General features: G+C 36.2%; 3 protein-coding genes across 3 annotated transcripts; 2 read left to right on the forward strand and 1 right to left on the reverse strand.

Annotated features, from left to right (window-relative positions):
• Nucleotides 1-10,744: 10,744 nt before the first annotated feature.
• On the reverse strand, nucleotides 10,745-19,126 carry Tmem225 (transmembrane protein 225). The gene is made up of 5 exons (XM_013067829.2): nucleotides 19,092-19,126; nucleotides 12,848-13,035; nucleotides 12,115-12,261; nucleotides 11,633-11,767; nucleotides 10,745-10,983 (listed from the first exon to the last, which is right to left on the reverse strand). Exons 1-5 carry the CDS (start codon nucleotides 19,124-19,126, stop codon nucleotides 10,745-10,747), a joined length of 744 nt encoding a protein of 247 aa, XP_012923283.2.
• Nucleotides 19,127-24,558: 5,432 nt separating this feature from the next.
• On the forward strand, nucleotides 24,559-25,506 carry Or8d4 (olfactory receptor family 8 subfamily D member 4). Its single transcript, XM_004870939.3, has one exon. It carries the CDS (start codon nucleotides 24,568-24,570, stop codon nucleotides 25,504-25,506), a length of 939 nt encoding a protein of 312 aa, XP_004870996.1. The 5' UTR covers nucleotides 24,559-24,567.
• A 31,434-nt stretch (nucleotides 25,507-56,940) lies between these two features.
• Nucleotides 56,941-57,885, forward strand: Or4d5 (olfactory receptor family 4 subfamily D member 5). The gene has a single exon (XM_004870876.2). The coding sequence runs from the start codon at nucleotides 56,941-56,943 to the stop codon at nucleotides 57,883-57,885; it is 945 nt and encodes a 314-aa protein (XP_004870933.2).
• Nucleotides 57,886-72,089: the final 14,204 nt, after the last annotated feature.

The raw sequence follows: 72,089 nt of genomic DNA on the forward strand, positions 1-72,089 counted from the left end.
TTTGTAATTTCTAGATAAGTTATTCAATTGATTCTTTCTTCCCTCATCATGTATTACATTTTCCTGCTTCTTTATTACAGTAATTTTTAACATTGATTTTCTATTTTTTGATTGACACATAATATTATACATATTTATTATATGTATAATACATATATAATATTATACATATGTATGAGACACAATGTGATGTTTCAGTTCATGTTTATACTGGGTGATGATTAATTCAGGGTTATGATTAATTCAGGGTTATTAAACCTTTATCACTTTTTTATGGTAAATATATTCAAATTCCTCTCTTCTATTTTAAGGTATAAATGCATTATTGTTAATTATATTCAATGTGTTATGTACATCAGAACTTTTCTTTCCTATCGAACTTTGTGCTTGTTGCTCCTCCCCCCATTCCTCATGCAACTATTTCCCCAGTCTCTGGTAACCATTATTCTAATTTCAATGTCTCAGATTGGGTTTTAGATACCACATAGAAGTGAAATCATGTATTGTCTTCTTGTGCCTGATTTATTCACTTAACACATAATGCCCTCTTGGTTCATCCATATTTTTGCAAATGACAACATTTATGCATTTTTATGGCTGATTAGGATTCAATTTTGTCTATCTATCTATTATCTATATCTATATATATATATATATATCACATTTTCTGTATTCATTCACCTATGATGAACATTTAGGTTGATTCTGTATCCTAATTATTGTGAATAATGATGCCATAAATAGGAGTGTACATGTCTTTTTGACATGCTGATTTCATTTTCTTTCTTTTTCTTTTGGTACCAGGGATTGAACTCAGGGCCTTGCTCTTGCAAGGCAGGCATGGAGCCACTGAGCTAAATCCCTAGCCTCATTTTCTAGAGGGATTGCTGGACTGTATGGTAGTTTTACATTTTTTGAGGAAGTTTAATACTATTTTCTATAATGGCTATACTAATTTACATTCCCAGTGTTAATGGCTTGAGTCTAGATGTCCCTCAAAAGCCTCATGCAGTTATAGGTAGGGCTTTTTCAGAGGTGGCTGAATCTAGAGTGTGTGACTGATTCATGATGCAGTGGTAGGATTAAGGGTGTTAGGGTTAAGGGGTGTGATTACTAAATCAGTGCACTGATTAGTTTGGCACCAACCTAATCCTAGTAGCCTAGATAGAATATAAAAGAGGCAGAAAGAAGCTGCTAAAGTCTTTGCTTGCTTTTGTTGTCTTTTGCCTGCCATGAATGGTTTCTCCTCTGCAATGGCCCTCTGCCATGTCACCCTGCCTTGGAGCCAGCTGATTATGGACTGAAACCTCTGCAAACTTTAAGCCAAATAAACCTTTCTCCCTTAACATGTGGGTGTTGGGTATTTTGTCTCAGCAATGAGAAAACTAACAAAGTCACCCAAGAAAGTGTACAAGCACCCTGTTCTCCATATTCTTGCCAGAATTTGTAATTTTTTGTCTTGTTGATAATAACCATTTTTTCACTGCAGTGAGGTGATGTTCCACTGTGTCTTTAATTACATTTCACTAATGATTAAAAGCACTGACCATTTTTTTGTACACTTGGTAGCCATTTGTATGTCTTTTTTGGGAAGAGATGTCTATCAGATACTTAGAACATTTTTAAAGTTGATATTTCTCTTTTCTTTGCCATTGAGTTTTTTGAGTTCCTTATGTATTCTCCACTTGGTCTTAGCCAAAAGGCTAAGAAGCATTTGAGTTCCTCCTATATTCCACATATTACCATTTTGTCAGATGTATATTTTGCAAATATTTTCTTCCATATTCTCAGTTGGTTTTTTTTTGCTAGTTGACCATTTTCTTTGATGTACAAAAATGTTTTAGTTTGATGTAGTCTCATTTGTTAATTTTTGTGTTTCATAGCTTATGAATTTGAATGTCTGGTAATTTTTTCATTGGATAGCAGACATGGTGAAATTTGCAGGATATTTGGGTGCAGGATATTTTTGGAGTCTTAAAAACTTTCTGTAGCTTTGTTCTGGGGTGCAGTTAGGTTGGTTGGAAATAATTTGATTGTTTTGGGCCTTGCCTTCAGTCTTCAAATAAGTGAAAATCATTTTAGGAGACAATCACATCCCAAAATGCTTACATCTAACAGGACAAACGACTGAGTTTTAGTATAGACAGAAGGTGGTAAACCCACTTTTTCAGAATAGTGAGTTTTCAAATACAACCATCTGACATTGAAATATAAATTTTAACCTTGAGAAATATTACCTTTAAGAATTTGTCAAAAGCTTAAAGAAAAATCATTTAAATAAAATAAGCCAGACACAGAAAGATAAGAACTTTACTAGAAGTGGGGAAGGCAGAGGGGAGGGTGGATAAGGGGAGGTAAATTTAACAATTCATACTACATGTGTGTGTGGAAATAACACATTGAACCCCCTTAGCATGTAAAATTGATACATCTTAATGTAACATTAAAATATGAGGACTATGTTTAGTGTCCTGAACTCTGAGTTTTGACTAACTCATGAACAGTGAAAAGTGACAGTTGATATATCCATACTCTCTTGAAAGAGGAACATAAAAATTAAACAAGAAGAATTAAAAGAAACAGTAAAGCACAAATTGAAAGAAAAAGGTTGATAAAATTATATTTAATTTGAATAACAATAAAACAAAAAGATATCATTAAGTTAAAAGCAAAGAACTGGGAAAACATATTTTTAATGCTTACAATCGGTTAGCTTTAGTGTCCAATATATAAGAATTGCAGATCCTGTAAAAAAACCAGATAAACACTCTATCAGGAAAATGGCCAAACAGTGGTAAACAGAAGAGGAAGTCTAGGTGCTCAGTAATTGAGTGAAAAGTTGTGCGATAATCCATATCATCAGTGATTGAAAGGCCGATCACAAAACTCTTTGTAAGAGTGAAGAAAACCACAGCTCATTTTGTGCTGGCAAAAATGTAAATTGGTGCAGCAATTTTCAGACAGTTTTATCAATATTGAGGCAATGTCAAAATGAATATGTTCTCTGAGTGAACAATTCTAGCTGTAGATAAATACAAGAACAAGCATAGTTTGTGGTCAAAAAGAACTATGCATAAGTATGCAGTATTGTTTGTAACAAAATGAAAGAAAATGAGTAGATGTTCATCAACTTGAGACTATTAGACATTAGATTTTATACTGGAATGCCTAACAGTAGTTTAAATGAATGATATAGAACTAAACTTACCAGTGAATTTCCCAAAACATAGATGTCAATGAATAAAGATTGTACAGCATTATCTGTATATTATGGCACTTAATATCTTTGGAGCATTTGGAAAAAAATTTCATATAATTTTTATAGATGCATTATAGCAAATATGATAACATGAATGTAAAATTTTCAGCAATGCATTTTTGAAAGTGTTTTATGATAGGTAACAAGGGAGAGGTGAGATTAGGAAAATGTTTAGAGGAAAATGTCTATAAATTTAGTTGCAAACTTCCAATACAAATAATAACAAAGTGTTAAAATTTTATGAGTTGTATTCTGGTATTTATCATATTGCTTTGTATTCTTCTCTCTGTGTTCAAAATATTATATGATAGGAACTTCCATGATGGCTGATTAGAGGCAGCTGTGCTCGCAGGATATTTGGAAGATGCACCCTGGGAAGGGCAGGTACTTGGAAAGCGGGTGGGCAGTGAACAAATATGGGAAGGCAACATGAAGGAGAAGCCCCCCATATGTAGTCCAGTACCAAGAGTATTTAGAAAAAGGGCCGGGGATTTAGCATAGTGGTACTGTGCCTGCCTTGCAAGTGCAAGGTCTGAGTTTGATTCCTGGTACTGCTTACACTTCAGATCTAGTGAACATACTATCTTGGGAAAAGATCTAACCCTCTGAGGGAAGAAGGCAAGTATAACAGCAGTGGCTGGGCTGCTGAGATTGGACCTAACTTAGGAATCACCATCTAGTGGCCACCTGTTCTAACTTCCTTCTCACTGTTAGAGGAAGCCTGGTTAGTGAGACAGTCACAGATTAGGGCACTAGAGAAATTGAAAGGCAGAGAATTATTCAGAGAGCAGTGACTGAGTTAGAATCAGCAGGCCCTTGGGGAGAAAAGGAGCAAGGGCAATGTCCAGGGGACCTGGAACCACATGTTGAGAAACCCATAGCTCGTCACAGAAGCAGGCAGTTGTAGTGACCAGTGTGATCTGGAGGAGGAGGAGACAAGACACTGGAACAGTGTCAATGTAGGCGTTCTCCATCACTGCCCTAAATACTGGTGAACTCTGTTTCCTCTGGTTTATCCTGGCTGCTGCCTGCCCTCCAGATGCCACAGAGCTCAGTGCCTGAACCCTCGGGCTTCCAGACCAAAGCCATTGAACTTTGCAGTCTCTGGACACCACTGAGTTTGAGTGTTGAACAAAAACTTTCTGGGGTACAGTCAGAGAGTCAGGTGCAGGAGAAGAGCTGCACCCCAAAAGGAGTGGTGTGGTGCTCTCACTTGGAGCAGTATAGAAAGAGCAGACATAAGCAGTTACAGGGATCATTGAGAAAAGAAGGGGGTAGAGATTGAAAAGTCTCCTTCAGAAATCAGTGGATGGGTACTTGACCAGCCACAGTGTAGCCTCCCCAACTCTAACACAATTTAAAGTATCAAATTATAAAACAGAAGCACAAAGAAAGAATACTAAATGCAAGAAAAACATAAAACTTCAGCATAAAAAGAGAATACTGAAAGCAAGAGAGACAAGTAACTTATAAAGGAAAGCCTATCAGAGTAACGGAAGATTTCTCAATATAAATCTTAAAGGCTTGGGAATTTTGATGTGAAAGATTTCAGCCCTAAAAGAAAATAACGTCCAAAGCAGATTAATATATCCTACAAAATTATGTTTCAAAATTGCTGAGTAAAAGGTTTCCATGACAAAGAGCACCTAAAGAAATTCTGGACCACCAAACCAGTATTGCAGAAATTACAGCAGGAATGAGAGTGAGAGAGCAAGAATGAGAGTGAGATAGATAGATAGATAGATAGATAGAGAGAGAGAGAGAGAGAGAGAGAGAGAGAGAGAGAGAGAGAGAGAGAGATCAGCATCACTAAAGAATCCAAAGGAAAGGGTACATGTAATTGGGAGAGTAGTTAAACAAAAGGGAAAAATAAAGGAATAAGCAATGAAAATATAATTAAATGACAGGATTCAGTCAGTGCATTTCAGTAACATCTTTCAATGTGAATGGTTTTCATTACCCAACCAAAAGACACAGATTGGCAGATTGAGTCAATAAATAAAACTCAACCATATGTTGACTACAAGAGATTCACCTCATCCTTAAAGAAGCATATAAACTGAAACATGCAACAGGATTCCAAAAGAAAGCAGGATTTTAAAAGTGGACTTCAAGCCAAAATTGATCAGAAGAGACAAAGACTATTCTATACTGGTAAAGAAAACAATTCAACAGAAAGACATAATAATTGTAAATATGTATGCACTTAATGTGGGTGTACCTAATTTCATAAAGTAAATACTACTGGACGTGAAAGTTCAGACAAACATCAATATAATCATAGTGGGGGACTTCAGAATCCCACTGTCATTAATAGGTCAACCAGACAAAAAAAATCAACAAAGAAATGTCAGAGTTGAAACACACCATCTAACAAGTGTATTTAACAGATATCTACAGAATATTTCATGCAACCCATAATAAACATTTTTTCTTGGCAGCACATAGAGTTTTTCTCCAAAGCAGACCATATTTTAAGCCATAAAACATACTTAAATAAATACAAAAGTCTAAAAAATCTCCGCCTACATACTATCAACAACAGCAGAATGAAACTAGAAATCAACAGCAAATAAACTACAGAAAATATGCAAACACACAGATATTAAGTAATAAACTCTTGAATAATCAGTGGGTCACAGAAGAAATCAGGGAGATATTGTTCCTATTTAAATGACAATAGCAGCACACGCCATACCGAGGTCCCCAGTCATGTGGAACACATCAAATCAGCCCACTGCAGACAGGCAGGTCTGCACACGCCCTACCGAGGTCCTGAGTCATGCAGAACATGCCAAATCAGCCCTCGCCCCAGCAACAATCCACTGGACCCCCCCCCCCACCCTGTACAGCCACCTGGTTCCACACTATAAAGATGCAGAGGACACTGAATCACCAGACCACGGTACTGAGTAATGCTGCTCCTGGCCCAGACGTAGGGGCTTCTGAGCTGCCATCCCACTGCTCCTGGACCAGAGGAAGGGGCTTCCTGGACACCATCCCTCCTGCTGCTCCCAGGCCACAGGAAAGGGCTTTTGGGCTACCATCCCTACTGCTACTCCTGGCCCATGTCCCACCTCTCCCAGTTCAGAGGAGGCAATCCGTGCAGGTGATAACGGCTCCCACCCCAGTCAAAATGAGAAAACAAGTAAATAAGTCTCAAAACCAGACCTCCAGATCACCTACAGCAACCCCAAAGGGAAATGAGATGGAACCCTCTGATACTCAACCACCTGAACCCACTGAACTGGCAACAAAAAAGGGATCTGGAAAAAATGAAATCAGAAATAATTTCTCAGATCACAGGAGAAATTGTGCCCCTAGTGCAAGACATGATTAATAAATCTAGAGAGGAGCTCAGGAACATGATGGAATCCCAACAGAAGGAAAAAGTGGAATCCATAAAACAAATGCAAATAGATTTCCAAGAGATGAAAAACTCCATTGAAAGTCTACACAGCAGAATGAGCCAATGTGAGGACAGAATTTCAGATATAGAAGATAAGATTGCAATTAGTGAGAAGGAAAAGAAAAATTGCTTCAAAATTATAAGGGAACACGAGAAATCAATCCAGCAGCTGCTAGATGATGCAAAGAAGAATAACATAAGACTGATTGGAGTCAATGAAGAAACAGGAGAGAGTGGAGATGACATAAAAAACTCTTCACAGAAATAATGGCAGAAAACTTCCCAAGCAGGGGAAAAGAGTTTGACATACAGATAAGTGAGGCATATAGGACTCCAAATAGCCTTGATCAAAAAAAATCTACACATAGGCATATCATTGTTAAGATTCCAGAAACCCAACAGAAGAACAAAGTTCTACAAGCAGTTAGAGAAAAGAAACAAATCACATACAAAGGAAAGCCCATCAGAATCACAGCGGACTTCTCAACACAAACCCTCAAGGCAAAAGAGCTTGGAGTGATGTATTCCAAACCCTGAAAGAAAACAGCCTCCAACCCAGATTGATGTACCCTGGGAAACTATCTTTCAAAATGGATGGAGAAATAAGATACTTTCATGACAAAGAGCACCTTAAGAACTTCGTGAATACCAAACCAGCACTCCAAAGAATTTTACACAATAGCCTAGGAACAGACATTGAAGATCACAACCCCAGGAAGCAAAGCAGAATGAACCCATCTGGCATGACAAGAAATTAAATGGAAAGGGGAAGAACCCAACAAAAAGAAAAAGTCATGGCAATGACATCTCAATAGGTTTCAGTTATAACCTAACCAAGAATGTATATATATATATATATATATATATATATATATATATATATATATATCCATCCCTGAACAGACCAATGACATGCAATGAAATAGAGACAGTAATAAAAACTCTACCAACTAAGTAAATCCTAAAACCTAATGCATGCCATGGTGAAAATACCCACCAAACTCTTCCATAAAATTGAAAAGGAAAGAATACTGCCCTACTCATTCCTTGAAGCTAGCATCACCTTGGTACCAAAACCAGATGAAACATCAATATAAAAAAGAACAATTGCCAGTTTTCTTCATGGACATAGATGGAAAAATCCTCAACAAGATACTTGTAAACAGAATGCAACAAATCATTAAAAAGATCATACATCATGACCAAGTTATCTTCATCTTAGTGAAGCAAGGATGGTTCAACATATGTAAATCAATAAATGTAATACACTACATAGATAAAAATGAGGATGAAAACCCTATGATCATCACAATAGGTGCAGAAAAAACCTTTGACAAATTCAAAATCTAATTATAATAAAAATCCTGATAAAGGATTTTTTAAAGGTATAGAAGAACCTTACTTTGAATTGAAAAAAGCCACTGCCAATATCACACTAAGTGGAAAAAACTGAAAGCATGCACTCTAAAATTCGAAAAAAGACAAGAGTGCCCACTATCACTACTTCTGCTTGATATAGTACTTGGAACCTTAGTCAGGATAATCAGGGAAAAGAGAGAAATAAAAAGGGTATGTAAAAGAAAGGAAGAAGTCAAAGTATCCTCATTTGCAGATGATGCAATGCTTTACATAGAATACTCCCCCGCCCAGTACTCCACCAAAAGTCTTCTTGAACTAATAAATTCAGCAAAGTAGCAGGATATAAAACCAACACAGAAAAATCAATATCATTTTCATATATTAACATTGAATCCACAGTGAGAGAAGTAAATAAAAATTCAGAAAATTAAATACCAAGGAATTAGTTCAACCAAGGAAGTGAAAGACCTCTATAACAAAAACTATAGTGGTGCTGGGGATTTAGCTCAGTGACACCACGCCTACCTTGCAAGCGCAAGGTCCTGAATTCAATCCCCGGTACCAGGCAGGATGGGGGAACTATAGTACTCTAAAAAAAATAAAAAGATGGAAGAGGCTATCAGGAAATAGAAAGACATCCTTTGTTTTCGGATAAGCAGGGTCAATATTGTTAAAATGCCATATTACCAAAAATGGTATATAAATTTAATGCAATTCCAATAAAAATAATAACAGTATTTTTCACAGAACTAGAAAAAACAATTCTAAAATTTATATGAAACAAGAAAAAACCAAGAATAGCCAAAGTGATCCCAAGCAAAAAGAGGAAAATAGGAGGGATTACAACCGTAGACTTTAAGTTATTTTACAAAATGAAAGTGATAAAAATAGCACACTTCTCACACAAAAAACAGACATGTTGACCAATGGAATAGAAACAAGCCCCAGCACCTTTCACTACCTGTTTTTTGACAAAGTGACCAATAACAAATGTTGGAAAAAGCCTCTTTTTAACAAATAGTTAAAATGGGAAAATGGGTTATTGATCTGCAGAAGAATAAATCTAGATCCACACCTCACCCTGTAATAAAATCAGATAAAAAAGGATCAAAGACATAGATATAAAAGCAGAAATATTGAATACTGAAAGAAAATTTGAGTAAACTCTTGAAGACATAGGCACAGGCAAGGATTCACAAGATATAACACCAAGAATCAACAAATGAGATCATATCAAATTTAAAAGGTTCTGAAGATCAAAGGAAAGAAACAATAGAGTAAAGAGAAAACCTGCAGAATGACAGAAAAATTTCCAGTTACTCCTTTAACAGAGGAATTGCATCTAGAATGTAGAAAGAACTAAAAAAAATTAGAGTTCTAATAGTATACTCCATCACAAATGGGCATTTACAATGAATAGCACTTCTCAAAAAAAGATATACAAACGGTCAATAATTTCATGGAAAAATGTTCAGCATCTTTGGTTATTAGAGAAAGGCAAATCAAAACAACACTGAGATTCCTTCTTACTCCAGTTAGAATGGCTATTATCAAGGACTCAAAAACAACAAATACAGCCAGTCATGTAATCATAGCACTAGGGAGGGTGAGGTAGGAGGATTGCCTTGAGTTCAAGGCCAGCCTGACTACATAATGAGTCCAAAGCCAGCTTGAACTGTATAGGGAGCTACACTCTGTCTCAAAAAATCAAACAAACAAACCAACCAACAAAAAGCCACACAAATACAAATAAACCAAATATTTGTGGGGTTTTGGGGAAATAGGAACTCTTCTACATTTTTGTGGGGAGTATAAACTATTAAAACCACTATGGAAATTAGTATGGAAGTTCCTCAAAAAGCAAAAACTAGAAATTCTATTTTACTCAGTTATACCTCCTCTGAGTATCTCCTGGATACAGTTAAAATCGTCATATTACAGTGATACCTCCATACCCATGTTTATAGCAGCATACTTCACAAGAGCTAAATTATGGAACATTCCTATATGCCCATCAACAAATGAATGGATAAGGAAAATGTGGTATTTGTACACAACAGAGTAATACTCAGCCATAAAGAAGGGTAAATTTGAGTCATTTGTAGGGAAATAAGTGCAATTTGAGATCATAATGCTAAGAGAAGTAAATCAGACATCGAAGTTTAAATAATGTATGGTTTCTCTAATATAAGGAACTCAAAATATAAATAATTTAACTAGCAAAATAAAAGAGAAATGGTAGGAAATAGGGAGATAGACTGTGTAGATGGCAGGGATCTGGAAAAGGTGGGTAAGGGAAGGAGAGTTGGTAGAAAAAGGGGAGTAACAAAATGATCAAGAGGTGAAATTTATATATATTTATTCTCCAAGATAAATGTAATTATTAGTCTCACAGATGTGCTAATTAAAATATGCATTACACAATAAAATAAAAAGTACTATACCATTATAAATATTTTTCTATGTAGAGTTAACAACACAGCAAATATTATTTATGTATTTATCATATTAATAACAAATACTGCAGAAGAAGGTATTTGTTTAGCATGTCAGGATTTTAAAAAGCCATTTTCTGGGTCTCTTTATGAACCCCAACCCACTTGCAGTCACTTCTGTAATGCCAAACCCAGACCAAGTGGCTGGAGATACACAGCAAGGCGCATGCTGACAATGCTGAGTTCATAAAGATGGCCAGGTATGGACGATAGATTGTCCAGTCATAGAGCCCAGGTCATATGACCTTTTTGGAGATGTTCTTTGCTCACAGCATCTTCCTTTGAATCCTGAGAGGGTGCACAGACAGTGCTCCGTGGCATTGCAGTGCGCTCTGGAAGTGAAATAACTTGGACAGAATGCCCAGAGAGCTGTTTATCACTGCACTGTTCATCAGATGGGTGGATTTTCTGGCAGGTACAACTATGGGTGGGCTGCTTGCACTGTAGGAGACACAGAAAACCTAGGGAAGGGGAAAGCAAAGGAGCAGGATGAAAGAACAATGGAGAATCACAGAAATATTTCTCTCCATAATGGCAGAAGACCCCAACCCAAAGCCTAGTGGATTCCTGTAACCTAGTCAAAGCCATCCTGGAAGGAAATGCTTTCATGGAAAATACTGGAAGTATATGTTCAAGAAAATTGAGGATTCTTTTTGACAGAGGACAGTCTTCTATCTGGGTTAGGAAGTGCAATTCCCAATGGGTAGGTGGCCTTTTAGAATCAAATACTGCTTCTCTCTGCCCTCAAGCCACCTTGGCACTACCATGTATTCCCAGGGTCACTGCCCCTCTCTTCAAATGGACATCTTGGCTCAGCCACCCCCCTTGGTGGCAATTTTGATGATTATCTCTGCCATAAAGCTGGAAGGAAGGAATGAAACGCAGAAGAAAAAGCAGAGATTAGGAGCTGCTCTCCCTTGCTGAGGCAGGCATAGCAAAGCCATCACTGAGGCCTGGTTTCCTGGTTGGTCTTGTAGGAGCTGTCTGCAGGGAATGAGTCCAGGCAACGCTTAACCTTTTCAAGTGCAAGGTTTGGCATCTTCCCCTCTCCCATCTTTTCACTCTCCCCTCTGATTCTCACCCCTCTTCAAGGGCCCTGCAGACACTCACCACAGGTAATAAAGAAGACAGTGGCTAAGTAGGGAGTGAAAGGAACCCTCATGGTCTGGAAACTAGAGAAGTACAAGGCCTGATCATGCTTTAGCTTATGATGATACAGTGCTAACGTACCAAACAGAAGGCAACCTGGTATCCAAAAAAAGGAGAAAAAAGTCCTTTCTCAGGAACTTTGACTCCTTTAATTAAGCTTTCACTCAAAATACAACAGACTTCCAGCCTCCACCCTGTTTAAGTGCACCTTGTCCAACGACTGAGCCCACTTTAGTGCTAGCTCTGACATATATATATATATATATATATATATATATATATATACACACACACACACATATACTTGCTGGACTTTCCACTTCTCTGACTCTATATACTCAGAGAAGTGGAAAGTCCAGCTAGTCACAGACTGCAGTCTAGGACTCCAAACCCTCTACATCTCACACCTGAATACACCTGTATTAGGGTAGCCAGGAAGTTACCCGTGAGGAAACAGATGAAGGCAATGATGAAGTGCATATATCTATTCTGAGGAATCATATAGGTGTATTGCATACCCAGGATCAAGTTAAGGAAGAAGGAAAGGCAGAGGACCAACATCATCATGATCCTGACCACTTTCAGGCTATCTGTTGGAAAGTAGAAGCTGTGTTGAGAATGTAGATATTTCTTCTAGTCTCATAGCTGGGGCCCACAAATCCCTAGGTAAAAATGGGATCAGGTCAAATTGATGAAATTATAAGAGAGGATGGGGAAAAGAACAAAGAAGCAGAGCTCCTTAAGCTGCATGAAAGAATGAGAATAAACTGTTCTCTATCTTGGTGTTTCTATAAGCTTCCTTCTGCTCTTTTCTCAGACCTCACTTCTTGTTAAATTCTTCAATTTACTCTGTCCTCTTCTAATTTCAGCATAACTTATTTTCCTTCTGGCAGTTACTTATTTTCATACCCCTCATATTCTAGCTGTGCTGTTCACACTGATGATGCTGACAGGATTTCTCAAATTTTCAGCAACTAAGTCTGTGAACTTCTATCTCTTCTCCCAGGCATCTACATTGTGAAGCTTTGGAGTCTGCTTTGACTATATTGATAATGAAGTTGGCATCCTACAGCCTGTGAAAGTTGCTCCAGAGAATAATGGATAAATTGGCGAGCTGATCAAAGGCAAAGAAAAATAAAACTGTCCTCTCCACCCATCCCTTTTCATCATTCTGACCTTCTGGCCAAATGGTACTGCAGCATGTCATCCATGGACTGTGGCTTATCTTATCCTTTTTTATTTTTGGAACTAATTCAACCCATTCTTCTATGAAGACGCCTACCATCAATGAGACTACAGCCCATGAGGAGAGGAGTAGGTTGGTGGCCTGAATATTTTTCTTTGACGTATGAGAGTGGAGCTTTCTGATGAGACCATCACCCACATTTCATATATCTCTCTTTCGTTTTGATTACTCACAGGAAGAAGAGCTAAATTTGCACTTTTAGTTATGGCTAAGGCATTGGCTGCTGGCAGAAGCTGAAGTAGCCTATGAAACAGAGACCACTTCCTGTTTTCCCCACTTCTATGTTAAGGCTACAAACTGCCATAGAATCATCTGCTGGTTTGACCCTTGACACCAGGGCCCAGTGCAGTGGAAGAATCAAAGTGCCTTGAGCTCTTTGAAGAGCTCTCAGATATATGGGGAAACCTGATATCACAAAAGTGGCAGGGGGTGGGGAGATAAATAGAAGTCTTGAAAAATTAAACATGCATGACTTACCAAGGCCTCTTTTAGAATTAAAATTATATATTCCACGATTAGCTAACATTCCAGAATTAGCTAACATTTGGTCAGGATCACTGAGGAGGAGGACTCAAGATCATTGAGATGAGCAGTCAGCTACCTGGCATCATAAAGGTGAATTATCATTCAAAATTTAGGATGCTTCAAAAGAACTCAGGTCCTCACTGGGATTTTCCAAAGGAGCTTAGGTAGACATCTGGGAAACAGACTCGTGCCTTAAAATTGAAAAAGCTGGCCTGGTACACTGAGCCATTGCAGTCCAAAATCATTTGCAAGGCACAGACAACATTTATTGCCAGAATTGCTTTTGCAACTTGACAGAGAAAACATTTTTGAGTTGCTTGAATAGGCACACATGGTACACACTAGGTTCAGAGTGGGAAAGCTTGTACTGATAGTCCCACAATGCTAATTTTACTCAACTAAGAGGAAAGTTATCTACAAAGGACTCTCTCTGCCTAATTTTTTTGATCATGTTGTAGGCCACTTTCTTTAGTTCACAATGGCCTTGTAAATTCCTTCACATATGCTATACTGTCTCTCTTCCAGACCACTTCATATGTCCTTTGATACTATATTTTCCTTATATTTTTCATTTTTTAAAAAGCAATGACTGGGTGGGGATGTAGCTCAGCAACCTGCCTGGTAAGCACAAGGCCCTGAGTTCGATTCCTGGTACCAGGGGGAAATAAAAGCAATGACTAACAATATATTTGATCTCACAAGGGAGGTTTTATAGTTAAGAGCATGGACTCAGTATCCTGCATTAAAATCCTGGCTGTGCCACTCAACAGTCATGTGCTCTTAGAGATAATAATGGTTCTTACTATATAACGATTTTATAAAGATTAAGTGAATTTTGAGATATAAAGCACTTGAAAGCGTTCTTTGCACACAGTCACTAACGTATAAACAATTACTATTGAACTGACTTGAGTTCCCTGGGAAAGAGACCCTGAGGCAGAGGTTGGTATGAGGACAGTGTATTCCAAAGAGCTCCTGGGAACCCTGTCTGTGAGTGCTGAGCAGGTTTGAACAGGAATTGAATTGAGATGTCATCATTGTGATAGGAGAAACCTTAACCAACCCCATCAGAAGCACAGGATCTGTGACAGTCCTTGAGGTCATTCTGAATAGAGGCAAGAGAGGTCAACTTTTCCACTGAGCATCGGCTTTTGAATGTAGGCTGGTCCTGGGTGATATCTCCCTGTGTCTCAAAGGGGGATTGTTGAATGTCTCAAAAGTGTGAGGCCCAGAGCCAGTATTTCTGGTGGTTGTGGGCAATGAGGTTACATTATTCCTCTATCAAGGCCAGTTTGTGGTTAGGGTTGCCACCTGCTACAAAGTCAATTATTTCCTGCTTTGTAGTGGAAGAACCAAGAGGATAGATAGGCAACTCATGTCATTATGTTCTTACATGTAGATGGTTTTCTTTCTGTACCATAGATCCTTAGCAGTAGGATTCCTGGGTTGAAAGATTTATGTCTCTTTTAAATCTTAATAGATAGTAGCACTAAAGATTCAAAATGTGACCAAGTGAGAGAAAAAGAAAGGATGTGAAAGGCGAGTGAGATACAGGTCAAAGAAAAAAATCTGGTTTCCAGCTGGGAACTGGTGTTCAAGAATGCTATTACTTACAGACTGAATTATGAGGGGAAGCAGAAGTGTGGGGAGGAAGAGGTTAGCAAGTGCTGCTTCTGGTTAAGGTGAAGGTCACAATAGGACACAAAATTGACAGAAAGAATTTAATTCTGGCCCTTGATGACTGATTAGAGGGCTATCAACCAACGGTTGGTCGTTAAAATTGAAATGTACATGTCACCATGTGGAAATATCACACAGAATGTGACAAGATCAAAGAAATTCTGGAGAATGTCAACATTTATAAAAAAGCACAAAGAAGGAATGGTAAGAGATATGGTAAAGAAATATAAAGGTTTTCCAGGAATTAAAGAGAAGGTACATTTTTTTCTAACATTTTTAACTGACACAAAATAATTGGACATATTTATGGTACAGGGTACAGTGTGATAATTTACTACATATATATGATGTGTAATGTCAAATTGGGGCAATGATCTAAAATACATAAAGATGTTTTATGTCTCAGAAGTTTTTCAGAATAGTTCAAGAGATGATCATTGAAGCTAGATAAAGAATACATGGAAATTCATTATACCACCCCCCCACCTTTTTTTTTTTTTAATCAAAATCACACATTTCTTCTTGGAGCTGTAATTGTACTATTTTTCCCTTTGTTGTTACTTACTGACTTTAGTTGCTGGTTAGTAGAACAATGTCTCTTCTTGTACTTTCACTTCTCCCATCTTTTCTTTTATTAGAAACTTCTGAACTCTTGTAGTTATTTTGAAAAACTATAGTTTTGGGGAGGAATTAAATCATATTTTCTAATGCTGCAGATAAATAAAACTAGGTGGAAGCTGAACATAGGCCACTGAATTTAACAATTAGAATGGCATTGGTGATTTTGGCCACAGCACTTTCAGAAGAGTGATAGTTGAAGTGGAGGTATCCGTAGAGACAGTTTTCTGTCCTTGAAGTCATTTTTCCTTAATAGTTGTACCCTCAGAGCCTGAGGCAGCATTTTTCATGCATTAGAGATTTCCTGAGCAGATGAATTTTCACAGGTCTCACCTTGACTTTGATACTTACCATCCACCTTTGTTAGCCTGTAAAATTCAATAGGTGAGTACACTTGTGAATTGGTGTCTCATACATCTGAGTTATGGTCTTGGTGAAGTGGGAAAGGGGGCTTAGCTGTTTGTTTCTGTCAACGCTACTACAGAAATATGACCTTGTATTTAAATAGTCACCAGAACAATTTACATTTTGTCCAATTTAATGTTTTAATGCAACCCCTCACTTTTTTTGCTTAAATTTTTTTATTGGTACATTTTAGGTATACAATATGTTTATATTTATCATAGGGCACTTGTACCTGTACATGATGTATCTTGGTTCTTATTTTTTCCCCATTCCCTGTCCTCCCTTCACCCCCTCCACCCTTCCCTATTCATACTTTATTCCCATTCTTTCCTTTTCTCATAATTTTTTTCCCTTCTTACCTTTCCCCTCCAACTTCCCCTACCCCTTTGCACCTTTTCTTCCTATTTTAAATTACCAATTATTCATTTTAATCATTTTGCAAACCCTTTCTTTATTTCAGCTACTTTGTCTTTTCTGTTTCCTCTCCATCACTTCAGTGTGATTTCCTCCTCTGTTATTTGGCTTTCTTTCCTAGGTTATTGCTTCAGAAGAAATGTAGATGTGATGGTAAAATCTTCTCTGGCTATAGCTCTGCATGAAATTTGAGTTCTCTGTAAATCTCTGAAGAAGCTGAAGGGAGAGATCTTAGGAAGGGAAACATTTTTTAGTCTCTGATGAGTTAGCACCTGACAAAGATAAGAGAATATCTTTATTGAAAAAGAAAAATGGAGATATAAATTTTAAGAAATAAAAAGGTCTTAAAATCATTATTAAAAAGAAAAAATAAAGGGAACAAAAAGAAGAGAAAACATAAGATACATTTAAAAAAGTCATAAATTACACTATACTACTGCAGCACCTAATTTTCTTTTGCATATTACCTCCCATTTATATTTATATGCATACATGTTCTACATGTCTATGGTCAAAATGTTCATACTCTGTGTAGCTAATAGTATGAGCATTGGAGACAGTCTTTAATACACTCACAGTCCATTTGTCACTGTACAAAAGTGTGTGATAGTATTTTCCTGTAATACATGTGTTGTGTTCACAGATTGTACTGTAACTCATGTTGAAAAATGGGACGGAAGTTATGTGGTAGGATTTCCTCCCTGTTTCTTCTTCCACAAGATATGTAGTAAACATTACTAATGGAAGCAAACCTATATGCTGCTAGTTTATATTTTATAAAACTCTTCTGTGCATTTTTCTCATGTAACCCTCAAAAAAACCTTTAAAATTTAAATAGAACAACTATTCATTTTTAATTTATTTTGTCAATAAAGAAATCTTGGCTTACAGAGGAGAGATAACTTGCTCAAAGACTACACACACCTAGTAAATAATAGAAATGGATCTCAATAGGTCTTGAAAATGAAAAGCTGATTTCTCTCTCTCTCCCTCCCTCCCTCTCTCTCAGTATTTGCTCCATCCAGACATTCAGTTATCAGGATGTACAGCATGAATCATGAATCATGTCATCCTTGAAAGATAACTATGAAGGGTTAAGAAATAATCTTAAAACTGGAATTCATTTGGGACTGTGCTTACAAGTAAAAATGTTTCCTTCCCATATTTTTCTTGTAAAGTAGAAACTATAACATTATTGATTGCAGATTGACTTGCAAATAATTGTGCATAGTCCCATCTGAGTCAATTAAAACTTTTAAAAAAAACAAGAACTCTGGAGACTACAAAGAAAATGGAATAATTATTAATCTAATTTAGTGCCTTTGTCACTTAGTGGCCTGATTAAGTACCTCTGTGACCCAAAGAATAATTTTCAAGAATAAGAAAACCTAATAGTGAACTTCTGAGCCTGTGTAGCCCAGGACTGGGATTTTCACTGGTACAGAAAACATGAGAATTGTACATACTAATAGAGTAATGTGATATTTTGATACATATACATTGTATAGTTTTCAAATCAGATTAGATATATCTATCCAAACCTTTATCATTTTCTTATGGTAAAACTTTCAAAATCTTTACCACTAACTTCTTGTTTTATTCTTGTTTGTTTTTTTGAGACAGCATCTTAGTATGTAGTTCAGGCTGGTTTTGTACTCACTGAGTAGCTCAGACTGGCCTTGAACTAGCAGCAAGCAGTAATCCTGCTGTCTCAGTCTTTTAAGTACTGGGATTATAAGCATGTGCCACCATGCTTGGGGTCCTCTAACTTTTTAAAATTTGCAGCACTGTAATGTTATCTGTAATCTCTCTACTGAACATTAGCACATTAGAACTTCTTGCCCCTAATTGTAACTTAGTACCCATTGATCAACTTACCCTCCCCAGCCTTTGACAACCACCATTCTACTCTTATCTCCTATGAAATCAACTTTTAAAAAGTATTCCACATATAAGTGCAGTCATACGATACTTGTATCTGGCTTATTTCACTAACATGACAATCTATTTGCCATGCACATTGCTGCAGATGACAGAATCTCATTCTTTTTTAAAGAATGGATGTCATTTCATTGTGCATATATACACAACATTTTCTTTACCCATTCATAGGTTGATAGACACCTTGGTTGATTTCATATCCAGCCTCTTGTGAATAGTGCTGCAATGAAAATGGAAGTGCAAATGTCTCTTCACCACAATAATTTAATTTTTTTGGTTATATACCCAATAGTGACACTTCTGGATCACGTGGTGTTTCTAGTTTTCATTTTTGAGGATTCCTCCATTCTGTTTCCCATATTTGCTCTACTAATGCCAACATTTAAGTATCTCTTCTAGTGACAGCACTTGTAGACTGACACTTCAGGATACTGGCCAAGCTGTGGCACTTGGTCTTTGGAAGTGTTTCTTGTCCTCTTATACCTTTTCTGCAATACTCAGATTCTTTTACATGGAGCTGAAGGAATCCACTAATTCAGGAGTTTTTAGTCTGAGTTCTTTTGGCCCCTTTAGCTTCTCTTCATGATTTACCTGAATATCTGTGCAAACTTTTGTGACTGATGCATTACTTCGAGAGGTCAGTGATAAGATTAGCATATATTTCCCTAGCCAAGTATACTAGCTTTGTTATTGGGTAGAGCTTTTGCCCCAAGTCTGGTTTTGGTTTTCACATCTGCATGATGTGTACTAAGTTGTCTAAAAAGATACTAAAAATTCCTCATATATTTCTCCACATATATGTAGCCATCTTCCTTCTTGTTTTCTCTTTGGGAAATGTGGGGTCTGGTGTGAGGCATTCTTAGATTTTCTTCTTGCTAGCTGTGTGGCCTTGAACAAATGCCATGATATTCCAAGTTCCTGTGTTAAAGTACTTAGCTTCAGTAGACCTCTATGACACAAGCTGCTAGTATAAATAGAAGTAGGTTATATGATCCCATACAGTATTTGATTTTAGTGATAAGTAAGAAATTTGTGTCATACATATCTACTCTTCTTATATCATTAGCCCCCCATTCATTGATTGATTTGTTCTGCTTAAGAATTGTTCTTATTTTGTGATTTATTAAGTAAATAAAAATCCTCCCACATGAACTCATTTTCATTGGTTTTTCAGATCATTATTTTCTAAACAGGCAAGAACAAAATATTCTGATTGAAATAAATGCCTGATGGGAATGATTATGATACTGAAAAAATGAAACTATAAGCCAAAAATGGTGTTAGGTCATAGAAATACATGCTGAATGATGAATTGTCCTAATTTTAACAAGCTCCCAAACAGTAGGAAAGACCAGCACATGTATGTATATATGGCAAGAAATGCTACAACAGAGGTTAGCTAAAAGGGAGGGTAGATAATGAAGGGAACATGAACAATACCAAAGTCACTTTTCATAAGAAAAGAAATTGATTTGAGAATGTGTCTTAATACTTATACAATAGGAGTAAGTAATGGCCATCTTTTATCTACCTTTTACCAATTTACTTCCATCATTACTAGACACTGGGAGCACTGAATCTACTGCCTTTATCCAAGACACACTTCAGCTGTGCCCAAAGTCCTTCACATAGTCCTTATTTTCTGCTTCTTAGTTCACTTGCTTGTGTCCTTATCTATGTCTTGAACATCCTTTTAGTTTGTGAATCCTCTCTACTTTTGAAGGCAGTTTAAAATCTATCCTTCCATAAAGATTGTCTTTATTGCTGCAAGTAATAGTGATCTGCTTCATATCTGAGTTTAAAAAGCATTATGAGCATAAAGGAGGTGTGATCTAAAAATCTGGTGAATGTTTAGATTGATTAGTCCTTGTAAAGACTAACAAAATTGGACTCTCAGAACTACTTCCAACAGTGATAGAGTGATGGAATAAGTGTATTTGAATCAAAGGAAAGTATTTGAGGGGGACTAATGACTGTGTCTTTCACTGTAATAAATTTATTATTTAAACATTTACTCCTTGTAGGTTTCACTGTTCATGACATTTCATATATTCAACAGTATGTCAGGCAGGCAATTGTTGGACCCTACTCCACCTCCACTTCTGAAGGGACTCATTTGGAGCAGTGTGCCTAATCTATGGTAGATGTCCCAAATGATAGGCTAGCTTGGGGACAGTTCTTACAAATTCTCAGATTGCTAAGGCTCAAGAGATAAGAAACTCTGGGGACTACTGGTCTTTATATTTCTAGGCATAAAATACTTAAACTAAGAATAAACACCACAACTCCTTAGTTGTGGTTGTTTAGACTTTTGAAGAAAAAGGTATAATTAATACATCTTTGCTTGTAAAGTGATGAGATTAGAAGAAAGAAGAGATACAAGCTTCAGGAGGAAGAAGGTGAGGTTTCAGATTTATGATATTCATATTGTATGGATATTAAGACATAGTCTAAAATTCACCCCTGGCTGCCGATGAGAGATCTAGAGTATCTGCATGTTTGTGGCCCACTGAGTAACAGGAATGGAGGGAAGAGGCCATGGGCATCACCTTAGATTTGGTTCTGTGCTAACCACTCACCTGACCTAAGTACCCTCAGGTCTAATCTGTGAACCAATTATGAAATCACCAGCTTTAAAATATACTTCCCAATATAAGCATGCAGATCTTATGATGATAAAGTCCACTCACAAATTATTTCATTTAATTTGAACAACATTTATCTAAATAATTTATTATTTTTTTGCAGATTAAACCATGAATCTCACAGAGACTCTATGGTGAGTCCAGTGTTACAGTGCAAGTCTTAGAGCTGGGGTTGAAACTGAAGCTTATGACCCATCATTTAGTCCTCATTTTGCCACCTCTGTACTCATGGTAAAACTGAGATTTCAGATTTAGAAAACAAAATGTCATTCCTGACCTATGCTGTCCAATAGTATAAGCACCATAAGTGGCTACTGAGCATTTGAAATGTGACCAGTGTGACTTGAGGTGTGCTGTATGTGCAGAAATACACTGTGGATTTCACCATTTGTACTGCTCAGGAGAAAGAAAGAAAATCCAAAATTTTTATTAAATTTTTTATATGGTTTACATGTTGAAGTGGTAATGTTAGAACATACAGAGTTAAAACAAATATACTAAAATTGATTTCACTTGTTTGCCTTGCTTTTTTAAAAAATAGGCTTCTAAGATATTTCAAATATCCCACCTGGCTGCATTTTTTTTATTGCACAATGTTCATCTAGACTATGTCCATAAAATACTTTCAATAGTCACAGTTTTAATAATACTGTATAATACATTGAAAAGTTTAAAATACCTTATTATACTTTTAAGTTGCTAAAAATACTTGAAACCTAAATCAGGCCTGAGTTAGTGTGGTAGATTACTTGGAGGGTAGTCAGACATACATCTCAACAAAAAATTTATCCCTAGCCTAGTGATGTGTACTTTAGTAACTGGTTAAGTAAAGTGGATCCTGGTTACCACTGCTCAATTTTATGTGACATTTATGTGACATTTATTAAGACATTATTTGTATAGCATTGCTTCCTATAAGCACAGAGACATAATGCAGTTTGTTGTAATGCAGTATTTGATATGTGCATTACACAGCATGGAATCTTTGAATGTAAATATAGGTGGTAAAATACTGAATTATAAAACTACAATTTCTATCCCTTATCCAAGAAGGCTTTCCTTGAGATATTTTCAAAGATGGGTTTTTGATGTTTATGTAATGGTTTCTGGAATGAGGAAGAGGAAGAGGAAGAGGAGGGAGGAGGAGGAAGAGAAGGAGAAGAAGAGGAAGAGGAAGAGGAAGAAGAGAGGAGGGAAGAGAAACAAGAAAAGAGAAATGTGATTTCAGCTTTAGGAGAGAATAAACTAAAATAGTGCTTCTTGAACTGTTATGTGTGCACAGATCATGTAGATCCTGATTCAGAATGTGTGGGGTGGGACCAGAGACTGTACATTTCTCACAAGTTTCACAAGTTTCTGAGTGATGCTGATTCAGATGATCAGTGGAGCACACTGAGTAGCAAGGACCTACAGCACAGAAATGTTTTGGGAAGCAAGAAATAAAAGAAAGAGAAACCCATTGGCTTGATTGGGGGCAGAAGAATGCAGGACACTTGAATCAAATGAGAAACTTAGGCAGGATGACAGAAATTTTACTTTGATAGGCATCCCATGAGGATTAGTGGCAATGTGGCAGAATGAGATATATGTTGAGAATGGTCAGTGTGTTTCTGACACTTAGGACAGATTAAGGTCATACTTGAAAGCATTCATAAGATTAAAGGAAAAGAGTGGAGTATATAGGTCTTCTCAAACATTTCTTTGATATTTCTACCCATGTAATCTCTGTGACTACACAGGTGCATTCTAACTGTTGAGGGGTGATGGGAAAGGAAGACCCCAGAATATTTCAGTAACTGGCCAATGGCAACTGAGCACTCTCTTTTGCTCATGATTTACCATCTCTATCCCTTAGAATGAGAGAAGAAGAGCAGATATACAAGATACAAGATACGTGCTCTGTAGAATTTGGAAGCCTGCCCAGAGACTAGCTATTGAATGTCATGAAATTTTTGGTGAGAGAAAGTGAGGGAGGGGTGGGGGAGGGAGAGCAAGAGTGTGTGTGTGTGTGTGTGTGTGTGTGTGTGTGTGTGTGTGAGAGAGAGAGAGAGAGAGAGGGAGAGAGGGAGAGAGGGAGAGAGAAAGAGAGAGAGAGAGATATCTGGGAGATGAAGAAGTATTTCTTGCATCCTTAGGAATTCAGATGACCAAAGAAAGTGCCCTTGTCTTAACAGAACAATAACCAATTAAAAGCAAGAAGAGAAGAATAGCTTCTTCAAGAGCCAAGGAGAGTCAGACCTTGGGTAAGTTTAGAAAAATCTGATTCAGATGTCCAAGTAGAACTGTACATAATCTTTGGGCAAATGCGAGAATCCAGAGAGGCCTCAGAGCAGCTCATCACCAAATGAAAAGTCAGATTTTTCAGAGGCCATGCTTCACATTAGAGTGGACAACTCCAAGATGATGCAGTCTTCATCCTTCTGAGGAGAGGTGTGGATATATACTAGAAGTGCTATGTAGAAGCCCTGAAGTGAAACACAAATGCCTAGTTGTTGGCTTTGCTAGAAGTGGCAGCACTAGTGCCTTATGTTGAACTCAGTGGCCTTGGTGAGAAGACAGCTTAGTCCAGAAGGTGGCCAGACATTCAGAAGAGTCAAAACAGTTTTAGGGGGTCATATTTTCTACCATCATACATTTTCACTAAATTGTCAGAAGAAGGAACTTTCCATCTGGAAATCCATTTATGGTGAGATTAAAAATGGAGGAAACACTCACATGAAAACACTTTTGTAAAATATATTCTGTGTCACACTGATGCAATGACATATTTTAAAAAGAATTATGCAGGTGGCTTATCATCAAATAAGTTTGGAGAATATATGTTATATAGACCAAGGAATCTTTCCATTAAGAAACCTGTTAACTCTATAGCTCAGCATCCTGAAATTATGATCCTTGGCTACTGGTTTTAGGTAACAACTGTTAACATATTCTTCGACTTGATATTCTGCTAGACAACATTAGAAACCTTACATTGAAAATCATAGTTACCAACAAACACTTTCTCTATAGGAAATCCTGGAAACACTGTCAGCGCTAGCCAAATGTGTCACTGGCAAAAGTATCTTGACCCCTAGCCTCTTCTTTATTTACCATTTTTGCTGATTTTCTTTGGAAGAAATTCCCCACCACCTTCAGCATTACTCTTGTCCCTAACCATGGTTTGAAAGATTTTTGTCTTTTGTTAAAAGAATTTGAGACACAGAGGAAGATGGGAAAGTATATTTATGCTTCATAAAATCTGTTATAGGTAGATGCTTACTGGCTCCATTTTATCTAGGGGCTAATTTTTGGTTTTCACAACATAGTCAGTGTTTTTCTATTTCACCATTCTTGGTCTCTGGAGAAATGGAGAAGAGCCGGGATTCTGCCTAATTAAACTAACACTTTCCCTCTCATCTCCACAGATTTCTCAGAGAAGAATGGGCATCAGAAATCATTCCACAGTGACTGAGTTTCTTCTTTTGGGATTAACTGAACAGCCAGAACTTCAGCTGCCCCTTTTCTATCTCTTCTTAGGGATCTACATAGTAACCATTGTGGGGAATCTTGGCATGATCACAATAATTATGTTGAATTCTCAACTTCACACCCCCATGTACTATTTTCTCAGTAGTCTATCATTTTTAGATTTCTGCTATTCTACTGTTATTACCCCCCAAATGCTGGTAGGGTTTTTATGCAGGGATAAATCTATCTCCTATTCTGGATGCATGACTCAGCTGTTTTTTTTCTGTAGTTTTGTTATTTCTGAATGCTACATGTTGGCAGCCATGGCCTATGATCGCTATGTGGCCATCTGCAGCCCACTGCTCTACCATGCCATCATGTCCCAGCAGGTTTGTTTTCTGCTGGTGGCTGCTGTCTTCTCCATAGGCTTCACTGATGCTGTGATTCATGGAGGTTGTATACTGAGGTTGTCTTTTTGTGGATCAAACATCATTAAACATTATTTCTGTGACATTGTTCCCCTAATTAAACTCTCCTGTTCCAACACTTACATTGATGAACTTTTGATTTTTGTCATTGGTGGATTTAACATGGTAGTCACCAGCCTGACCATCATAGTTTCGTATGCCTTTATTCTCACCAGCATCCTCCGAATCCAGTCTAAAGAGGGCAGGTCCACAGCCTTTAGCACCTGCAGCTCCCATCTGACAGCTGTCCTTATATTTTATGGGTCTCTCATGTCCATGTATCTGAAACCTGCTTCTAGGAGTTCTGTTGTCCAGGAGAAAGTATCCTCAGTGTTCTACACTACTGTAATTCCCATGCTGAATCCCTTAATATACAGTCTGAGAAACAAGGAAGTGAAAAATGCCCTCATAAAGGGTTTAAGAAGAAAAGTATCTTTACAATAAATATGCTCCTTATTAAACTTTATGTATTCACAATCATGTTTATATGTAGGTTTTCATACTCTGACTTTTAAAAACTATTCTGAGATGAGATGAAATTAGCTATGTAGATCATGTGTGTATTTGTGTATATATATTCAGATTGCTAAACATATGCACAAATAAAACTAATAAGAAATAATACAATGAGCATGAAAGTGAGAATTAGTATTATTTTAAACTTAAAGTTTGATATCATTGCTAAGCTTGAGCATCAGATTTTACCCTCAGTTTCCTAAATCCAGGCCATAATGGAAAATATAACCATGGTGTACAGTGTAGTCATGTGAAGAAATTTCAAACAGACATTGTCATATAGGAATTTGCATAGAAATTTTTGAGCTGTGCGCTTGACATTATAAAAAGTTTATAGTGAATGTGGAAGAATTTTCTTGTTTCTTGTTAAGAGTATATTAAAGATGAATGTTATATTTATGCAAAATTGTACAAGAAGATTTAGCAAAAAATTAAGCTAATATGATTTCACTGAGTGTTTTTGGCACTTGGTGATCCAAAGATATGCCAGCATATTCAGATAAATTGACAATATTTATAGTCTTATCTAACTACCATGCTTTTTCATCTTGACCAATTTATGGGCAGTATTTTCCTACTTTCTGTTTGTCTCTTTCTTGTTGATATTTTCTCAGCATGCTGAAAACTAGGTATCTTTCATTTCTTCTGTACAATATGTTTTGAGTTAAACATAAAGCAGAAGTTTAAGGTTTGCAAGAATGAACTTGTCAATCTAAAAGGCATGTTTTGAGGCACACTGTGAGAAGAAAGAGTTCCTTGGAGCCAAAATGGGGACAACCACCAGAAAAAACATGTGTAGTATTTTATATTGTACAGGAGCTATGAAATCCATTCAAGTGATCTGCTTTATAAATTAAAAAAAAAAAGAAAAGCAAAGGTGTAAACTACTCATTACATTTGCATTGGTCAATCGATCTATATTCACTTACTCACTTTATGTTACAAGTTCAAGGATAGAATGACTATAACCAGAAAGAGGATATTTTTCAAGGCACCTATTACTCTAATGGAATCAATATGCCTATACTAAACTAATTTGAAGCCTTTAAAGATTAAAATTAACCTGGCCATCAAACTTTGGAATCCAGGAAGACATGACTGCTGTCCCACAACTTATGTCTGCCAGGTCTGATAGGAGTTTGCTGGCCCCCTTTTATTCATGTCTTTAAACTTTACACAGTCAACTAAGGTAACACAATATATGGAGAATGTTCTGTTTATTACAGTGATTCATTCATTCATTGTGCTTGCCATAGGCATGATGTGCCAGGAACCAAGCACTGGAATACTATGATGAACACAATAGACAAGTCTCTCCTTACCTGGGGGAATGTGGCAAGATTGGTAGATAATACAGAAATAATTAAATGAACAAACATGATAATTACAGACATAGAGAAATGCTTTGTAAAAATAAGTTATACACTTTTTAATGAATTAAGGGCTACAATTAACAGAGCTCTTTGAAGAAGGGACATTTGAGATGAAATCTAAAGCAAGGAAAAAGTGCAGTTATGCAAAAACAGAAGAACAAAGCAGCAAGTGCAAAACCCAAAGCTTGAAGAAACTTGGCTATGTTCAAGAAACACAGAAGGCAGTATGGCTGAGGCTTAATGAAATAGGGAAAGAGTTTCCAATGGAGGTTGGATAAATAGGCTAGTACCAGACCACATAGGCATTTGAATTTTTACATTTAAAGTGCTGAGAGAGAGAGAGAAATCAATCACAGAATAAAAAAATTATCAACCCAGAGTTTCTGATTTGGCAAAACTCTCCTTCAAAAATGTAGGAGAAATTAAAGTATTTCTAAATAAATCAAAGCTAAAAGAATTTATTACCAGTACAACTGCCCTACAGAAAATGTTAAAAGGAGTCTTTTAGGGTAATGTAAAAAAAATTATGCACTAACTCAAAGCCAAAGATAACTAGTAGTGTAATTACAAAAATACAAAAGCCAGTATTACTGTTTTTTTTTGGTGTGTGTACCAGGGATGGGACTCAGGACCTTGTGCTTCAAGGCAGACAGCAGCACCACTGAGCTAAATCCCCAGCCCTGTATTACTATATTTTTGTAACTCTAATTTTATTTCTTAAAAGATTTAAAAGATGAATATATAAAACTGATTATAAGTCCATGTTACTCACATAATAATTATAAGTCCATGTTACTCACATAATAATAAGCATATAATTTATGACAAAAAACTTAAAGGGGAAGGATGAAGCTTGAGGATAAATTAGTATCAATGTAAACCAACATGTTATAAATTTGACATGTTAATTACAATCCCATAGGAACCACTAAGAAAATATCTGAAATGTATATGTAAAAGGAAGTGAGAAGGGAATAAAAATGAGTACTTGTATTAGTCAACTTTCCATTATTATGACAAAAATCCCTGAGAAAATCAATTTAAAGGTGGAAAGGATTATTTTGACTCATGGTTTCAGAGCTTTTACTTTATGGTCAGTGGACTCCATTGTTTTGGGGCCTGTGGTGAGGTAGAACATCATGGCAGGGAGCATGCAGTAAAGCAGAGCTGCTGACTTCATGGTGGCCAGGAAGCAAAGGGAGAAAGAGAGAGAAAGAGAGAGAGAAAGAGAGAGAGAGAGGGTCATCAGATACTTAGAAGTGTATTTAATTTTCATATATTTGTGAACTTTCTAGTTCTCCATCTATTACTTGCCTTTGGCTTTCTTCTATTGTAGTCAAAGGAGATATTTTGTATGATTTCAAGCTTTCTAAATGTATTGAGGTTTGTTTTGTGACTTAAAATATGGGGAAAGTATGGACTATCCTGGAGAATGCTCCATGTGGACAAGAAATACATGTGTTCTGCTGGAGTTGGGTTGAATGTTTTCTAATATGTCTGTTAAGTTTCTTGATTCATAGTGGTGTTCAGTTCCTTTATCTCCTTGTAGACCTTTTAAGATGTCCTATACTCTATTAGAATTGGCATATTAAAGTTTTCAATTATTATTATAGAACTATTTAAGTCTTCACATTTATTAGTGTTCATTTCTGATGGGTCAAAGAAGAAAATAAAACAAATGAGAAAAAACTTTGAGGAAAATGAAAAATGAAGATAGAACAGACCAAAACTTGTGAGATGAGACAAAAGCTTTACCCAGAAAGAAATTTGTAACTTTAATGTCTACATTAAAAAAGAGGAAAGATACCTAACACTTTAGTGAGGGGGCTAAAAAAACACACAAACTAAACCTAGTACCAGAAAAGCAGAAATAATAAGGATTAGAGTGAAAATATAGGAGAAAGGAAATACAAAACCAAAAACAAGGAAGTCATAAACAAAAAAAGAAAAAAAGATCAATGAAATAGAAAAAGAAATAAAATTTAGTTCTAAAAACAGATCTACAGAATTGAAAAAACTAGCTAAGACAGCAAAGGAAAAAGGGATAAAACAAATAATTAAAATTTAAAAATTGTACAATCATTTCTTTTCACAAAATTGGTCACTCACCCAGGAAAAATCTTTTTGCAAAGCAGAAAGTAAAATATAGTTATTTAAAACATAATTATTTTGAAAGTTGTTAACAACTGACATACCTACCATTCTAAAATAACCTGAAAATCTTTTCAAAATAGATTAATTTTCAAAGAAAATTTGCATTGATTATTAAAAAGGAATTTAAAGCTCAAGCATATTTTTAAAAAACATTAGTTAAAGCAAATTACTTTCAAAACAAGATTCAAATCTATTAAATAGTACTTGTGAATTATGTAAAAGAGTATCAAAAAGTAAAATTTGTAGAATATACAAAAACTTGAGGTGATGTCTTATTAATTATGTATAATCCTGATATCAAAGCCTACAAAGACAGCATGAAAAACAAATGCTGAAGGCTGATTTCACCAATGAATAGTAGCATGAAATGCCTTAAACAAACATAGTTGACCCTCCATGTTCAAGGTTATATATCTGTGGATTCACCAACTGTGAATCAAAATGTACTTGGGCTATGATGGGTGCATTTGTACTGCACATATATAAAGAGTTTTTTCATCGTTATGTTCTAAATAATGTAGCATAACAACTATTTAAATAGCATTTACATATATTCAGTATTATGAGTAATTTAGAGGGGATTTAAAGTATGTGGGAGGATGTGTGTAGCTTTAGAGAATGCTATGCTGTTTCATGTAGAGGACTTGAGCATCAATGATTTTTTCATACCAGAGGGAATCCGTGGACCAAATCCTCATGGATACAAAGAGACTGCACTAACAAAGCAAACCAATGGTATATTGAAATATCACCCAGAAGGTTTAGAATCTATATAATTAAAGAATGTATCAAAATTATTTCATTAAATAATTAATCCATTTAGAAAATATTGGTAATCTCAATAGGTGACTTACATTCTTCCAGTTTGTAATTTGAAATAAAACAACACTTAAAATTTAAAAATGTAATAATCTAGTAATAAAATTACCTTACTTCAACAAAGAAAAATGCCATATATAATACTAGCATGAGAAACAAAACACAAGACCACTATTTCTAATATTTTCCTGGATTTATAATTAATTCTGAACAACTGAAACATACCTAAGTGTATTATTTTAAAAACAAAGCTAAGTCTTACTGACAATAGATTTGACAGAATCTTTGAAGGAATCAAATCAATATACTTAAAATGAATTGTTGGGCCTGGGATATAGCTCACCAGCTACAGTACCTGCCTGGCACTGAGTTTGATACCTGGTACAAAAAAAATTGTTATATATCATAGAGAAACAATATCTGATTAAAAAAACACAAACCAAAGACAAAGAACTAAATTTTAAAAAAGAAAATTTGGAAATTTAGATTTTTAGAAAAAAGTTCAGTCCTTAAGAAAATCAAGACTATGTACATTTAAGTAAAAAAATTAAGGAGAAAAAACCAGAATAAAGTCTAGATGATATGGCATGAGTATTAAAATGGGTAAGGCCTTTCTAAACATAGAAAGACAACAAACTTTGAAATAATACTTAGACTTAGGAGGGGGTATTGATGGCCAAACTATCAAGAACATAACAATTTTTATAAATTATAAATACATCTGACACATTTAATTGCATATATGGACATATTATATTTATATACACATGCACATGTAGTATATATTGTTGGTGGTCTCTCTAGAGGGAGACCTGGAACACCTGAAAGCACCGACTTTTAAAGAAAGAAAAGGAGACAGCCTGGGGGATGAACAGCAGTTTACTCCTCTGACACTGTTTGACAATCACAAAGGAAAGAAGCAAGGCTTTTATACATGTAGGAAAGCAGCTTAGTTATTCTGGCTATCATCTTTCTGATTTTAACCTCTGGTGACAAATGACTTTAAGTGACTCATAAAAGCTCCAGGCGAATTCACATGTCCCCTGTTTCCATTCACCAATCCTGTACATCAAAGAGCACATTGCAGCCCTCTTCTTATCAGGTAGTACCAAGAGAGCAGGACGACTTTAGCCAAAATCAAGCCCACTGGCCCACCACAAACATCACAGATGTGAATAGTGAGTTGTATCTCTCTTACCACTCGTAGAAAATGGTAAATAAGAAAACTAGGAAAATTTGTTTTTCTCTCGAGAGACTTTTACAATGTCTCTTAAAGTTTTCTGGCATTCTTTTAACAAACAGACTTGTGGAATTTCCCAGAAACGACTTAATTTTCTTAGTTAACAAACTTCTTATGATCAATTCTTACAACTAGATAGCTGAATTCTACAATTTCCCACATATATTTACTGTATAATAAAAAGAACTACTATTCTTACTAAGTAACAAGTTAAATAAAGCAATACCAACATGTAGGTCATGGAAGAATGGTAAGAGAAAAGTTCATTTTAAAAAATAATTTAAAATGTACTTTAAGAGCACAGAGGAGGTGAGCCACTCCCAGCGCACAAGAGGAGGTTTCCAGGCTGCTGTATTGCCCCCCAACCCCCATGAGCACAGAGGAGGTGAGCCTTGCAGGTGCCAATAGCACCTCCACCCCTGTTAAATTGAGAAGACATGTAAACAAGTTTCAAAACCAGACTTCCAGATCACCTAAAACAACCCCAAAGGGAAATGAGATGGAATATTGTGATACTTAACCACCTGGACTCCCTGAACTGGTAACAAAAGAGGACCTGGGAAAAATGAAATCAGAAATAATTTCTCAGATAACAAAAGAGATTGTGCCCATAGTGCAAGACATGATTAATAAATCTAGAGAGGAGCTGAGGAACATGATGGAATCCCCAAATAGGAAACAAAGGGAATCCATAAAACAGATGCAAACAGGTTTCCAAGAGATTAAAAACTCCATTGAAAGTCTACACAGCAGAATGAGCCAATGTGAGGACAGAGTTTCAGATATAGAAGATAAGATTGCAATTAGTGACCAAGAAAAGAAAAATTTCTTTAAAGTTTTAAGGGACCATGAGAAATCAATCCAGCAGCTACTAGATGATGCAAAGAAGAAAACATAAGACTGATTGGAGTCAATGGAGAAATAGGAGAGAATGCACATGACAAAAGAAAACTTCCCAAGCAGGGGAAAAGAACTTGACATACAGATAAGTGAGGCATATAGAACTCCAACTGGCCATGATAAAAAAAATCTACACATAGACATATAATTGTTAAGATTCCAGAAGCCCAGGAGAAGAACAAAGTTCTACAAGTAGTTAAAGAAAAGAAACAAATCACATACAAAGGAAAGCCCATCAGAATCACGGCAGACATGCAAACCCTCAAGGCAAGAAGAGCTTGGAGTGAGGTATTCCAAGCCCTAAAAGAAAACAGCCTCCAACCCAGATTGATGTACCCTGCAAAATTATCTTTCAAAATTGATGGAGAAATGAGATGCTTTCATGACAAAGAGCACCTTAGGAACTTCATGAATACCAAACCAGCACTCCAAAAAATTTTAGACAATATCCTAGGAAAAGACAATGAGGATCACAACCCCAGGAAACACAGAAGAATGAATCCGTCGGATGCAACAAGAAATTAAAAGCAAAGGGGGAGAATCCAACAAACAGAAAAAGTCATGACAATGATAAATCAGTATGTATGAGTTATAACCATCAATGTTAATGGTCTCAACTCACCAATCAAAAGAAATAGACTAGCAGAATGGGTCAAGAAGCAAGATCCAACAACATGCTGCATACAAGAAACACATTTAATTCAAAAAGAAACTCATAGTCTGAAAGTTAAAGGGTGGAAAACAATACTCCATGTGACAGGAACCCGAAAAAAAGCAGGAGTAGCTATCCTCTTTGCAGATCAAGTGGATTTCAAATGAAAATCTGAAACACTCTGGTCCCAAGAATTTCAGATAAGTGATAGTCAACTTGTATGTACAAATCTATTGTGAACATGTGTTTTCATTCCTCTCAAATAAAAACCTAAGAACAGGACTCTTCATTCTTAACAGTAATACAAGAAATTTCTATATTGTTTTCCAAAATGGTTTTGTCATTTTACATTCACAATAGCAGTATTAGAAAGTTCTAACTGGTTCACACCTAAGCTGACATTTGTTCATTTAAAACTTTTAACTTCATCTCCATAATGAGTGTATAATTCAATCTTGTTATTGTACTGATTAGTATTTTTCTGATTCTAGTGTTGCACACTTTACTTGTGCTGTACTGGCTATTTATCATCTTCTTGTGTCTACTTTTTAATTGAGTTGTCTACTAATGAGCTGTAAGAGTTCTTTATATATTCTGGTCATAGATTATATGCATTATAAATGTGGTCTGTTTAAGGACTACTTTTCATTTTCTTAATGATGTCATTTAAAGTCCTAAATTTTGATTGAATCTCATTTATCAATTTTTCTTTTATACATCATGTTTTTTTATATCCTAGGACACTCTTGCCTACCCTAAATTCATAAACATTTTCCTTATAATTTCTTGTTAAAGCTTTATAGTTTTAGTCTTTCATATTTAGGTTCATAGATCCTTTCAAGTTATTTTTATGTATGGAAATAAAGGGTTAATTTTTTTATATACAGATACCAGGTCTTCTAGTGCCATTTGCTGAAAACACTATTTTTTCCTCTGCTCTTAAACTGAGTTTGTGTTCTATAAAATGTTACTGTTAAATAATCTTTCAAAACTCAGTGGACCACATATGTGTGGTTCTAATTCTAGATTTTCTGTTTTATTCTAATGATCTATATGTCTTTCCTTACGCCAACACTGCCTTGATTACTATAGCTTTAGAGGAAGTCTTAAAATTAGGTACTAAATGTCTTCCAACATTGGGCTTTTTTTCTTTTTTACGTTTCTAGGTCCTTTGTATTCCTACATAATTTTTAAATTTCAATATCCAATTCTTCATTTATAGCAAGTATACATAGACCTGAATTTTTATATATACTTTGTGTTTTCTAATCCTGCTAAATTCAAGTACAAGTTCTAGGGGCTCCTAGAGATTTCTTAGTATTTTCTCTGTGGACGATCATTTCATCTATATATAAAGATTTTACTTCTACCTTGCCAATCCTATTCCAATTGTGTCATTTTATTGCCAGACTATTTTGTTTGGGTCTATGTTTCAAAGTTTAATGGACAGATGAAGAGTAAGCATATCTGCCCTTGTTCCCCTCCTTAACGAGAAAGCATTGTATCTACTCCATTCATATAAGTCATTTTTGCTGGAAGTATGGAGTACATGTCTTTGGTCTGTTGAGAAGGTTCTGTTCTACTTCTTCTCCTGATAGCTTTTACCATGAACAGCTGTAGAATTTAGTCCAATACTTTTTCTGCAACTACTGACAGGATCATATGACTTTTTCCTTTCCTCTGTTAAAATGATGACTTTTGGGGGTGGATCTTCCAATGCTGAACCAACACTGCCATCCCTATAATAAAACCGCTTTCTTTCTTTTTTTCTTTCTAAGTTCTTTTATTGGTACATTTTAGGTATACAATTCGTTTACATTTATTATTGGGTGCTGTACCTGTACATGATGTATCTTAGTTCTTATTTCTTCCCCATTACCTGTGCGCCCTTCATCCCCTCCTCCCTTCCCTATTTACACACACATCATTTACATTTTTTTCTCTTCTCATAGTTTTCCCTTTCTCTCCTTTCCTATCCCCTTCCCCTCCCTTCACCCCTTCATCTTTGGACCTTTTTTTCTATTTTGAATTGTCAATTATTCATTTCAATCATTTTAGCCCTTGTTTACACTACCAGTTTCTCACACTAGTGAAACTATTTACACATGTGTGTCTTATTTATTTCACGTAAGAGTATGGCCTCTATATGCATCCATTTAGGTATAAATGACTCTAGTTTTTCATTCTTTATGGCTCAGTAGTATTCCATTTTATAAAAAAACCACATCTTTATCCAGTTTCCAATTGATGGGCACTTGGGCTGCTTCCAAGCTTTAACTATTACAAACTGTGCTGCTATGAACATGGGTGCACATATATCACTGTGGTGTGATTCTTTTAATTCTTTTGGGAAGATACCCAGCAGGGGAATAGCTGGGTCAAATGAGAACTCTAGTCCTAGTTCTTTGAGGTATCTCCATATTGATTTACACAGTGGTTGCACCAGTCTGCACTCCCACCAGCAATGGAGAAGGGTTCCTTTCTTGCCACACCCCCACCGGCATTTGTTATTTGTTGATTTTTTGATAGCAGCCATTCTTTCTGGGGTGAGGTGGAATCTCAGTGTTGTTTTCATCTGCATCTCTCAAATGACCAGTGATGTTGAACATTTTTTCATGTGTTTATTTGCTATTTCTACTTCTTTATCTGAGAAATGTCTGTTCATTTCAGATGCCTATTTTTGAATTGGGTCTTTGAATTTGAGGGGTCTGATTTTTTTCAATTCTTTGAATATTCTAGATAGTAGTCCTTTGTCTGAGGTACAGCTGCTAAAGTTTTTTTCCCACATTGTCGGTTGTCTCTTAGCTCTGTTGGTGGTTTCTCTTGCAGTGTAGAAGATTTTTCATAAGATGAGATCACAGTTTTTGATTCTTTCTGCTAGTTCTTGTGCTACTGAGGTTTTGTTCATGAAGTCTTTTCCTATGCCAATGTCTTCAAGAGTTCTACCTAACTTATCTTCCAGCAGGTTTAGTGTTTCTGTTTTAATATTTAGATCTTTAATCCATTTTGATCTTAGTTTAGTGCACAGTGATAGGTATGGGTCTAGTTTTAATCTTAGGCAGGCTGAAATCCAGTTTTTCCAACAGCATTTATTAATTAGGCTATCTTTCTTCCAATGATGGTGTTTGGCACCTTTGTCAAAGATGAGGTAGCTGAGTATGTCTGGAGTTACTTCTGTATCTTCTAATCTATTCCATTGATCCTCAGGTCTGTTCTTTTGCCAGAACCATGCTGTTTTTATCACAGTAGCTTTGTAGTATAGTTTCAAGTTGGGTATTGTGATACCCCCAGCCATGTCTCTGTTGGCCAGAATTGCTTTTGCTAGTCTAGGTCTCTTCTGGTTCCAAATGGATTTTTGGATTGTTTTCTCTAGTTCTGTGAAGTATATTGTTGGAATTTCAATTGGCATTGCATTGAATCTATATAGTAGTTTTGGAAGTAAGGTCATTTTCACTATATTGGTTCTTCCTACTCAGGAACAAGGGATGTCTTTCCATTTTCTTATAGCCTCCCTGATCTCCCTTTTCAGAGTGCTGCAGTTTTCAGTGTAGAGGTCTTTTGGTTCCTTTGTTAGATTGATTCCTAGATATTTCATTTTTTTTGGATGCTATTGTAAAAGGAATTGTTTCCCTAATTTCTCTCTCAGTGAGTCTGTTATTTGTGTACAAGGAGGCAATTGTTTTCTGAGTGTTGACCTTGTATCCAGCTACTCTACTGAATCTTTCAATTAAGTCTAGAAGTCTTTTGGTAGAGTTTTTTGGGTCTTCTATGTAAAGTATCATATTGTCAGCAAATAATGACAGTTTAACTTCTTCCTTTCCTAATTTTATTCCTTTTATTTCTTTCTCTTTTCTAATTGCTGTGGTTAATGTTTCCAGAACTATATTGAACAGGAGTGGTGATAGTGGGCATCCTTGTCTTGTTCCTGATTTTAACATGATAGTTTTCAGTTTTTGACCATTTAGTATGATGTTGGCTGTTGGTTTTTCATAAATAGCCTTAATCAGGTTGAGATAAAGACCTTCTATTCCAATTTTCTGTAGTGTTTTTATCATGAATGGGTGCTGGATTTTGTCAAATGCCTTTTCTGCATCTATTGAGATGGTCATATGGTTTTTTGTCCTTGCCTCTGTTAATATAGTGTATTACATTTATTGATTTATGAATATGGAACCAACCTTGCATCTCTGGGATAAATCCAACTTGGTCAGGGTGTATGATATTCTTGATGACCCTCTTTGTTCAGTTTTCTAGTATCTTGTTGAAGATTTTTGCATCTATGTTCATTAGGGAGATTGGCCTATAGTTCTCTTTTTGGGTTGTGTCTTTCCCTGGTTTTGGAATGAAAGCAATACTTGCTTCCAGGAATGAATTTGGAAGTATTGCTTCCTTTTCAATTTCTTTGATGAATTTAAAAAGTAAGGGCAATAGTTCTTTAAATATCTTGTAGAATTCAGCAGTGAAGCCATCAGAACCTGGGCTTTTCTTCACTGGTAAGTTTTTTATTACATTTTCAATTTCCCTCATTGTAATTGTGGTGTTTAGAATTTCTATATCTTCTTCATTTAACTTTGGTAATTCATATGTTTCTAGGAATCTGCCCATTTCTTCTGTGTTTTCCATTTTATTGGAGTACAGGTTCTCAAAGTAGGTATTGATGATCATCTGGATTTGCACTGGATCTGTTGTGACTTCACCTTTTTCATTCTTAATTGCATGTATTTGCGCCTTTTCTTTCCTTTTTTTCATAAGGTTGGCTAAGGGTTTATTGATTTTATTTATTCTTTCAAAATACCAACTCTTCGATTCATTGATTTTTTGTATTGTTTTCTTAATCTCCATTGCATTGATTTCTGCTCTGATCTTTATAATTTCCTCTCTTGTACGAGCTTTGGGTTTGTTATACTCTTCTTTTTCTAGCAGCTTGAGGTTCTGCATTAGGTTATTTATCTGAGTTTTCTCTGTTTTCCTTATATGGGTGTTCACTGCTATGTATTTCCCATGTAGAACTGCTTTCATTATGTCCCATAGATTCCTGTATGCTGTAGTGGCATTTTCATTTATTTGTAGAAATTGTTTAATTTCTTCTGTGACCCATTGGATGTTCAAGAGGGTGTTATTCAGTTTCCATGTGTTTGTGGGGGTTTTGTGCTTTCTTATGTTTTTGATCTCCAATTTTATTGCACTATAGTCTGATAAAATACAGGGGTTAACTTCAATTCTTTTGCATTTACTTAGACATGTCCTATGAACTAGCATGTGGACTATTCTGGAGAATGACCCGTGTGCAGCTGAGAAGAATGTGTATTCTGACTTTGTGGGGTGGAACACTCTGTAAACATCTATTAAGTCCATTTGTTCAATAGCTTGGTTCAGTTGTAGAATTTCCTTGTTAACTTTTTGTCTAGATGATTCATCTATTTGTGATAGTGAGGTATTGAGATCCCCCACTACAATTGTGTTAGTGTTTATTTGTTTTTTCATGTCCATTAATATTTGTTTTGTATAGTTGGGGGCATTCATATTTGGTGCATATATATTTAGGATTTTCATCTCTTCCTCTTGGATTGTTCCCTTCACAGGGATGTAGTGACCATCTTTGTCTCTGTTAATTAGTTTTGGTTTGAAATCTATTTTGTCTGCAAGTAAGATTGCTACCCCTGCTTTTTGCGGGGGTTCCTGTGGCATGGAGAACTGTTTTCCATCCTTTTACTTTCAGTCTATGAGTTTCTTTTTGAGTTAGGTGTGTTTCTTGTATACAGCATATTGTTGCATTTTGCTTCTTAATCCATTCTGCCAGTCTATTTCTTTTTATTGGTGAATTGAGGCCATTAACATTGATGGTTATAATTGATAGATATTGATTCATCCTTGTCATGATGTTTTACTTTTGTTGGCTCTTTTATTTCTTTATTTCCCCTTTTCCCTTTAGTGTCTTACCTTGCCTGGTGGTTTCCCTCTGCTTTGCCTCATGGAGTTGTGACCTTCATTGTCTTTTTCTAGGATATTGATTAGAATTGCTTGTAGTGCTGGTTTGGTGTTCATGAAATTTCTCAGGTGTTCTTTGTCGTGGAAGTATCTAATTTCCCCATCAATTTTGAAAGATAATTTTGCAGGATACAACAGTCTAGGATGGAAGTTATGTTCTTTTAGGGCTTGAAATACTTCACTCCAGGCTCTCCTTGACTTGAGGGTTTGTGTTGAGAAGTCTGCTGTGATTCTGATGGGCGGTGATTTGTTTCTTTTCTCTAACTACTTGTAGGATTTTGTTTTTCTGTTGGGTTTCTGGGATCTTGACTATTATATGTCTAGATGCAGATTTTTTTTTTTTTAATTATGGCTGGTTGGAGTTCTATATGCCTCACTTGTCTGTATGTCCAATTCTCTACCTCTGTCTGGGAAGTTTTCCACTATTACTTCTGTAAACAGTTTTTTAATGTCAATTGTGCTTTCTCCTGTTTTTTCATGGACTCCTATCAGTCTTATGTTATTTTTCTTTGCATCATCTAGCAGCTGTTGGATTGATTTCTCATGGTCTTTTACTATTTTTAAGAAATTTCTGTTTTCATCGTCTTTAACTGCGATCCTGTCTTCTATATCTGGCATTCTATCTTCAGATTCCCTTTATCTGCTGTGGATACTTTCAATGGAGTTTTCAATCCCCTGAATATCTGTTTGAATCTGTTTCATGGATTCCATTTCTTTCTTATGTTGGGCGATCATGGTTTCCATTTCTTTCTTATGCTGGGTATTCATGGCTTCCAGCATGTTTCTGAGCTCATCTATTTTTTTTATTTGTTTCTGTTCTAGAGCTTCTAATCATGTCTTTCACTCTGCTCACCATCTCTGCAGATATCTGGAAGATTATTTCTGCTTTGAATTGTTCTAGAGCCTCATTCATCTGTTTTGTTACTTCCTGTGCTATCAGCTCAGGGTGACCAGGTGGTTGGTTATCAGACTTTTCCACATCATTTTCCCCAGGGACCCTTGGTGGCGTGGAAGTTTGAGTTTGTGCCTTGATTAAATGTCTTCACATTTTTGTTTTTAGTGCTGCTTGGTTTAAATCCTGGGTTGATACTTCGAAATTGCTTATTGTAAGTATCATTGTTGCTTGTAATTAGAACCCTTATGGAATAATTGCTTCTTAGAGGTGTCTTCCAGATGTAGCTGGTCTTTAAATTTTGAGTCTCTAATGACTCTGAGGCTATCTCATTATACTAGGAAGGATCACTGACTAGATCAATAACAGCACCTTAGCCCAAGTGATACAATCAGCAACACCATTGAATCAAGTACATCTTAGAAAATGAAATTTTGTGTTAGTTATTAATCTATCACCTTTAACTGTGTGAATTAAATCAAGGTCGGGGACCAACCCAACATAAGAATATAGTGAATAAACTCTTCAATGTAACACTTTACCCTTCAGGATGGGGAGTTAGAAGGAGTTGGGGAGGGAGGGACAGATAGGTAGAAGGATAGAGGAAGGTTAGCAGTGAGGCTAGAGGACACAGGTGAGAAGGAAAAAGAGAATAATAGAAACATAATGAACTCCGAATGAGGGCCAGAACAGGGACAAAAAGGGAGATGAACAATATGGGACAGCAAGAGAGTGAGTGTAATAGAGAGAGTAAGGATAGGGAAAAGAAAGAAGGAAAAAAGAGAAGAGAAAAACTAAAATTTGTAAAAAGTAGGAGAAAAAAAGAAAAAAAAAGAAAAGAGGAAAAAGAAACAAACCAATAATACTAATTTTGGAATTAAAAAAAATAGAATTGAAGGGCCTCTTTCAGGGTGTGTCTTTGTTGTCACAATAGACAACATGGTTAGCAGTGTGCAGATATGTCAATGAGTTTCAGCAAGCCAGTCGCTGACCCGTGAGATTCGGGCAGATTTCTGGCTGCAAATCTCCCTGCCCTCCTTTAGGGTTGAACTCTGCAGGGTTGTACTGCAGGTTCCAGCTGCTCTTCCCCTGAAGATAGTCCCTATTCCGATGGGAGGTGATGATCGCTCCAAGTTACCCAGTACAGCGGTCTGGTGGTCCGGTGTCCTCTGTGTCTTTGTAGTGTGGAACCAGATGTCAGTACAGCCAAGAGGCCAGAGGAGCGGGGTGTGTGTGTGTGTGTGTGGGAATCCAGTGGATTGCTGCCGGGGCATGGGCTGGATCTGCATGGTCCACGCAAGCGGAACTCTCCAACTGCGTCGGGAGGAGTGCTCGCCGTTTCGAGGGCTGGGTCTGCAAGGTCCGTGCAAGCGGGAATGCTCCAACTCTAAAACCACTTTCTACATCCTGCCAGATCTGACTTCTAAGAGTTTGTTTTCTTAAGCAAATTTCAATCTATGTTTATACTTTTTCTTCTATTATCTTTATCCAGTTTTAGTATTAGCACAATGTTAATTTCCTAAAATGAGGGGAGAAGTTTTCCTTCTTTTTTCTGCTTTAAATGTTTGATATAATTTATCAGTTAAAATGTATATGAGCCTGTTGTTGTCATATAGGTAGGTTTTCAAGCTAGGAATATACTTTCTTTAATAGGTGCTATTCAAATTTTATATTTCCTCCAGAGTTAGTTTCATTAATTTGTCTTCCAAGGTACTTCTTAGAAGTTTTCAAATTTATTTCAAAAAAAAGATTTTTGTAATATGCTTTCTATATCCTTTTGAATTCTGTAAAATCTGTGGTAATGTCTCCCAGATCTTGATATTGTAATTTTAAAAATGTATAATTGATATTGTGTAATAGGAAGAAAAGGTCTAAAGGAGTAGGGGAAGTGGGAGAGGTAGGGGAAAGGAAAGAAGGGAAAAGAAAAAATATGAGAAAAGGAAAGAAATGGAAACAAAGTCTTTGCAAATAGGAAAGGGTGGAGGAGGTGAAGGGAGGGCAGGGGAAGGGGAAAAAATAAGAACCAAGATACATCATGTAAAGGTACAAGATCCTACTGATGAATGTAACTGTATTTTATACCTAAAATGTACCAATAAACTTAATGGAAAAAATGTACTTTAAAATTAGAATTTTAGAAAACAGTTGGGCTGGGGATATAGCTCAATGGTTCTGCCGCCTGCCTTGCAAGCTCAAGGTCCCCAGTTCAATCCCCACTACCAAAAAAAAGAATTGTAGAAAACAATGGAAAATGCTGTAAAAATTGATAATATTTATTGGTGCCAAGAATGTGGTGAAATACCTAAACTAAGAACAAATTTTCTTTAAAACTTTTCTTAAAATCATAGAAGCATTCCTTAGAACTTGCATATCTCTGAGGGATTGTTTCTAAGACATCAGTAAGTTTGAGGATTTTGTGCTATATACAATTTACCTTTTTAATATGCATCAAATTTAGCAACTATTTAAATGACAAAATCTTAAGATAATTGTGCAAAAAAACTATTAGTATAGGTTGGGAGCATAGCTCAGTGCTAGGGAAGATTACTAGCATGGGCAAAACTTGGGGTTCAATAAAAAAGATCAGAGAATTGAAGTAGTTGGCTGGATTCCTACATTCCTAGGGAATCTTTTCTTTTTCCTTGTTTCTGCATTTAAATCTTTAATTCACATAGTAATTTGTTGTGGTTGTAAAATTGAACACAAGAGAAAGATAGGAACAAAGAATTTTGGAGACAAGTAATCACAAATTTCATCTCTGAACTCCTGGGCTGTGATGTGGTGAGGGCGTAATTTGTCCTATGGGGATGATTTACTTGGGTCATTGCCCTTCCATGCTTCTGTCCTCGGGGTTGGGCTGGTCCCCAGAGACACTTGTCTTAGGAGTGCACCACAGATCTGCCTGCCCTGCATTTACCATCTACCTACTCTGTCAATAATCCCTGTGTGCTAGAATCTGCCAACTGCAATAAAATCTTTGCCCTCTTCAATGACTTGACCCAATTATATATATATATGATTGTGACAGGAATATCTTCAATGGGAAGCTCCAGGTGAGTGACTTGCATCTTTAGCTTTTTCTCATTCATTTGGAGATTTCGAGGTTGAAATTTTCTGCTGGAAGAACACACTGGATGGAGTTTAGTCCTGGGGTGCCACTGCCTCACCCTGAGCACACAGCGTGTGTCATCATACCTGTCTGGTCCTCATTCTGAGTGACTTTACAATGCAGGCTGCTTATCCTGATTCAGTTTCTTCACTTCCATGATGTAGAAAACAATTAAATTTAGACTGTTTCTCCTCTCTAAGAAGAAATACATGTTCACTTAAATGAAGTAATTTATCAAAGATTTAAATATATGTAGTAGTTCCAGTAGCTAAGGGTTAATCCCCCAAATTTTTCCTTAAATTGAAAATTCTAATGTCATGGCTGGTTAGTACTAAAGTCTAGTCTTGACTACCTTGCTCAGAAACACTATCTAAAATAGGGACTTCTTAACTTGACATTTAAAGTTGATGACACATTCTGTCCTTTGTCTACTTTTTCAATATCATCTCATACCCAATTTCTATTTCAAAATGAACATTTTGAGTTTGCTTTCCATGGTCACATCTCCACATATCTTCTACCTGTCCCTTCCCTTTGAAATTCATCATCTCCTTTCCATCCTATTTCGACAGCTAAATATCGTTTCCAAATTTCAAGATATAGCCATAAGTGTATTTATATTCAAGATACTACTACCTAGGATTTTTCCAGACACAGGCCAAATGGGTTTTTTACCTTCCTTTATTTCACACTTAGCCCAGCCTTCCCAGGTGCTACTACTGTCATTTTACAATTTAAAAAAACTACAATGTCAGCACTATTGCTTAAATTTTGCACATTAGATCAGAGAAATTAGAGATTTGTCCAAATATTCACAATTAGCAGATTCTAGGGTTTGTACAGATATGTTGGGCTCTGAGGCATGTGCTACCTTCTCTAGGAAAGTTGGCTTTTGTCTAGAAAGCAAAAGTTAGGGTTGTTGATCCCCTCTTAGCTGCCAGATGTAGAGGTCCTGAGATGAAAGAAACACAATCTTCAGTCCTCCAAGCAGGAAAATCTCTTCCCAACAACACTTTGTATATAATCGCAGAGAGATTTATCACATTTAAGTTTGTCACATTTTAAATTTATTTTAAATTTTTACTTTATTCACAATTATACAAGTATCCATTTCCTTATGATCAAAGAAAGTAGACATCTTCAGTAATTTTATTATTATTGTTGCTAGTACTTTCTGCTTTACACAAAATATTCTGAGGTTACTTGATCATTGAATTGGGTGAAATAGAAAATTTACACATGATGTAGAGAATTATACCTAAAAATGTATATTGAAGAAAAACCCTCTATTCTGGTTAAAAATCTAAAATCTACATTGACACTTCTACTAATAAGGCATATTGCTGTGAAACTCTGTTGACTAAAAGGCAGTTTTTGAGCATGATAAACTCGAGTGAATTCTCTCTGTCCTACTTTAGTCCTATCTGTAGTCATAAATTGCTTTAACACACACAGAAGCTGAAAAAGGGTCATGCCGTATATTTTTTGTATTTTAGATTATTTAATATTTAAAATATCTGTGAGCATGTGTAAATACCGAATAGTTTCTCTAGTGTGAGAAACTGAAAGTGTGAATAAGGATTAAAAGGTAAAATAGATAATGTGAAATAGGAAGAAAAAGGGCAAAGGGGAAGGGGAAGTGGGAGGGGTAGGGGAAAAGAAAGAAGGGAATGGAATTAATATGAGAAAATGAAAAAAGGAAACAAAACCTTTGTAAATAGGGAGGGATGGAGGGGTTAAAGGGAGGGCAGGGGAAGGGGGAAAAAATAAGAACCAAGAGAGTATGTAAAGGTGCAAATTTCCAGTGATGAATGTCATTATATTGTATACCTAAAATGTACCAATAAAAGGATATACAGTTTAAAACAAATATCTGTGAGGTTAATTGGGCATATTTTCAGCAGTTTCATTTTATACATAGGAATACTAAATTTGAGAGAGATTGAATAAATTTGCAAAAGCCACATATATTTTAGTGCAAAGCCAGAAATAGAATCTAGGTTTTCTAATGTAGTTTCTACAAGTATAGGTTTTTTTGTGAAGCTGTTGAATCCTAACTAGTGTGTTTTCTTGTGGCCTAGTCAGGACATTTTCTCTAGTACTTCCAGGATTTATGGTCTATCTTACAAAATATTTCTTATCAGGAACAAGTTTTGCCTATATTATGATTTATTGTTTTTATTCATTAAGTTTATTGGTACATTTTAGGTATACAATATGATGACATTCATCATTGGGAATTTTTACCTTTACATGATATATCTTAGTTCTTATTTTTTTCCCCTTGCCCTCCTTTCAACCCCTCCACTCCTCCCTATTTACAAAAACTTTGTTTCCGTTTTTTCCTTTTCTCATATTTTTTCCTTTCCCTTCTTTCCTTTTCCCTACACTTCTACTTCCCTGTTCCCTTTGGGCCTTTTCTTCCTGTTTCATATTATCTATTATACATTTTGATCCACATTTACACTTTCAGATTCTCACACCACAGAAACTATTCGATGTATATACATGTGTGTCCTGTTTATTTTACTTAAGAATATGATTTATGTTTAGTATAAAAAAGACAGAGAAAAATATGTGACACCATATCATCACAACACACCTAGCCTTGGAGGTCACTGAAATGGAGCTTGAGATTTTTTAGTACTGTTTAGAATTTTCTGTTACAATGGAATGTTTTATATCTGCACTGACCAACACATTAGCCTCTTGCCATGTGGTATTTTTAAACACATTTGAAATATGGCCAGTGTAACAAAAAATGCATGATTTTTAAATTCAATTTAACTTTCAATTTTTACTATAAACTGACAAATTATAATTGTATGTATGTATTGGGTAAAAGTGATTATATATGTAATATATATATGATATGAAATTCTTAACTATAGTCACAGAGCCATGAAATGGATATCAAACAATTTACTCCTGTATAACTAAAACTTTGTAATCTGTGGCCAGCCTGTCTCCATTCTTCCCCCTCCTTAACCTCTGGTAACCATCTTGCTATTCTGAGTTCAACTGCTATTAATTCCACAGATAAATGAGAACATGTGATCTTTGTGCCTTATTTCACTTAACAAAACATTCTCTAGGTTCATCTATGTTGCTGTAAATGACAGAATCTTCTTTGAAAGGTTGAAAGGTATTCCAGAGTGTGTATACACCACATTTTCTTTATCCATTCATCCTTTGATGGACACTTAGGTTGCTTCTGTAACTTGGTTATTATGAATAATGCTGCAATGAACACAGAAGTGCAGCTCTCTCTCTAACATACTGACTTCAAATCCTTTGGATATGAGTATCCAGAAATGAGATCATTGGATTATATGGCAATTCTATTTCTTTTCATGGAACTTACATATACAGTTTTACCATAACGGTTTTGCTAACTTGCATTCCTACCCACAGTGTATAAGGGTTCTCTTTTCTCTTCCCCTACACTTCTCTTTTGCCCTTTGTATTATAGCCATTTTGACTGGTGTGAGGTGATATCTCATTGTGATTTTAATTTGCAGTTCTCTAAGGATTAGTGTTGTTGGGCATTTTTCATATATATATATGTTGGTGATTTGCATGTCTTCTTTTGAGAAATGTTTATTCAGTTTTCCCCCCCCTTTTAAAAATCAGGTCATTTATTTTCTTTCTCTTGAATCGTGTAAGTTCCTTATATATTTTGGATATTAACACCTTATCATATGATGGTTTGCAAATATATTCCTTCATTTTGTACATTGTCTTTCTATTCTATTAATTGTTTTCTTTGCAGTACAGAAGCTTTTTAGTTTGATGTAATCCTCTTGGTCTATTTTTGCTTTTGTTTCTTGAACTTTTGGAGTCAAATCCAAAAATCACTGGTTAGATCACTGTAATGTGGTTTATCCTCTAGGTTTTCTTCCAGTGGTTCCATAGGATTTGTTCTTGTATGTAGATCTTTATTCCATTTTGAGTTGATTTGGTATATGGTATGAGATAAGGATTCAATTTTATTCTTCTGGATGTGCATATCTAATTTTTTTAACACCCTATTGAAGAGAATGTCATTTTTCAATTCTGTTTTCTGACATGTGGCTAAGATCTACTGTATTAAACAGCACAAACTTAAATTATTCTCATTGGAATTGAAGAGTTTCATAATGCTAAACTAAAAAAAGTGATTCTCAGTACTTTACCCACTTTTCCTATCTTCTATATTGTTATGGTATTTAATTCTTTATTTTAAAATATCTTTTAATTTTTATTCAAATGTCCTTGAAATACATTGAGGTAAAAATATAATAGAAAACACAGTTTTGTGTAAAATCAGCCCTTTGTTGGATGCAGTATCATTTTCATACCCAGGCTAAGAGGATTGCTATGCAAGGCCCTCTCTTAGCATTTCCTTTCATGAGGCAGGATGTCAGAGTGGCCACGTGAAATGACCACCTGGAGCTTCCCAGCCCCACTGACTTTCCCAAATGGCCCTAACCCCACTTCCAGCAGAACTATTCCCCAAAGGGTGAGTGTTGCTATGAGTATGACTCTTTCTATGCCTGAGAGATAGCCAAGGATTAACTTGTTTTCTGAATGGCAGGGCAGGAGACAGATCTTGAATTTTCAAACTGGGGTACATGAGCCTAGAATGGAGACACTGCATGGAACCAGGGGTGAAAAGAAAACAAGGAAGACCAAATTCTTTCTTCACATCTGTTCACATTCCAGAGCAGACCTAGGTAACCAAGAATTTGACAATCAAACAGTCTTCTGAGCATTATGCAGGTGTATTCATCAATTGAGCAACAAAGTATTTCATTTAACAGTTTGAGTTGTAACTTTAAATTTAAGGACTCATGTATTAAGGTTGATCTCCATTTGCACTTTTGCCCTGTAAATATTAGGACTGGTTAGATAACTGAATGAATGAGTTGGTGGATGCCTTTGAGTGATTCCTTTAATAATTTGCTAATCAGTTGTGTGACTTAGCACACAGGTGAAGATGCAAGACCTACTAAGTGGGTGGTCACGGGGAGAGAATACACCTACATACTTTGCTTGTGGTCAGTGACCAATACCAGAATTCTATTCACTCATTCAGCAAGTATTTTTGATTTCTCATTATGTATTCACTGCATTTAATATTCTGGTTTGGAAAAATAAATAAGACACAATCTACATTTGAGATCTTATGGGCTGGTGGGAGAAGGAAACACTCAATGATTCAATAAAGAATGAAGTCATGGATTTATCACATTATAGATAGTAAGGGGCATTTATCATTCATCTATCAATTGCAATAGTTCCTGCTATACATTTTTTAGGCAGTTGGAGAGAGAAGTTGTGGAGTATGTAAAATGCAGTGTCATCAAAAATACTGTGAATGTTAAAATTAAAAAAATTATGACTGTAAAAGACACATTGCCATTAATGCCCCTCAGTGTACTCTACTTCACTTTCAACAACACATCTTGTTATTCTTGCCATTTTCTGAAACAGTTCTGGAAGTCACTTTTCATGAGTGTCTTTAATTGCACTATTGTGGCTGCTTTGATATCCTGAATATATTAAAAATGTTTACTTTTCTTGTTCATATTGACTTTAGGTAAGCGTGTTTGTTTTATATGTCATTTAAATGTTTAATCCACTTGGAATTTAAATTTAGTATACAATGTGTGCAAATCAAAAATTATTTTTTCTAAAACAAACCAGGTTTGTTAGAAACTCTTAGTTCAGTAGTCTGCTCTGTCTACTAATTTGAGGCTCTTTTTTTATCCTATGATAAATTCTTAAATATAGTATGTGTGCATGTATCTTGTTCCATTTGTACTTTTCTATGTTAACAATAGAATACTTTCTTTTCTGTAAATATATTATACTTTAAATATCTAACAGTTCAAGGGCCAGGAATTTAGCTCAGTGGTTCTGCCTCCTGCCTTGCAGGTGCAAGGACCCAAGTTTGATCCCTGGTACCAAACAAACAAACAAACAAAAATACTAACAATTCAAGATTCACTTTAATTTTTAAAAATATTCTTGGCTTTTGGCATATTTCTGATTTGGAAGAGTTTAAAAATATCCTGTAAGATTCCTTAAAAATTGCTATTTGGCATTGTGGCTAATGTATTATTGAAGTTAAAAATTTATAGCATTGTTGAACTTTATTAAATGCTCTTTCTGCAAATGTGAGGTGTTTCTGTCTTTTGAGTCCACGGTTTTTTAATGTGTTGTACCACATTGATTTGTGTATGCTGAGTCATGCTTGGATCTTAGGGATAAATCCCATATAATCATGGTATATGGTCTATTTAATATGCTGTTGAATTTTGTTGGTCAAATTTTACTGAGGATTTTTGCATGCCTATTAAAAATGTGTATTGGTGTGTAGTTTTCTTGCAGAGTCTGTGTAGTTTTCATATCAGAATAATTCTAGCCTCACAGAATGAGTTTGTAAGTTTTCCCCATCTGTTTTTTGCAATAGTTTAAGAATGACTGGTATTAGTACTTCTTTGAGTATTTGGTATAATTCATCAGTGACATCATCTGGTTTGGAGATTTTCTTTGCTGGAATATTTTTGATTACTGTTTCATACTTCCTATTTGTTATTGGCCTTTTTGGGCCTTCTTTTTCTTCTTGATTCAGTTTTGGTAGGTTGTATGTTCCAAGGAATTCATCTATTTCTTATAAGCTTGGCACCTTTGAGTAAAGTGAGCAATCTGAATTTTCTAGTGAGATGCTGCCTTTTAAAGGACAAGGCCAGATCTTTTGAGTTGTGTTCAGAAATATGTTCGACTTCTCTTTTAGTGGACATTTTCTGTCTGTTTTTTTTAAAAAAATAAATGTTATTTAAAATTAAATGTTATTTAATACATTTGTGGTGAGTAATGTGTGACTTTGAGGTAAGCATATAATGTAGGATGATTTAACCAAGCTAACTGACATATCCATCACCTTGCTTACTGACTAATGTTAATGATGAGATAGTTTTGAGCAATGCTGCAGGTTCACTTCTGTGTTCATTGGTCCTAGATAGGTGATATTCTTGAGTTGGAGTAACTTTCTTGTACTTACGTTCCTTTTTCTTGAGTCACTTCATCTTGTTAAAACACATCCATCAGTGGATTCCTGAAAATTTTTCTGAGACTTTGAGTGTCTGAAATGTTTTTTTTTCTATTTTGATCAATTTTACAATTTCAAGATGAAAGTTATTTTATACGGGAATGTTGAACATATTTTTCTGTTGAGCTTGCATCCAGTGTTGCTGATAAGAAGCCAAAGATTTTCTGATTTGTATTCTTTTTGTGGGCTTATGTATTTTAAGCCTGTGGAAGTCTTAGGAACCTAATCAAGCATTCTGAACATTTATAATGACATGACTTTGAATATTTATGTGTTTGTTGTGATAAACATTCATAGTACTCTTTTAATCTAGAGATCTGGCCAGATGTGGTGGCATACACCTGTTATCTCAGCATCCTGGAGGCTGAGGCATGAGGACTGCCTCAAGTTTGAGGCCAACCTGAGATACATAGTGAGTTCAAGGCCAGCCTGGATCACATAGTAAGACCATGTCTAAAAACAAAAACAACAACAAAAAAACAAAAAACAAAAAAAGAGAAAAAAATCTAGAGCTCTTTATCCTTTAGTTCTGCTTTATTTGCACATTTATTTTTATTTAGTGTGGTATTGCCAAAAATGTATACAGTGTGCACTGATTAAATCCAACTACCTTTCCCCTCTTTTCATTTGCCCTTTTTGATAATAATAATAATACATTATTTTCATTGCTGTAAATATATTATACTCTTACATATCTGGCAATGCAAGATCCATTTTTCTCTTCCTCCACCTTCTTCCTAATACCTAGTAATTACTATTCTTGTTTCAGGTCTACATTTTTAGTTTCTGTATATGAAAGAGAACATGCAATTCGTGGCTTTCTGTGTGAGGCTTTTTTCACTTAACAGAGTGCCCCTTTCTTTAACTCTGTTTTCAATTTTAATTTTTCATTAGTACATGTTTGCAGTATACAATGATCAGAATCCTACTGTGGTGTTAGTACATGTATATAACATCTCAATTCTTTTGTCATTCCCTTTCCTCTCTCCACCTCCCACCATCTCTTGGTCCCCTTCCCATATACAAAAGATCTATCTCCCTATTATCTACATTTCCCTTTTCTTTTTATTTATATTTTGAGCTTTTCATATAAGAGAAACTACATGATTTTTAAGCTTGTGTATCTGATTTATTTCACTTAACATTATTATCTCAAACAGCACCATTTTCAGACAAACCACTCAAGTTTATTCATGTTTTTGTGGCAGAGTAGCACTCCATTGTGCATAAATAACACATTTTCTTGCGGAGGGCTCGAGGGTGGGCTGGTATCTCAGAAAGTGCCTGACACACTAACCATGTGAGTTTCCTATGGGAACACTTGAAGTAAACTGTTTGTTCTGGTCCTTTTTGGTCGAGTAACAATACATATGGATTTGGGGAGTGACTCGAGAAGTGAAGAATGCACAAGAATGGATCACAAGATGGAATTGATCAAACCCTAGCCTCGCTTGTTAAAAAAGTTTTGTTTTTTTAAAAATAATCTGTAATGGTACTGACTTTGCTTGCTTTGAAGTAGCTCTTTAATTTCTTTCTTTTTTTTTTTTTTCAGTAACTGTTAGTTTTAAGTCTCTTGTAGTGTTATGTTATAGTGAATACTGCCTCAGTGATTTCTAATTTTTAAGAATTGAGTAATGGTGTAGAACACTAATTCATAATCACTAATTGTAATCTGAAGAAAGTGTAACATTGTGTAGCCTTTTTGTATAAAATAGACAAATAGAAATGGTCCAAGTTTCCTTTTTAATATGCTAAAAATAAGCAGGAAGATCTATTTCATGTTTTGGATCAGAAACTTTATTTGGGATATGTGTGGGTAGGGTACTCAGTGAGGTGTTACTTGGAACCTTGTTTTGGACAGTTTACCAGTTGCCTTTTATCCCAAAGTCATTGTAACCTGCTGTAATAGGATGCTTAAGAGAAAATATGGTTATAAAAATGGTTCAGAATTAAACTTTTAATTCATTAAAAAAATAAATAAATAACACATTTTCTTAATTAATTCATCTGTTGGTGGACATATAGGCCTTTGCCAAGATTTAGCTACTATGACTTATGTTGCTATAAACATAGCTATGAAAATATCACTGTAATATGATGCTTTTAACTCTTTTAGGAAGGTATCTATGAGAATAGCTGGGTCAAATGGAATTTTTAGTTTTAGCTTTTTGAGGAATTTCTATATTGATTTCCATAGTGGTTGGACTAGTTTACATTCTCACCAACAATGTAGAAGGGTTCCCTTTTCCCCATGTAATCATCTGTTATTATTTGATTTCTTGATGATGGCCATTCTTTCTGGAGTAAGACAGAATCTCAGTGTTGCTTTAATTTGCATTTCTCTGATAGCCAGAGATGACGAAAAATTTTTAATGTATTTATTGGCCATTTGTACTTCTTCTGAGAAATGTCTATTCATTTCAGTTGCCCATTTTTTTTTTTTTTTTTTTGGTACCAGGGATCAAACTTGGGTCCTTGCGCTCACGCAGCAGGCAGCGAAACCACTAAGCTAAATCCCCGGCTCAGTTGCCCATTTTTTTTGATTGTATCTTTTATTTTGTGGAGTCTAGCTCTTTTTTTTTTTTTTGCCTTCTTTATATATTCTAGATATTAGTCCTCTGTCTGAGGAATAGTTGGTAATTTTTTTGGCCATTCTATAAGTTGTGGCTTTAATTTTCTCACTCCTTGGCTAGGAAGAAGCTTTTTAATTTGATATGATCCTATTTGTGGATCCTTGATGTTCTTCTGCAATTGTGATTGTCTTCAGAATGTCCTTGCCTATGGCCATGTTTTTAAGAGTTTTACTTATTTTATCTTCCAGAAGGTGAAGTGCTTCTGTTTTAACATTTAGATCTTTGATCCATTAAGTTCCTCTCCTCTTTTGTCTCTCTGGGCTTCTTTAATGTTGAGATTCCTAATTTGATTCTATGACTTTTGTACTTTCTCATATATTCCTTTCATCATTTTCTGCTGTTCATGGGAAAGTTTTTTGACTTGATTTTCTGTGTTTCTTATAGAAAGTTTTGTTATGGCTATCAATTTTTTTTTATGTACAGGAGTCCTTTGTTGGTAACTGATTGATAGTTTTTACATCATTCTATTCTTCATTTATAGAAATTATTTCTTCTTGTGTCTGTCTGAGAATATTACACTTTTTTCTTAGTGCATATTGATTCTATAGAGTAATGAGTTTTGTTCTGGCATTTTCATACATACATATAACATATCTGGATCATATCCACCCCCATTATACATTTTAAACTTTCCTTTTATTTTCTGCATCATCTCTGTTTCCTTGAAATTTTCTTGAAAGCTTTATTAATTTGCCCTCTTACCAGAGATTTCTTCAAGTGGTCGTCTTTGGTTTTCTGTTTACATACTGAGACTCTAAAAAGCTGATTTTAAGTGTGAGTGTGGATGGAGTTCATCCCTGATAAGTATTACTTTACAATAAGATTGTTACTTCTCTTAGGAGATCATCAGGAAATAGAATTTTTCTTTTCCTTGAGCACTCCATTTTTATCTGTGAAAAGTGAAGGGACATGTACTTAATAATTTGAAGTCTATCTTCTGCCCAGGGACTCTAGCAATCTCAGACCTGTCCCCTGTACCTTCTGTACTTCTGGGCAGTTATGGATGAACAGGCTCAAGAGTTTAATGTACAATTCTTGTGAACTGATTATAGAGTGATCTACCATAGAAATACAGTAAGGACTTTAGATTCTTTCTGAGCAATAATACCTCTAAAATAATAGGTTTAATGTACAAATACATTCCAACTATATAAAAATATAGATATTCAATAAAAATAATTTATGAATAGCATCTAAATGTTCTCATGGTCCACCAAAGAATCTAGTGCCTATTTATGATTGAATTTAATTCCACATTTGTACTTTTTTAGGTCAGATTCTAAGCCAAATTACTCAGATTCTCTGTGTCTCAATTTTTATTTTATAATTGGAGTAGTAATAGTGTCTGTTAAGTTGTAAGGAATAAATAAGTTTATTATGCACATATATACATCATCTTAGTAATTTCCCAAAACAATATTTATGTTCATTACTTGTTAACTGTATTCATTATTTATTATTATGCATGTCCTTACAAAGTCTGTAGCATTTCTCCACTTATTTTTGTCATCTTTATTGTCTTTTGGCAATGTTTTGTAATTTTCATTGTAGTGTTTCTACAAGTTCCCTTAATTTTAAAAGTTTCCAAATGTTGAGGTAGCTCTTCATTTAAATTTCAGTTAAGGGGCCAGGGATTTAGCTCAGTGGTGCTGTAGCCTGCCTTGCAAGCACACGGTCCTGAGTTCGATCCCTGATACCAAAAAAATATTTGTTTTTCAATTAATATTTATAACCTCCTTTTGTTGTTTCCCATTAGAATAAAACATTATTCTTTGGGTAATGTGCATTGACACTTAAACTCTTTGGAGATGGTTTAATTTTATTTGCCTTCCCCTATATTTTCCCAGGGATTGTAGTTTCTTTGGGTTCCCCAGGGCCACAAGACAGGGAGGTTTCTCTTTCTCATATTTTCTTATCTAATTTTAGAGAAAACATCAGTTCTTCATTATATCCTTATAGAGTGTGGGAGCAATGTTTTCTATTTTGTTGTCTTTCCTATGATTTTAGCATTCTTCTAAAACATGCATATATATGCATATATATATTTCCTAACCTCTCCCAGAGGGCAACTTCAATGAAAGAAGTAACTAAGACAAATTATAGTACCAGAGAAATGTGGTCATTGCTGTCATGCTACCTGACCATGTGGTTCAGAAGTCTTTGGAACTAGTTCATAGAAGAGTCTTGGAAAGGATTGGAGATGCTGGCTGGAGATGCTGGCTATAGAAGCAGCTCTACAATTCTGTGAGCCCAGCTTGATGAGAGATTCTCATTGAATCTCAGAAGACCAGAGTGCTGACAGTCTGCAGCCAGTAAAGACAAGGCTCAAGAGCTTTCACTTGGGAAGAAGGATTCCTTTCACATTTGTACTCCAGATCATATGTGTTATTTTCTGTTGGAAAGTTTGTCCACGTTTCATTCCTGTCCCGAGACTTTACAGGAAACTGAAATTAAGAATGGTGGACTAATTAATCAGGTATAGGAAATTTTAGTTCAGTTCAGTGTTCAGGCTGTAGCACATATAGTACTTGCTGATTTTAGCCAGGTTTGTACTGGGAAATCAAAAGCAGACAGCACAGGTGAATGATTTTAAAAATTTTGAGTTTCACTAGAAAGGAAGCTCCTGTAGTCCAGGCCTGTAAAATTGGTGCACAGGAGAGCTTGTTTTCTGAAAAGATTTGTATTAAAAAGAAGCCAAGTACTTCACCCTGGGACAATATGAAGGATGCTTTGTAAGGATGGGAGAAAATTGAAAAACCCTACCCTTCATAGAGTCAAGGATGGAAAGGTGAAAGATTTGGCTTTGAGAAGAGAGCCCCAAGGCACCCTGCTTGAGAAAGACTGTTTAGGAAACTGGTTTCCTAGGATTCTGTTCACAGTGCTCAGCTATTGAGGGATTTACATAAAGACCCCTGCAGCCATGATGCAGAAGAGTTTGGCTACTGCTGGAGCTGGTGGCAGACCTTGGCATCATCTACATGCTGCTTCTTTTACAGGAATGCAGAATGCAAGAGTTGTGGGGTCATGGAGGCTTTCACCCAGGTTTCAAAAAAAGGTCTGGAAGGCCAGGCAGGGTGCCTCTGAGAGGGCAGTGTGTGAAGCTTAAAGTGCAGTGGAGATCTGGGAAAGTTGAAGAAGCCAGGAACTTAGTACAGTTGAGGCAAGCCACAGGAGTAGGCTAAGCCAGCCTAAGAAAGAAACCATGCAATATAACAACCAACTGCAATATAATAGGGGTGGGTTGCCCAAGCCATTTGGAATTCATGTCTTGTCACCACAATGTTCCAGAGTCCTGAACATGAAACTACAGGATTTAATGTTTGCCCTGCTGGGTTTCAGTATTGCTTTAGCCCTACTGCTTTCTATCAGACTATTCCTCCCTTTCGGATGGGAATGTCTTTTTGAGATTTACAGGCTCATACAACTAAGGGTTTGTTTTGAGTCTCAGAGGAGACTTTGGACTTGGAATTTTCAGTGATGCTGGAATGGTTAGGACTTTGGCAGCTCTTAGAGATGGACTAAATTTATTTTGTTTAAAGAGATGTTCATTGGTCTTTGGGGGCCAGGTACAGAGTATTATGGTTTATTATGGTTTATTATTTAGATGTCCCTCGAGAGCCTCATATGCTTATAGTGGGGCTTTGGGAAGTGATTGGATTATGGGGGCTCATAGCTGACTTGCTGTTAGGAGGTGGAGTCTGGTCAGAAGAGGTGGGACCCTGGAGAGGTGGCCTGGAAGGGTTTATCTCCCTTCCTGGGTCCTCCCTTGAGACACTCTGCTTCCCCCATGGTCATGCCATAAGCAGCATCTTCTCCATGATGACCCTGTGCCATGTTGTCCTGCCTTGGTGCCAGTCCACTCTGGACTGAAATTTCTACAAATTGTGAGCCACAATAAACCTTTCCTCCCTTAATTTGTGGATATGAGGTATTTTGTCCCATTGACAAAAGAAAATGGCTAAAATAAAAAGTCTTATAGGCAACTTAATATTTATTGTTTTATCCCATGGAAACTATGTCTCAGTGTTAGATGTGGGAGTTCATCAGCTTTTCTAAATCAAAGCCACAAGCCGGATAAAATATTAAAACTTAGGAATTGTCGAGGACATTTTGTTTAATTTTATACCAGACGAGGGAAATGAGGCTTAGAGAACTTGGGGGGATTATTGCTGTTAATACAACTAGTAACTGGCAGAATTAAAATCATTTCACTTTAGCAATATTTTCTTTACATGTTAATTTTTGAGAGCTGATTACTTTTGATTTTCATAAGCCAGAAATATTGTGCTATCCTGACTTTCATGCCCCTGGTATTTATCACATTAGTGTGTGACATTCACATTCTTAGTGGTTTATAGAACTACTTAAAAACATTCTTCTCATAGTAGATGAATAGAAGAACATCCTCAGAATGAGAAGAGGAAATTATTTCTGATAGCTTTGCTGATGCCTTGCTAAATATGTTCAATTTCTTGGCAGGTTCATTTACTAGGTCATACCAAACAGATGAATCCAGCAAATCATTCCCAGGTAACAGCATTTGTCCTCCTGGGACTCTCTCAAGTATGGGGGCTTCGTTTCCTCTTCTTCATTGTTTTCTCAGCTGTGTATCTCATGACAGTAGCTGGAAACCTCCTTATTGTGGTCATAGTGACCACTGATATACATTTGCACACAACCATGTATTTTCTATTAGCCAATCTTTCTTTCTTGGACTTTTCCTACTCTTCCATCACTGCACCTAGGATGCTGGTTGACTTACTCTCAGGAACCCCCACCATTTCCTTTGGTGCCTGCCTGACCCAGCTCTTCTTCTTCCACTTCATTGGAGGCATCAAGATCTTTCTGCTGACTGTCATGGCCTATGATCGCTATGTTGCCATTTCCCAGCCCCTGCGCTACACGCTCATCATGAATCAGACAGTCTGTGGGCTCTTTATGGCAGCATCCTGGGTGGGAGGCTTCATCCACTCTATTGTACAGGTTGCCTTGACTATCCAGCTGCCATTCTGTGGGCCTGACAAGCTGGACAACTTTTACTGTGATGTGCCTCAGCTGATCAAATTGGCGTGCTCTGATACCTTTGTTTTAGAGATTCTGATGGTGTCAAACAATGGCCTGGTCACCCTGATGTGTTTTCTAGTGTTGCTGGGATCCTACACTGCACTACTAGTGATGCTTCGAAGCCACTCACAAGAGGCTCGCAGCAAGGCCCTATCCACTTGTGTCTCTCACATTGCTGTGGTGACCTTAATCTTTGTGCCTTGCATCTACATCTATGCAAGGCCTTTTCGGACATTCCCCATGGACAAGGGAATCTCTGTGCTATACACAATGGTCACCCCAATGCTGAACCCTGCCATTTATACTCTGAGAAACAAAGAAGTGATCATGGCTATGAAGAAACTGTGGAGGAGGCAGAAGGATTTTATTGGTCCCCCAAAGCATTGACCCCCCCAGGTTAGCAGAGCCAATAATCTGAGAATCTAAGAAGTGACTTAATATACCAGTCTGCTTGAGAAGACCTACTTAGTAGGTAAAACTCCTTGTCCAGCGCTTCTTTATTGTTTTGAGTCATAATCAATTTTTGGTGACTGGAGCTTTTAGCCATCTAGAACATGAGTGTCCTAGAATTACTCCCTAGTGTTTCCTAGAGATATCAAAATATCTCTGAGTCTGCACCTGCAACTCCTGCTGTAGGAAAACTGACAGATCCCTTCTTCACCTGTATTTTTCCCAAGAGTCTCAGGTGAAATGCTAGTTCTCCTGGGAAGGTTCTGATGTCCTTTTCCTCTTGAGGTAGCCCTTTTCTGTTCTCCATGGAACCCTTGCCTCTCATATCATAGTGCTTGATAACTGCTATGGCTTCTGTCTAGTAGCCTAGGTGTGCTATTAGCCTGAAGACCTGGACAGAGGAAGTGTTTATCTTATCAACTCTGCTTCCAAAATATATGTCAGTTGTGTACTTATCCTGCCTACCATGGTTAACACTGAAATCATAACTAGCGAGATCCTTCAATGAAGCTATAAAATAGCTTCCTCACTGATCCTGTGAGTCACTTCACTTTGACCACTCTGTAATCAACTGTCCCCACAACAGCTACTTGATCTTTTAAAATATGATCTGATCACACCCTTGATTAAATATTTCAGAGAATTTCCATTGCATCCCCTCAAGGAGTGTAATATTTATGTAATACAAACACATACTAGTAAAAAAAAAACCTGAAAAAAGAGGAAAATCAATATAAACATTATAAAGTTCTGTTTGACCTGGTCTTCACTCACCTTTCTTACCTCATTTTTCAAATTCTCCATTTAAATTTATTTCTCTCATCTTCTTCTCACTCCTAGACATTGTGTACAGCCTTCACTACCTCTGGAATGTTTCTTTTCTACTTTTTTCACTGGCTAACTCATGCTTAATGTCAATCTTCAGATTAAAGATCACTTCCTCAAAGGCATTTCCCCTGATCTTTAATCCAAATTAGTTTACCCTTGTGTATGTATGTATATATGTATGGATGGATGGATGTCAGCCACCCCCATTATACTATAAACTACATAACAGTAAGAGCCACATCTCCTCTGTATGCTTCTGTCTACCTTGAGTCTAGCAGCAGTGCCTAGGTTAGGCTGCCCTAACAGAGGTGCTTTGTGTACAATAGTGAGCAGGCATTGACACACAAGCTTGAACACAGCCTGCTCTGCACTTGTCTTCCCTGGAGGCTGTGTACCTTTTTTAGAATGTGTGCCTTAGACCTCTCCTTTGCCTCCCTGTATTCCCGGCCCTGCTGGAATAGTGTCTAAAATATCAGATAATATTATTTCTTAAAGAATGACTGTCCTTATGATTGGAGTCTATTTAGGTGGACTTTAATTTGATAATTAAGGATATCCAAATATTTCACTAGTCTTGGCATTCTTCCTTGTGTGATTCCTATCAGAATAACATAAAGAATGATGAAAAATGAGAGTTAAAGAAGGATTTATTATTACAGGAGGCCTGGTTTTCCCAGTGCAGAGGTTCTGGTTGATCCTGTTTTTAACCCACACTCCATCTGGAAGGCCTCAGAATACCTTACTCTCCTCTAAGCTCTCAGACTGTCTGTACTCTGCCATGCCCTGACTGCTGTGTGGAATGAGGGACTGAGCAGTGATAAGGGTAATTCAGCATGTGAGGACCTGTCTCCTGTGAGGAGGCCACACACTCAAGCATGTTCTTGAATCCAGATATTCCACCTTGGAGATGTGTCTGAACCAGAATTCCGAAATTTGACCAATTGGATCAGCCTTCCCTGTGTGGAGGTGGAGACATTAGGAAGACTATAGGGAGTACAATGAAGGTTAAATCCCATATTACATATTGTGTATTTATAAAGACTGTTCTTTCACTAGCTGAGGAAAGTTCAGGGTGTTTCCCAAGTCCTTTAAATTTCTAACACATATAAAAAATTTTCCACAATATTTAGTCTCTATATAAATTTATTAAATCAATTAATATTTAATTTAATAGGGATATTTCCTTTGACTTGTGATCCACATGGTTTCCTTCAAGCAGTGGGCCCAATGTGCTACCTCAGGGCATCTCTCAGTGCATGCTTCATTTTGCATGTAGTAGTCTGAAGATGAATGGGATCAGGAGAGGTGTGACACGGCTCAGGAGAGAAGCACCTTTGTTGAGCAGCATGGACTGAGCCTCTAAATACAGATACAGAGAAAGATGGAGCTGCCACAGATGATGCTCACCACTGTAAGATGTGAGGTGCAAGTGGAAAATGCCCTCCTTTGGTTGACAGCTTGGACACCCTGGGAACAATGGTAAGGATGCAGGCATAGGAAACTGAGCTTCTAAAGCCAATAAAGAGAAGACAAAAGCCATCAGCTCAAGCAGGTGGGTGTACCCAAAAGAGAGCCATTTGTCATTAAAAAAGTAGTCAGTACCACTGGGGCTGCAGAGAGGTAGGCTAGTCATAAAAATGATGGAACAAAAGACCTACTGGAACCCAGCTAACTCAGAGGCCAACACTTGTTGGGAACAGATATAAGCATTCATCAGGTTTTCATAGCGAGCAGATGGAATATTACCAGGTAACAGTCCAAAGATGTGATGGCTAAGAGGAAGAGGAAGAAGTCATTGGTGCTTAGGGGAAGTAGGGATGGGATTAGAACTGGCAAATGAGATGTTGTGGTCTCCTGTGAGCATGACAACAAGCATTTTGGCAGCAAAACTGATAACAGCAACATCTCCAGGAATCATGTGTTCTACAAGAGTAAGTAGCTCTGTGTTCAGACTGTGGTCCATATAGCTGAGAACAATAATCAGGCTTTTCCAGTGTAGGTCACCATCAACCAGAAATTGCAGGGTGTGGCTACTGAGGAAGCCCAGAAGGATAATCTCTTAGCTGAGTTCAGTTTTCAGGGTTCACCTCTATCCATCTGTTGGGGAAATGAAACAGAACTTTGTAAATGGCCTATAGATGCCAATCATCATTTAATCAAGCAATAAAATTATATTATCTAACATTTCCTTATATTCTGATAATATAAAAATCTATATTTCTGACTGCAATTGGTTTATAAAGAGGGACAGGAAGCAGTATAATAACACGGGTGATGGAAAACACCAATTCCTCTCCTAGCTTCCTTTTTTTTTTGAGATGGAGTCTTGCTATGTAGTTCATGCTGGTCTTGAACTTACTAGATAGCCAAAGCTAGCATTAAACTTACAGTGATCCTCCTGATTCAGTCTTCTGAGTGCTGGGGTTACAGGCATGTGCCACCATGGCTGGTTCCAGATCCTTAAAAGCAGGTTATACTGTTTTCATAGATAAGAAAAAAATGATTAAGGAAGTTTAATTAACTCTTCTCTGAAGCAGGTGACAGAGGTACAGTTTTATGCCAAGCCTCTCTGACACTCCAACATACATGATACTTCCATGTTTTACCTTAGGCAGAGAATCACATATAGAGGAATTCATAGAAGTAGGAAGATCAGAGAAGACCTCATGGAAAATTCAACATAAGAAAATTTCACATATATCAAGAACTCTTGTTTGACTATTTATGGCCTTAAGTGTCTGGTTGAACGTGAAATAACAACAAAAAAGCTTGGCTTTTAGTGTCTTTACAGAGTTATTTCATTAATCAGTGAGAAAGCAGTATGGGATTGGATTGCGCATAGCTCCAATTCTGTTATAAAGTGTTATTTTCCTTCTTACAGACTTCTGAAGATTACAAGAACTCACTCAAATGTACTAACCTTGCAAACTAAGCTCTCCTAAAATTCTAATGACATAAAATGGGGGAGAGATATGGTATCAAAGGAGATAGAATGTACCCACTTGCCTTTTCAGGTTTTACCTTAATTTGGAGATAATGTTGTTTGCCCTCTGAGTTTTTAGCATTTTGGAAAATTCATCTTCATATTTTGAAGGATTGGATTTTATTAAATATCTTGGTTCCAAGGTCCCTTTCTCATATCCAAATACTCAGAATCACATAGCTTCTGCCTATCAGAGAAAATTTTGGAAGATCTAAGACTAAAAATGAAAATTATCATTAAGTTACTTTGTTTAATTGCCAAATCATAAGATGTTGAGAGTGTGGACAAAGCTTAATCAGGATCATCTATTAGTTAAGACTACTAGTATTAAAGATAAGAAGCACAGATATTTTCTCAATTCTGTATGAAGCCACTTTAACAAAGATTATTTGTTAAGGTAAGGAACCCTGCTTCCATGGATGAAGATGAGAAGCATTAAAGGAATGTTTTATTGATATCATCTTTTGGTTGATATAAAATGCATATACTACAGTCTGTTATCCAGCCTTCCCTTAACAGATAATCTGAACAAACATAATTTCTCAAGTATTTTCAGTAGTTGACTACCTGCATCTTACATAAATCTAGACAATAATATTACCCCATGTTTAAGTTTGTCATTTAAAATTTTTTATTTTTATTAGTACATATTTGTAGTACATAATGATTACATTTATGTGGGGAGAGGGTCCATGTGCATAACATAATACATAACATAACGCATTTTAATTCTTTTTCTTATCCCTACATCTCTTGCTTCCCTTCCTATTTGCAAAAATATCTATCTCTGTATCCTATTATCTATCTTTTATTTTGCTCTCTATTTATATTTTGGATTTCTCATATAAAAGAAATCACGCAATTAAAATTTGTCATTTTGAACGTCAGAATAGTTTTGTTGGTTGGCTTCCTTAGTATCTACAATAACTTATGTAATGTCACACAGTTATAAGTTATGCTGTTGTTGGAAATGAGTTCTTGTTCTTAAGCATTTTGCACTAAAAATGTTTTGTGAAAGTGAAAGGAATTAGAACTATAAGGGACACACACATTTTCATTTGATCAATGTGACTTCATTTCCACAATTAGAGGCTATTATTATTATCTAATATATAACTGAGCAAACTTTATTCTACAGTTTGGATACAAAATGTCCCCCAAAGGCTCATTTGTTGAAGGCTTGATCCCTAATACAGAAGTATTCAGATGTGGGGCATTTGGAAGGTGATTAGATTGAGAGGGCTCTAGTTTTAGCAGTGAGTAATTACTGATGGCTGGAGGCTTTCATAATGGGACCTAGGTGAAGAGAGTGTGTCATGAGGAGATGCCCTTGGGGACTCTATCTTGTCCTTGCCCCATTCTCTCTCTCCCTCTTTCTCTATCTCCCCTCCCCCTTTCTGACTTCAATGATATGAAATTACCACAATCTTTCAACATGTTGTTTCTGCTTCACCACAAGCTTAAAAGTAAAAGACCTAGCCAAACATAGATTGAAATCTCTAAAGCTATGAGCTAAAATAAGCCCTTTCTCTTTTAAGCTGTTCTCATATATTTTGTCAGAATGATAAAAACCTGACCAGAATACTGGAGCACAGCAGGTTTAAAAACAAAATTTCAGAGACAGAGCGTCAGTTATCTGACTCTGGTGTCTGACTATGGCATTACTACATATGAGTATGAAACTTGGAACCTATGGGTTTGAAATACATTATAATGGCTTATGATAATAATACCTCCCCAAACTCCCAATTCTCCCAAAGCTGATACATGGGGCATAGTGTGGGATCAAAAGCTACACAGCTGAATTATTAAAAATGATAAAAGAGAAAATAAAAAATCAGATCAGTAGGTGCTCAGTGAGCTCAAAGCAGATATAGCTACACAAATAATGGGCATGACAAAATTATCAGTGGGTTTATAGAAGACACTAATAAAAAGCTAGCTGAGCTAACCAAATGATATAAAATATGAATGACAACCAGTTTAGCAAATAATAAGAGTCCATGAAGAAGGTCCAAACAAAATCCCAGGAGATTAAAAATTCTATTGAAAGTATGAACAGCAGAAGTGACCAATGAAAGGGCAGAGTATCAGAAGTAGAAGATAGGGCAAAGGGAAGCATATAGAGCTCCAAATAGCCACAATCAGAAAAAAATCTTTCCGTGACACATCATAGTCAAAATCCCATAAATCCAACAGAAGAAGAGAATCTTAAAAGCTGTTAGAGAAAATCAGTAAATTGTTTATAAATGTAAACTGATTAGAATTACAACAGATTTCTTAACACAAGCCTTTAAAGCCAGAAGAGCTTGGAATGAATGCTTCAAGCTCCGTCCATTGCATCCCACCACATCCCACCAAATCTAACCCAAATGGACATATCCTACACAATTATTTATCATAATTGATGGAGAAATAAGGTCTTTTACAAAGAGTCCATTAAGAAATTCATGACTACAAAACCAGCACTCCAAAAAGTTCTCAAGGATGTACCAGAAAAAAATAATGTAGCTAACAGTGCCAACCAGTCTAATAGAAAGAATACACTAGGCAGAGTCAGCAGTTAAGAAGGGAAGAAACAGGAAATCAGCAAACTGAAAATAATGCAATGAAAGGAATAAGTCAATATCTTTCAATAATGACTCTCAATGTGAATGGTCTCAATTTCCCAATCAAAAGACATTGATTGGCCAAATTAATCAAGAAAGAAAATCCAATAGTATGCTGTACACAAGAAACATTTCACCAAAAAAAAAGACTAAAAATAAAATGTGGAAAATAATATTCCATGCAACTGGAACCCCAAACAAGCAGGAGTAGCTGTTCTATATTCAAACAAAGTGATTTCAAGCTAAAATTGGCAGAAAAGGCAAAGATAGTTACTATGTATTGGTGAAGGGAATAATTCAACAGGAATAGATAAGAATTATAAACATATGTGCACCAAACACCACTGCACCCAACTTCATAAAATCAACAGTATTGGACATAAAAGAGTAGATAAACATCAGCACAATCATAGTGGGGGACCTCAATACCCCACTGTCACAAATAGCTAGACCAATTAAAGAAAAACAAGCAAATAAATATCAGAGTTGAACCATAGCTTTGAATAAATGAACTTAATAGGTATCTATAGACTGTTCAATCCAATATCAATAGAATACACACATTCTTCTCAGAACCACATGGGGCTTTCTCTAAAATAGACCACATATGAGCCAATAAAGAATGTTTAAATGCAAAAGAATTAAAATGATCCCATGCACATTATCAGATTGAAGGAGACCTCCTTAAGATGGTATTGAGCATGCTTTGATTATGTTCAATTGGCTTATTACAATTGGCTTATCCTTATGATTCAGAGCTGGTTTGAGGCTTAAGTGCACAGCTTAATGGCTGCAGCTCGGATGGAGAAAGAGAACTATGTGCCACTGGCCATGGCCAAGACCAACCCAGGTCAATGATAGCATGGCACCTCTACTAACTGATAGCATCTGTGGCTGAAGACTTCATGATTCTTGCACATTCTCTATAAAAAGTTAATATTAATCTATGGGAAAGAGCAAGTTCCCACTAACCTAAGATTCACATCTTGCAAGAATGCTTTGTTCTGTTCTTGGTAGGCCTCACTTGTGTCAGCACCTCTGATCATCATCCCACATATGTGACCATACACCCCCTTGCTGTTTTCTGTTCAATAAATACTGGCAAGTTCCAAAGTTTAGGGTCTCTACTAACTAGAAGCTCTGATTGCCCAGACCTCATTTCCTGTACTATTTATCTTTGTCTTCATTCTGTGCTGTGTACCTAATCAAGGATCAGGGGCTTCATTGGGGTCCCCAATAAGATCGCTTCACAATGACATTAGAAATCAATGGCAAAATAAACCACAGAAATTATGCAAACATATGGACACTAAAAATACTCTCTTAAATAATGAATGATTCACAGAAAAATTCAATAAAGAAATTAGACAGTTCCAAGATCAAAGAATAATGCCCATACAGTATACCAGAACCAATGGGACACAATGAAAGTAGTTCTTAGAGGGAAGTTTATAGCTGTCAATGCCCACATCAGAAAAACAGAGTGAGTCCAAATAAATAACTTAATGATGCACCTCAAAGTAAGCAAGAACAATGCAAATGTGAAAGTAGTATAAAGAGGGAAATTATTAAGATTATAGCAGAAATGAAAGAAATTGATACTAAATAATACAAGGAATCAATAAATTGAAGAGATATCAGCAATCTTACTTGAAAGAATAAACAAAATAGGAAAAAACTTGGCCAGTGTTCCCCCCAAAAGGAAAGAAAAGACCTAAGTCAATGCAATTAGAAGTGAAAAAGGTGAAATTACACTAGACATTGATGAAATCCAGAAGATTATTAGTAACTATTCTGAAAACTCATATTCCAGAAAATTGAAATTTTCAGAAGAAATGGATAAATACATATACATATGAATTATCAAAACTGAACCAAAGAGCCCAGTGCAGAGGAGACTTCCCAGCCACCATACCACTGTTCCTAGCACAGAGGAGGTGAGCCACATAGACACCAGCAGCACCCACCCCCACTCCCCCACCCATCAAAATGAGAAGACACATAAACAAGTCTCAAAACCAGACTTCCAGATCACCTACAGCAACCCCAAAGGAAAATGAAATGGAGCACTCTGATACTCAACCAACTGGACTCCCTGAATTGGCAAGAAAAGAGGATCTGAAAAAAATGAAATCAGAAATAATTTCTCAATAACAAAAGAGATTGTGCCCATAGTGCAAGACATGATTAATAAATCTAGAGAGGAGCTGAGGAACATGATGGAATCCCCAAATAGGAAACAAAGGGAATCCATAAAACAGATGCAAACAGGTTTCCAAGAGATTAAAAACTCCATTGAAAGTCTACACAGCAGAATGAGCCAATGTGAGGACAGAATTTCAGATATAGAAGATAAGATTGCAATTAGTGACCAAGAAAAGAAAAATTTCTTTAAAGTTTTAAGGGACCATGAGAAATCAATCCAGCAGCTGCTAGATGATGCAAAGAAGAAAACATAAGACTGATTGGAGTCAATGAAGAAATAGGAGAGAATGCACATGACAAAAGAAAACTTCCCAAGCAGGGGAAAAGAACTTGACATACAGATAAGTGAGGCATATAGGACTCCAACTGGCCATGATAAAAAAAATCTACACATAGACATATAATTGTTAAGATTCCAGAAGCCCAGGAGAACAAAGTTCTACAAGTAGTTAAAGAAAAGAAACAAATCACATACAAAGGAAAGCCCATCAGAATCATGGCAGACTTCTCAACACAAATCCTCAAAGCAAGAAGAGCTTGGAGTGATGTATTCCAAGCCCTAAAGGAAAACAGCCTCCAACCCAGAATTATATACCCTGCAAAACTATCTTTCAAAATTGATGGAGAAATAAGATACTTTCATGACAAAGAGCACCTTAGGAACTTCATGAATACCAAACCAGGACTCCAAAAAATTTTAGACAATATCTTAGGAAAAGACAATGAGGATCACAACCCCAGGAAACACAGAAGAATGAAGCTACCAGGTGCAACAAGAAACCAAATGCAAAGGGGGAGGACCCAACAAAAAGAAAAAGTCATGGCAATGATAAGTCTATACGTATCAGTTATAACCATCAATGTTAATGGTCTCAATTCACCAATCACAAGAAATAGACTGGCAGAATGGGTCAAGATGCAAGATCCAACAATATGCTGCATACAAGAAACACATTTAATTCAAAAAGAAACTCATAGACTGAAAGTTAAAGGGTGGAAAACAATACTCCATGTGACAGGAACCCCCCCAAAAGCAGGAGTAGCTATCCCCATTCACTAGTACAATAATAGTGGGGGACTTCAAAACCCCACTGTCACAAATAGAGAGATCAACTAGATAAAAAATAAATAATGAAATACTAGAACTCAATCAAACTGTTGAACAAATGAATTTAACAGATGTTACAGAATGTTCCACCCCACAAGATCAAAATACACATAATTTTCAGCTGCACATGGGTTGTTCTCCAAAATAGACCACATACTCACACATAGAACATGTTTAAGTGCAAAGGAAATGATGTTATCCCCTATATATTATCAGACCATAGTATGATGAAATTGGAGATCAATAGCAAAAGAAACTGCAAAAATTTCATAAACACGTGGAAATTGAACAACACATTTCTGATTAACCAATGGGTCACAGAGAAAATTGAAGAAGAAATTAGACAGTTCCTTCAATTAAATGACAATGACAATACAACATATCAGAATCTATGGGACACAATGAAAGCAGTCTTAAGAGGGAAATTCATAGCAGTGAATACGCATATTAGGAAAATAAAGCGAGCCCAATTAAACAACCGGATGCTGAGCCTCAAACTTCTAGAATGAGAAGAGCACAACAAACCCAAAGCTCATACAAGGGAGGAAATTATGAAGATCAGGGCAGAAATCAATGCAACGGAGACTAAGAGAATGATACAAAAAAATCAATGGAGCCAAGAGTTGGTTCTTCAATAGAATAAACAAAACTGAGGAACCCTTAGCCAACCTTATCAGAAAAAAGAAAAAAAAGGCCCAAATCCATGCAATTAGGAATGAAAAGGATGAAATTACAACAGACCCGCAAAAATCCAAAGGATCACCTCTACCTACTTCCAGAAGCTATACACCAATAAGATGGAAAACACAAAAGAAATGGACAGATTCCTAGACACGTATGAATTACCAAAGTTGAATGAAGAAGACCTGAAAATTCTAAACAACCCAATATCAATCAATGAAATTGAAAACATAATTAAGAACTTACCAACCAAGAAAAGCTTCACTGCTGAATTCTACAAGACATTTAGAGAGCAACTACTGCCACTACTGTTTAAACTCTTCAATGAAATTGAAAGGGAAGCAATACTCCCAAAATCATTCCTGGAAACAAGCATCACTTTGATCCCCAAAGCAGAGAAAGACCCAACTGAAAAAGAGAACTATAGGCCAATCTCACTAATGAACATAGATGCAAAAATCCTTAATAAGATACTGATAAATACAATGCAGAAGGTCATCAAGAAGATCATACACCCTGACCAAGTGGGATTCATTCCAGGGATGCAGGGATAGTTCAACATATGCAAATCAATCAATGTAATACACTATATCAATAGAGCCAAGGTCAATAACCATATGATCATCTCAATTGATGTAGAAAAAGCATTCCACAAAATCCAATATGCATTTATGATAAAAACCCTACAAAAAATTGGAATAGACAGTCTCTACCTCAATTGGTTAAAAGCTATCTATGTAAAACCAACAGCCAATATCATACTAAATGGTCAAAAACTGAAATCCTTCACACTAAAATCAGGAACAAGACAAGGATGTCCACTATCACCACTCCTGTTCAATATAATTTTGGAAACATTACCTACAGCAATTAGACAAGAGAAAGAAATCAAAGGAATAAAGATAGGAAATGAAGAAGTCAAACTGTCATTATTTGCAGATGACATGATACTCTATATAGAAGACCCCAAGAACTCCACCAAAAGTCTTCTAAACTTAATAACCAAATTCAGTAGAGAAGCTGGATACAACATCAACACACAAAAATCAATAGCTTTCCTCTACGAGAACAACAGACTGACTGAGAAACAGGGCAAATAATTCCTTTCACAATAGCATCCAAAAAACTGAAATACCTAGGAATCAACCTAACAAAGAAATCAAGGACCTTTTCCCTGAAAACTATTGCAGTCTGAAAAGAGAGATTGAATACGATATCAGAAATTGGAAAGACATCCCCTGCTCCTGGGTAGGAAGGATCAACATAGTGAAAATGGCCATACTTCCAAAATTGCTATATAGATTCAATGCAATCCTAGTTGAAATCCCAGTAACTTACTTCATGGACCTTGAGAAAACAATCCAAAAATTCATTTGGAAAAGAGACCTAGAATTGCAAAAACAATTCTAGGCAACAGAAACATGGCAGGGGCATCACAACTCCCAACTTCAAACTACACTACAAAGCTACTGTGATAAAAACATCATGGTACTGGAAAAGAAACAGACCTGAGGACCAGTGGAACAGATTAGAAGATGCAGAAACAATGCCAGACACACTCAGCCATCTCATCTTCTATAAAGGAGCCAAACACCCTCACTGGAGCAAAGATAGCCTTTTTAATAAATGGTGCTGGAATAATTGGGTTTCAATTTGCCAAAGATTAAAACTAGACCTATATCTCTCACCATGCAATAAACTAAAATTAAAAAGGATTAAATATCTAAATATTAAAATAGAAATGCTGAACCAGTTGGAACAGAGGTTAGGTAGAACTCTTGTAGACATTGGTGTAGGAAAATATTTTATGAACTAAACCTCAGTTGCCTGTGAACTAGCACAAATAATCAACAAGTGGGATCTCTTCTTATTAAAAAGCTTCTACACAGCAAGAGAAACCACCAGCAGTGTGACGAGACAACACACAATGTGGGAAAAAAATCTTCACCTGCTCTTCCTCAGACAAAGGTCTACTATCTCGAATCTATAAAGAACTTAAAAAGATCAGACCTCCCAAATTGAAAGACCCAATCCAAAAATATGCATCTGAAATGAACAGACATTTTTCAGACAAAGAAGTAGAAATAGCAAATAAACATATGATAAAATGTTCAACATTGCTGGTCATTCGGGAGATACAAATGAAAACAACGCTGAGATTCCACCTCACTCCAGAAAGAATGGCTGCTATCATGACATCAACCAATAACAAATGCTGGTGGGGCTGTGGGGAAAGAGGAACCCTACTCCACTGCTGGTGGGAGTGTAGACTGGTGCAACCACTGTGGAAATCAGTATGGAGATTCCTCAGAGAACTAGGACTGGAAGTCCCATTTGACCCAGCTATTCCCCTGCCGGGTATCTTCCCAAAAGAATTAAAAGAATCATACTACAGGGATATATGTGCACCCATGTTCATAGCAGCACAATTTGTAATAGCTAAAACTTGGAAGCAGCCCAATTGCCCATCAACTGGCGACTGGATAAAGAAAATGTGATTTTTTAAAAGAAAATGGAGTACTACTCAGCCATAAAAAATGAGAAACTAGGGACATTTATAGCTAAATGGATGCACATTGAAGCAATACTCTTAAGTGAAATAAATAGGACACACATGTGTGAATACCAAATTGTTTCTCTAATGTGAAAAACTGAAAGTGTAAATAAGGACTAAAAGGTATAATAGATAATGTGAAATAGGAAGAAAAGGGGCAAAAGGGACGGGGAAGTGGGAGCGGTAGGGGACAGGAAAGAAGGGAATGGAATTCATATGAGAAAATGAAAAATTGGAAACAAAGTCTTTGTAAATAGGGGTGGCAGGGTTGAAGGGAGGCCAGGGGAAGGGGGAAAAATAAGAACCAAGTGAGATTGTGTAAAGATGCAAATTCCCAGTGATGAATATCATTAAGTTGTATATCTAAAATGTCCCAATAAAATAAAATTAAAATAAAATGGGCAACTGAAATGAATAGCCACTTTTCAGAAGAAAATCAAATAGTCATAAATACATGAAAAAGATGTTGAACATTATTGCCTGTTAGAGAAATGTAAATTAAAACAACAGTTGGATTCCATCTTACTCTAGAAAGAAAAGCTATCTTCAAGAAATCAAGTAATAACAATGCCAATGAGATTCAAGGGCAAAATGAACCCTTCTACATTGTTGCTCAAAATGTAAACTAGTTCAACCACTGTGGAAATCAACATAGAGATTCCTCAAAAAACTAAAACCAGAAATTCCATTTGACCCCTCTATTCCACTTTTAAGTGTCTTCCCAAAAGAATAACAACATCATATTACAGTGATACATGTTTATAGCAGCACTATTCATAATAGCTAAATCTTAGAAGCAAACTATATTTCCATCAACAGATGAATATGTAAAGAAAATGTTGGATTTATACACAATGTGATATCACTATCATGAAAAAGGAAAAATTTGAGTCTAGGAAAGTGGATGCACCTTGAGACCATAAATCTAAGTGAAATAAATCAAGCACAGGAGGTTAAATATTGTATGGTTTCTCTTATATGAAAAGCATAAAGTATAAATAAACCCCAAAATAAAAGACACATAATAGTAAATAGAAATGGGAAGGGGAATCTGGAGATGGAAGAGATGGGAGGGAGGAAAAGGAGAGGAGAAGTAAAAAGACTCTATACGTATCTCTAATCATGTATATGTACCAATCCACAATGATGAATGTATTCATTATGTATCTCAAA

Source organism: Heterocephalus glaber, unplaced genomic scaffold (genome assembly GCF_053883595.1).
Source record: "Heterocephalus glaber isolate CG9 unplaced genomic scaffold, H.glaber_assembly_v1.0 deba00001431, whole genome shotgun sequence".
NCBI lineage: Eukaryota > Metazoa > Chordata > Mammalia > Rodentia > Bathyergidae > Heterocephalus > Heterocephalus glaber.

What these genes read in the sequence shown, in the direction of transcription:
- Or4d5 (XM_004870876.2), top strand. Translation starts at nt 56,941, where the DNA reads ATGAATCCAGCAAATCATTCCCAGGTAACAGCATTTGTCCTCCTGGGA.
- Or8d4 (XM_004870939.3), top strand. Translation starts at nt 24,568, where the DNA reads ATGGGCATCAGAAATCATTCCACAGTGACTGAGTTTCTTCTTTTGGGA.
- Tmem225 (XM_013067829.2), bottom strand. Translation starts at nt 19,126, where the DNA reads ATGCATCAGTCACAAAAGTTTGCACAGATATTCAG. An exon ending in CTTCATCTGTTTCCTCACGG is followed by an intron (nt 11,768 to 12,114) that starts GTAACTTCCTGG and finishes TTTGGATACCAG; the next exon opens with GTTGCCTTCTGTTTGGTACG. An exon ending in TGTCTTCTTTATTACCTGTG is followed by an intron (nt 10,984 to 11,632) that starts GTGAGTGTCTGC and finishes CCCCTTCCCTAG; the next exon opens with GTTTTCTGTGTCTCCTACAG.